Source organism: Crinia signifera, chromosome 7, assembly GCF_055691185.1.
Source record: "Crinia signifera chromosome 7, ASM5569118v1, whole genome shotgun sequence".
Taxonomy (NCBI): Eukaryota; Metazoa; Chordata; class Amphibia; order Anura; family Myobatrachidae; genus Crinia; species Crinia signifera.
Genome location: NC_139223.1, coordinates 11,253,996 through 11,320,296, shown reverse-complemented (window position 1 = coordinate 11,320,296; position 66,301 = coordinate 11,253,996). Strand labels below are relative to the sequence as shown.

The following is a 66,301-nucleotide window of genomic DNA, read 5'->3' as shown; positions in this document are numbered from 1 at the left end:
CATCATAGTTACCTCCCCTCCTGCATTCTGCAGGAGACTCCCTGACATAGCAGCAATCTCCCTCTCTCCCTCATTAGACTAGCAATCTCCCTCATGTCACCTAGCCCACATTACACTGTTACATCATAGTTACCTCCCCTCCTGCATTCTGCAGGAGACTCCCTGACATAGCAGCAATCTCCCTCTCTCCCTCATTAGACTAGCAATCTCCCTCATGTCACCTAGCCCACATTACACTGTTACATCATAGTTACCTCCCCTCCTGCATTCTGCAGGAGACTCCCTGACATAGCAGCAATCTCCCTCTCTCCCTCATTAGTCTAGCAATCTCCCTCATGTCACCTAGCCCGCATTACACTGTTACATCATAGTTACCCCCCCTCCTGCATTCTGCAGGAGACTCCCTGACATAGCAGGAATCTCCCTCTCTCCCTCATTAGTCTAGCAATCTCCCTCATGTCACCTATCGCACATTACACTGTTACACCATAGTTACCTCCCCTCCTGCATTCTGCAGGAGACTCCCTGACATAGCAGCAATTTCCCTCTCTCCCTCATTAGTCTAGCAATCTCCCTCATGTCACCTAGCCCACATTACACTATTTCATTGTTGGGATAAAAGGAATGAGAGATAGATACATTTACATTGAATCATCAGCGCCATTTCCCAGCACTGTACCAAGTATAGTAGCTCTTACTAACTGCTTTGGGGCTCATCTACATTTGTATATAAGTCATTATATAAGATTCCTCTCAGATGTAACAGTACACACCCACGCTTCTAGGTGCCACGTTCACAATCTCTTTTCACAATCTCTCCTTATATGGACTAGACACGCCCTTTGGGTGGAGCATGACACACCTACTCAATGGGGCGCTGTGCAAAATTCTATTACCAACTATAATCTCCCTGAAACTAGTTTTCAAAAGTAGGCAAGTATGCCATCATGTAAGTCCTGCAGTGCCTTCTGGTTATGCACCACATGAGACCCGGACCCTGCACCCTGCTCACTCTAGGCTGCTGCATGAGGAGGAGGACAGAGACGGAGGGAGCCGCCCGGCGCTCACGCTCCACAAAGGACCATGGGAGGAGCGTGTAGTCGGGCATGCGTGTAGCCCTTCCGTGGCCAGGTTTATGGTGGGATAAAACGGGCAGCAGCGGAGATACAATTTAAAGGTGCAGAACAGCCGGGCAGTCTAATGGGTGATTCCGTGCACTCCCGGACAACCCCATAGATTCGCCTATGCTCCGAGTCCCTACTCCAGGAGAAGCCTGAAGGACACGTTGGTTGCTGGCTGCTGCAGGTGGGCACATCCATGTGATTTGTCAGTCTGTGATGAAGAGATTGGGCCTGAGGCACTTCTCCCAAACCAACAGCGATGTGGACTCTGGGCATTAGGACCCTAGCACTATCCCAGAGTCTTCCAGGGGTGGATTGATCATTGGGTATACAGGGAGAATTCCCAGTAGACCAACATATAGGATTTTTCAGCCCACTGGGCACAAAGCCCCCAGGCAGCCTGAAACACATAAGGAACTGGCGGAAGACCTCAACAAATTCGACTGCAGTGCGTCACCACTCCACCTGACCATCTTGGCAAGGTCAAGCCCTCCCCCCATGACACACCACAACACCCACCCAGGCCCTGCACGTGGACCTGGAGGAAGTAGAAGCACTGTTCAAAAGGGTTAAACCAAGGAAGGCTGCGGAACCTGATGGAGTGTCGCCATCTACCCTACTGACTTGTGCAACAGAACTGGTCCCAATCTTCAGAGATCTTCAACTCCTCTCTAGCTTCTTGCAAGGTCCCTGCTTTAAACGCTCAGTCATTGTCCTGGTCCCAAAGAAAACACCAGTGAAGGATAGCTAAATGATTTCAGGCCAATCGCATTAACCTCAGTGGCCATGAAAGTATTTGAAAGATTGGTACTGACGCACCTAAAAAAACTATGCAACCACCATCTCGACCCCATGCAGTTCGCCTACCGTGCAAATAGAAGCGTAGAGGATGCGGTCAACCTAGGGCTGCACTATATTCTACAACACCTCGACCTCCCCGACACCTATGTGAGAATTCTATTCGTGGACTTCAGCTCGGCCTTCAACACCATCGCCCCCCACATCCTGCAGCCAAAACTCCATTCCTTAGGAGTACCAGAATCAACATGCTCCTGGATTGCAGACTTCCTAACGGCAAGGACACAGGTGGTGAAAGCCGGTGCCCACACGTCCAGTGCAGGCATGATCAGCACCGGTGCCCCTCAGGGATGCGTCCTCTCCCTCTACACTAACTACTGCACCTCAATGGCGAAATCAGTGAAAATCATAAAATTTGCGGACGACACCACTGTCATCGGCCTAATTGAAAAGGGTTCCTTACTGATATTTTGTACTGACACTTCTGGGTTTAAGTGCTGCAAAAATATATATTCACAATCTGAGGCAATTAATTGCCACTTAACAATGGGGGGGGGGGGGAGAAAAACTCACACACCCCTGTGAACAAGCGCGTCAGCGAAACGTACGTCAGGGTTGCCGGACCACGTGGTGTACACACGTGACCGGCCAGGCAGGAGCTCAGACGGGAAGCAGCATTGTAGGAGACACAGCGGCGGACCTCAGATCAGTAACGGTCACATACTGATAGGTCCCTAAGGTAACCACTGGCTTAGCCCAGTGGATTTCTCCTCCTTTTTTCTACCACTTGGCCATATATGCGCAATTATCATTCTGATCATTACCAGGTATACGCAAACTGTGTCACCACACTGCCCCCTGGGGAGCTCACATGCGAATTACAGTAAAGAAAGTTTTTTTCTGTTTAGTGCCATAATCTGCCTAGAGTGAGATTACAGTTTTTTTTAACAAAAAATGATCCAATGATTTAAATCCTAAACATTCCTATCCTATTATGGTGAAATCATAGGAGAAATGAGGATCACATCTAATTAATTGCCTCAGATTGTGAATATATATTTTTGCAGCGCTTAAACTCAGAAGTGTCAGTACCAATATCAGTAAGGAAAATGTATTTTAAAATATACCCATTAAAGTTTTGTGATTTTATATTGTATCATGTACACCATTCCGAAACTGTGAATAAGGGTGCCCCCACCCAGAGTTTTCTTTTTTTCTCTTTTCCTCCCTTGGCAAGTAAAATAAATTTGCTCTTCTAACTCTGGGGTGCACCACTGACTGTCCCGAACTAGACAATAAACAGGCCAACCAACCTAGAGTGTACTGGGATACATATACCTTACTACCCAAGATCTTAGTCAGTTTTTTCACAGTTTCCTCTAACTCTGTTCCCGACATACAAAAGATACCAGTCCGGTTATACTCCAATTTCCCCCTTTCCCTAATAAATAAACCCGCTACAAATATCCAACGCAGAGGTGGCGAGGGTTGAATCCTTCAAATTCCTGGGGACAACCATTACCAGTGAACTGAGATGGTGACCAAACATAACCACTAATGTCAAAAAAGCCCAACAGCGACTGTTCTTGAGGCAACTCAAAAACATTCCACAGGATCTGCTATGTGTTTTCTACACTGCAATCGTGGAGTCCGTCCTATGATCCTCCATCACAATTTGGTGTAGGGGGGCCAGTGAAAGTGACAAACAAAGACTACAGAGGGTGGTGAGGACAGCAGAGAAGATCATTGGAACTGGCCTCCCCCTGTTAGAGATATATACTCAGCCATGGCTAGGAAGTGTGCAGGAAGGATTGTGTCAGACAATCTGCACCCTGGTTACAACCTGTTCGACATTCTTTGCGAAACAAATCTATAGGTGGGGGGTATGGATATTGTGGGCATAATTGGTGTTTGGTACACCTACAGGGGATCATCAATTGATGGGATTTTCACTACAGTGTCGTAGTGATACGTAGTGAGTGTATACAGTATGTGCACACATATATAATATTACAGGGTAGTGATACGTAGTGAGTGTATACAGTATGTGCACACATATATAATATTACAGGGTAGTGATAGGTAGTGAGTGTATACAGTATGTGCACACATATATAATATTACAGGGTAGTGATACGTAGTGAGTGTATACAGTATGTGCACGCCAATATAATATTACAGGGTAGCGATACGTAGTGAGTGTATACAGTATGTGCACACATATATAATATTACAGGGTAGTGAGTGTATACAGTATGTGCACACATATATAATAATACAGGGTAGTGATACGTAGTGAGTGTATACAGTATGTGCACACATATATAATATTACAGGGTAGTGATAGGTAGTGAGTGTATACAGTATGTGCACACATATATAATATTACAGGGTAGTGATACGTAGTGAGTGTATACAGTATGTGCACGCCAATATAATATTACAGGGTAGGGATACGTAGTGAGTGTATACAGTATGTGCACACATATATAATATTACAGGGTAGTGAGTGTATACCGTATGTGCACACATATATAATATTACAGGGTAGTGATACGTAGTGAGTGTATACGGTATGTGCACACATATATAATATTACAGGGTAGTGATACGTAGTGAGTGTATACAGTATGTGCACGCCAATATAATATTACAGGGTAGGGATACGTAGTGAGTGTATACAGTATGTGCACACATATATAATATTACAGGGTAGTGAGTGTATACGGTATGTGCGCACATATATAATATTACAGGGTAGGGATACGTAGTGAGTGTATACAGTATGTGCACACATATATAATATTACAGGGTAGTGATACGTAGTGAGTGTATACAGTATGTGCACGCCAATATAATATTACAGGGTAGGGATACGTAGTGAGTGTATACAGTATGTGCACACATATATAATATTACAGGGTAGTGATACGTAGTGAGTGTATACGGTATGTGCACACATATATAATATTACAGGGTAGTGATACGTAGTGAGTGTATACGGTATGTGCACACATATATAATATTACAGGGTAGTGATACGTAGTGAGTGTATACCGTATGTGCGCACATATATAATATTACAGGGTAGTGATACGTAGTGAGTGTATACCGTATGTGCGCACATATATAATATTACAGGGTAGGGATACGTAGTGAGTGTATACAGTATGTGCACACATATATAATATTACAGGGTAGTGATACGTAGTGAGTGTATACCGTATGTGCGCACATATATAATATTACAGGGTAGGGATACGTAGTGAGTGTATACAGTATGTGCACACATATATAATATTACAGGGTAGTGATACGTAGTGAGTGTATACAGTATGTGCACGCCAATATAATATTACAGGGTAGCGATACGTAGTGAGTGTATACAGTATGTGCACACATATATAATATTACAGGGTAGGGATACGTAGTGAGTGTATACAGTATGTGCACACATATATAATATTACAGGGTAGTGATACGTAGTGAGTGTATACAGTATGTGCACACATATAAAATATTACAGGGTAGTGATACGTAGTGAGTGTATACAGTATGTGCACACATATATAATATTACAGGGTAGTGATACGTAGTGAGTGTATACCGTATGTGCACACATATATAATATTACAGGGTAGTGATACGTAGTGAGTGTATACAGTATGTGCACACACATATATATTACAGGGTAGTGATACGTAGTGAGTGTATACCGTATGTGCACACATATATAATATTACAGGGTAGTGATACGTAGTGAGTGTATACAGTATGTGCGCACACATATATATTACAGGGTAGTGATACGTAGTGAGTGTATACCGTATGTGCACACATATATAATATTACAGGGTAGTGATACGTAGTGAGTGTATACAGTATGTGCGCACACATATATATTACAGGGTAGTGATACGTAGTGAGTGTATACCGTATGTGCACACATATATAATATTACAGGGTAGTGATACGTAGTGAGTGTATACAGTATGTGCACACATATATAATATTACAGGGTAGTGAGTGTATACCGTATGTGCACACATATATAATATTACAGGGTAGCGATACGTAGTGAGTGTATACAGTATGTGCACACATATATAATATTACAGGGTAGTGATACGTAGTGAGTGTATACAGTATGTGCACACATATATAATATTACAGGGTAGTGATACGTAGTGAGTGTATACAGTATGTGCACGCCAATATAATATTACAGGGTAGCGATACGTAGTGAGTGTATACAGTATGTGCACACATATATAATATTACAGGGTAGTGAGTGTATACCGTATGTGCACACATATATAATATTACAGGGTAGTGATACGTAGTGAGTGTATACCGTATGTGCACACATATATAATATTACAGGGTAGTGATACGTAGTGAGTGTATACAGTATGTGCACACACATATATATTACAGGGTAGTGATACGTAGTGAGTGTATACCGTATGTGCACACATATATAATATTACAGGGTAGTGATACGTAGTGAGTGTATACCGTATGTGCACACATATATAATATTACAGGGTAGTGATACGTAGTGAGTGTATACAGTATGTGCACACACATATATATTACAGGGTAGTGATACGTAGTGAGTGTATACCGTATGTGCACACATATATAATATTACAGGGTAGTGATACGTAGTGAGTGTATACAGTATGTGCACACTCATATATATTACAGGGTAGTGATACGTAGTGAGTGTATACCGTATGTGCACACATATATAATATTACAGGGTAGTGATACGTAGTGAGTGTATACAGTATGTGCACGCATATATAATATTACAGGGTAGTGATACGTAGTGAGTGTATACAGTATGTGCACACATATATAATATTACAGGGTAGTGATACGTAGTGAGTGTATACAGTATGTGCACACAATAATGATATTTATGTCTTACCTGTTAAATATCTTTCTTCGAGGACGTCAGGGGCCACAGGGATAACATTGGGTCTAGGAGTGACGTCACGACCAATCCAGCACCAGAAAGGTTAAACCTCTGGGCTGCTCAGAGACAGCCCCTGGGCTCTCACCTCCTATACCCCGCCTCCCAGGCTAGTCAGTTTTTTTCCCAAGCCAGGCAGGAGACAAGATAGAAGGAAGAGAAACCCATACAGAAACACACTCAACAAATATATGTGTATGTGTGGTTGCTCAATAGAGAAACCATAACTGTAACATGTGTAAACACCCTCAACAGAGGAAATTTTAACTAAGTTGACTCAACGGAGTAACTCTTAATGTTAATCATGAAGTAGGCGCGCCAGGGAGGGATCCCTGTGGCCCCTGACGTCCTCGAAGAAAGATATTTAACAGGTAAGACATAAATATCATTTTCTTCAGCGGTAGACGTCAGGGGCCCCAGGGATAACATTGGGATGTCCTAAAGCAGCCACCTATGGGTGGGGGCGCGCCTGGGCCGCAGCCAATACACTCCGGCCGAATGCCGAGTCTTGTGAGGTAAACGTATCAAACGCATAGAAGCGTAAGAAAGTATGAGGAGACGACCAGGTCGCCGCCTTGCAAAGTTGCTCTGCTGTCGCACCACCCCTAACAGCCCAAGACGCACCCACAGATCTCGTGGAATGAGCCCGGACGCCCGTTGGAACCGGAAGGGCGGCACCCAAGTAAGCTTGTTTGATGACAGACCTTAGCCACCGGGCAATGGTCTGCTTCGTAGCAGGCCAACCTCTTTTCTGAAATCCATAGAGGACAAAGAGAGAGTTAGATTTCCTAAGTGCTTTAGTACGACGCACATAGATACGTAACGCTCGCACTACATCTAGGAATCGCTGTTCAGGAGAAGCTTCCGGCCCCCGAAAGGCTGGGACCACTATCTCCTGATTAACGTGAAATTTGGACACCACCTTGGGAAGGTGTGAAGGGACTGTTCGAAGGACCGCCCTGTCAGGGTGGAAAACCAGAAGAGGAGACTGACAGGACAGAGCCGATAAATCTGAAACCCTCCTGGCCGAAGCAATGGCCAGCAGAAAAACAGTTTTCCATGTAAGCCAAGATAGATCCACTGATCGCAATGGTTCAAAAGGGGGACCCTGTAGAGCCTTAAGAACCAGAGAAAGATCCCATGGAGCAACCGGTGGGACAAACGGAGGTTGGATTCGCAAAACCCCCTGCAAGAAAGTGCGGATGTCCTGCAACAACGCCAGCCTCCTTCGAAATAGAATAGACAAGGCCGACACCTGTACCTTTAGTGATGACAGTCTAAGGCCGGCTTCTAAACCCTTTTGTAGAAAGGACAGAATTCGAGACAACCGATAGGTTTTTGGGTTAAACTTGCGTGAGCTACACCAGGCGAAGTAAGCTCGCCAGATGCGATGATAAGCACCGGCCGAAGAAGGCCTACGAGCTCTGAGCATAGTCGAAATCACCCGTGAATTAAAGCCTTTAGCTTTTAACAAGGCGGTCTCAACAGCCACCCCGTTAAAGACAACCGCTGCAGATCGGGATGGAGGCACGGCCCCTGCGAGAGCAGATCTGGCCACAGAGGTAGCCGGATTGGAGGGGCCACTGACAGGGCCTGCAGATCTGAGAACCAGATCCTCCGAGGCCAATGAGGGGCCACCAAGATCATCGTGCCCCCTTCTGCCTTCAATTTGCGAAGAACTCGGAGAAGGAGTGAAAATGGGGGAAAGGCATACATGAGAGCGAACGGCCACTGGGCTGACAGAGCGTCTACCATGCAAGCGTTCGGATCTCGAGACCTGGAACCGTACAGGGTGACCTGGTGATTGTGGCGAGATGCCATCAGATCCACCTCCGGTCTGCCCCACCGGTCTACCAACATCTGAAATGCTTTCGGATGTAGGGTCCATTCGCCGGCATCCAGAGTCTGCCGACTCAAGAAGTCCGCCTCCCAATTGAGGAGTCCCGGGATGAAGATTGCCGATAATGCCGGGATCTTGTTCTCCGCCCACTGGAAGATACAAGAGGCCTCCGCCATAGCTGCTCGACTCCGAGTGCCACCCTGGTGGTTGATATAAGCCACCGTCGTTGCATTGTCCGACTGTACCTGCACCGGGTGACCTTGAAGCCAAGGCTCTGCCTGGCGGAGAGCCAGTAAGACAGCTCTTAGTTCGAGAGTGTTGATGGATAGCAAGGATTCCTGTGGAGTCCAAAGCCCCTGAAAGGATTTCTGACATGTGACTGCTCCCCAACCACGAAGACTGGCATCCGTGGTGAGGAGAGTCCATTTTTGGATCCAAAAAGGCCTCCCTTCCATGAGGTTCTGATCTAGAAGCCACCATGACAGGGAACTCCGAGCTGCCGGTGATAAGACAATCAGGTGTGACCGTATGTTGGAGTATGACCCCGACCATTTCCTTAGAATTTCCCGTTGTAAGGGGCGAGAGTGGAACTGAGCGTACTCCGCCATGTCGAAAGTCGAGACCATGGAGCCCAGCACCCTCATGCAGGCATGTATTGAGACACACCTGAGCGAGAGAAGATGTTGAACTCTGGACTGCAGGGCCTTGCGGCGTATCTCCGGCAAGTAAATCCGCTGATTTACTGTGTCCAACAGGGCCCCTAGGTGAATCATAGATTGAGTAGGGACTATGGATGACTTTGGCCAATTGATTATCCAGCCATGGCGTTCCAGGACCGCCACGACCTTGGTCAAGTGTGCCTGGAGAACCTGGGGCGACTGAGCCAGGATCAACAGATCGTCCAGGTATGGGAGAATCCGAACCCCCTGGTGGCGAAGAGCACTGCACATCACTGCCATGACCTTCGTAAACACGCGGGGAGCTGTGGCCAGGCCGAAAGGTAGTGCCTGAAATTGAAAGTGACGGTCTTGCAGCGCAAACCTGAGGAACCGCCAGTGTTCTTGTTTGATGGGTACATGTAGATACGCATCTTGTATGTCGAGGGATGCCATGTAGTCCCCTGGTTGCAACGCCAGCACAATGGACCGCAAGGTCTCCATTTTGAACTTCGGGACCCGAAGGAATTTGTTTAATCTTTTTAGATTTAAAATGGGACGGAAGGTCCCATTGGGCTTCCGTACCAAGAAAAGACTGGCGTAGAAACCTGTGCCTTGTTGCGACACTGGAACGGGGGCAATGACACCTGCTGAAAGTAGTTTTTGTATGGCCTGTTCCAGGGCTACGCGCTTTTCCAAGTCCTTGGGAGAACTTGTTGAAAAGAACGAGCTCGGTGGTCGACGGCGAAAGGTTATAGAATAGCCTTTGAAGACTAAGTCTCGAACCCAAGCGTCTGTCGTGGACTCCAGCCACATGTGCGAAAACCGAAGCAGGCGACCCCCCACCCTGGGATCCCCCAGGTGGAGCGCCGGCCCATCATGCCGAGGGCTTAACCTCGGGTTTATGTTCAGCACGTCTAGTGGGCCAGGGACGTTTTCCTCTGGCCCTAGAGGGCTTTGCGGGTTGGGCCTGAGTCTTTGTGAACGACTGTCCCCTACCCCTGCCCTGGAAACGAAAGGACTGGAACGCCGGTCGAGGACGCGGAGCATGAGTGGATGGCAGGAAAGCCGCCTTTGAGGCAGCCACCGTGGCCACGATTTTGTCCAGCTCTGATCCAAACAATAGAGAACCCGCAAAGGGTAATGCCTCTAGAGTTTGTTTGGACTCAGTATCCGCTTTCCAAGAGCGAAGCCACAGGGATCGTCGAGCCGCCACTGCCGAGGCAGATGCCCTTGAAGTAAGAGTGGCTGCATCTAATGCAGCCTCTCCCAAATATAGTGCAGCTTGATGCATGATGTCAAGAATAGGAAACATGTCATCTACACTATCTCCCTCAGTAATAATATTAGTGAGGAGAGAAATCCATTTGACCATGGCCTTTGCTACCCAGGCAGATGCCAGGGTAGGTCGTGCAACCGCCCCAGTTGTTGTAAAAATCAGCTTAAGAAAGTTCTCTAACTTTCTGTCAGCGGCATCTTTAAGAGAGGCGGTTGGAATGGGTAAAGTACTGGAACGCACAATCTTAGCGATATGTGCATCCACCTTGGGAGGAGTCTCCCAGCGAACTCTATCCTCTGGAGGGAGCGGGTACAGGGAATTAAACCGCTTAGGGAGCGGAAACTTCCTATTTGGTAACACCCAGGCCTCCCCAAGGACATCCTCTAGCTCTGCAGAGTTAGGGAACACTGTCCGCGTCTGCTTGTGACGCTTAAAAGATGGGCCCACAGACTGTACTGGTTCAGAGACCTCCTGTAAATGTAACACGTCTCTAACCGCAATTACCAGGGCTTCTACATCGACTTTTGCTGTTATGTCGTTGGAGGTGTCGTCAGCATCTGCGTCGACTGTGTCGTCAACCAGCTGATCCTCCTCCTCATCAGTATCTACATCCGTATCCTGACGGGTGAGGGTAGAAGGAATCTCCCCCCGGGGCTTACGGGATTTACCCTTTAAAGAGGCACGGATGCCCTGAACTGAGTCTGCCAAAGCACGCGCCCATGCCGGCTCCTCGGGGGGGGCACATGGCCGAGACACGGACGGTCCCGGCTGCAGGGATGGTGCAGCAGAGAGCCTGTCTATTAACTGCGACATGACCTGGGTAAGCTGGGCCCAAGCAGGTTCCCCTGAGGGAGCTGCCACAGGGGGCTGCGCATGTGTTTTTATACATTGTAGGCATAACCCCTCTACAAGCTGGGGTACGCCCGCTCTGCAACGCGTGCAGGACACCAATATAGGGGCCCATGTGTCGTCACCGCTTTCCTCTGACATTGTACAAGAGGCAGCTGACTGTAACAATTAACACAATATACTTTCTGACAGGCAGTGATAGTGTTAAGACAATATGAGACACAGCACACAGACAGGGCATACAATGCAAAATAAAAAACCTGGCACTGAGCTCCGCAAAGCACTAAGGCCGGCAGGAGCATAAATTACTGTAACCTGGTATCCTTGAAGGAGAGGTACAGGGGGGATTTGCCCAGATGGCCCGGCCGTGAAGAGATGGAACTCCAGACTGGCAGAAAGCTCTCTGTGTCCTTCCAACACGTGCAGCAGGCAGGCAGGAAGAGATCAGGGCTGGAAACCCCGTGGGTACATCCTAGCTCCTGTCCCCGGGGGAGGGGCTGTGTGAGGAGAGGCTCCCTCCCCCTGCTAGCAAATGGCCACTGGGAATATATGACTCATGTGGCGCCGGTAAAATGGCGGGGATCCGGCGCTTGCCGGGCGGCCCCGCGTACCGACGCCACTGCCCACACTCAACATCTCCCTGGTGGTCCAGCGGGACAGAGCGCTCAACACTTTTGAAAAGGCGGCGGTTCTGCCGCTTGCTAGTGCAGCCCGGCGATCCCCCTTTCGCCGGGCTGCTCAGCCGCCATTAACCATGCGCGCGCGCGCGCGCTCCCAGCGGGGAGCGCGTTACCTGTAAGCGGCTCACCGCTGTTGTCCCGGTCCCCGTTGCGGCTGTGCTCTCCAGTGCTCTAGAGCCAGCCGAACACCTCCGCTTGTGGAAACCACGTGGGTGGTGTTGGGCTGCCGGGTCCCGGGTGATGGAGCGCAGTGCAGGGGTCTAACAGACCCCCGGCGCTGCTGCTCTGTCACTGACTCCGGTCAGTGTAAAAATCAGAAAAAAAAAAAAAAAAAAAAATTAAAAGAAGTTTTATGCTGCTATTAAAGCAGCACCTTTCTAATGCGTGTTGGCTCCTGCCAGCACGATAAAAACTGACTAGCCTGGGAGGCGGGGTATAGGAGGTGAGAGCCCAGGGGCTGTCTCTGAGCAGCCCAGAGGTTTAACCTTTCTGGTGCTGGATTGGTCGTGACGTCACTCCTAGACCCAATGTTATCCCTGTGGCCCCTGACGTCTACCGCTGAAGAAATATAAAATTACAGGGTAGTGATACGTAGTGAGTGTATACAGTATGTGCACACATATATATAATATTACAGGGTAGTGATACGTAGTGAGTGTATACGGTATGTGCACGCCAATATAATATTACAGGGTAGTGATACGTAGTGAGTGTATACAGTATGTGCACACATATATAATATTACAGGGTAGCGATACGTAGTGAGTGTATACCGTATGTGCACACATATATAATATTACAGGGTAGTGATACGTAGTGAGTGTATACCGTATGTGCACACATATATAATATTACAGGGTAGTGAGTGTATACCGTATGTGCACACATATATAATATTACAGGGTAGCGATACGTAGTGAGTGTATACAGTATGTGCACACATATATAATATTACAGGGTAGTGATACGTAGTGAGTGTATACAGTATGTGCACACATATATAATATTACAGGGTAGTGATACGTAGTGAGTGTATACGGTATGTGCACACATATATAATATTACAGGGTAGTGATACGTAGTGAGTGTATACAGTATGTGCACGCCAATATAATATTACAGGGTAGCGATACGTAGTGAGTGTATACAGTATGTGCACACATATATAATATTACAGGGTAGCGATACGTAGTGAGTGTATACAGTATGTGCACACATATATATTACAGGGTAGTGATACGTAGTGAGTGTATACCGTACGTTGTGCTGTAGGATAATGTGTATCCGTTAGTTCCGTGGTCTCAGATTTCAAGAAAAACTGGATTTTTATATCGCCCCTATTGTTTGACAGCTTATTACAGGGTGATTACAGACAGCGGACGTGTCACCATTCTTTTTATATGTGTAACCTTACACACACCTGTGCCACTTGTATTGCACACTCTTATCGGTCATGAGGAATACCCCTCACCCCAGTGCGCAGTTTATATACAAATTTACTGTACCACAATCCTCGGCAATGCATCTGCGCAAAGGAATGAGAATTACCGTTAGTGTGACTTTTGTTAACGATTGTTTATCTCCACACTTGTTATGATCATCCACTGATACCTTAATGATCACATTTATTTATCGTCAATCAATTATTATCAGCTTTAATAGTCTTTTAATTTAAGTAACTCACACAAACATTCTTTGAAGACTTTTATTGCATGAAGGACAATGAACACACTATAAATACTGTCTAACGAGTCACTGTGCGCTAACGATGGACAGCCGCCGAGGAACAGACAGCTGCGTGTCACAGTCCCACCTTCTGTACAGTCCCTTAAGGGGACAGGGACTTGGTGCAGGACTGTGCCTGGTGACACACCATCCCTGTAGCACGGGACTCCTGCTCTCACCCAAACGCCTCGTTCCTTCTCCCATTCCCAGGCTTCCAAGGCCTCCGACTCATTTACAGAACATTTCCCCAGCTGCACCTAGATCCCATATATCAGGACTTCTGACATGAAGCCCACAATGATTGTGGGCTTGAACATGACCATTAATGACCCCAGTGAGGCCTAGCCTTCAGTGCGTCCGAGGACAGCGGCTGTGTTATCATTATGCGAGGCCGGACGCAGATAACGACTTCACAACAGTAATAAGGGTCTCTCCGGCCTTGTCTGGGCCGCTCCGGCTACACATCACTGGCCGCGTTCTCCAGACACCACCTGTAGCCGTTCTCAAACAGCCTCATCCAGGGGGAGACGTCCAGGGACTTCCGCCACTCTTCAGGCATCCAGGGCCATTGCCAAGTCAGCGTGCAGCGCTCTGGGTGGGGCATCATAGCCAGGTGGCGCCCATCGTCAGAGCAAAGCCCGGCAATGCCCAGAGGAGACCCGTTGGGGTTCATGGGATATTCCTCAGTGGCCACGCACTTGTCATCCACATAGCGAAATGGCGCCAAGCCGTGGGAGACCACGTAGTCCTGGACCTGCTCAGACCGGAACCGCATGAAACCTAGAAGACAACAGGGACTAAGGCAGTGACAGAGAATAAGGCAATAACGGGATAACCCCGACCCGAGACACCTGGGGCAGAACACGAACATTCAAACATTGATTACTTAGTAATTATCTACATGACATGCGCAGGTGGCACAGTGCCAGTAAGAGTGTGAATGTTCCATAGAGATGCATCTAATATGTAAAATGACTCAAACAGGACGCACAAGCAGCTTATGCTGAATACAATTACATGTGGCATGCCTACATTCTCTGTGCGACTGCAGCGGTATAAGAAATGCTACGTTACAGTGTTTCATTATACTTAGTATTTGCTTGTGCGTCTTCTACGCATCACTTTTAGAATAAGAAGCATTTTAAAGACACCTACCCAGGAGTTCCTGATCCCCAGACTGCAGTCTGGAGCTGGTATGGGCAGTCCGACCTGCGCAGCGTGACCTCTGACCATCACGCTGCGCAGGTCGGATTGCCCATACCTGCTCCAGAATCATCTCTGACCTGGACAGCGTCAGCCGCCCGCTCAGCTGCCCGCCCGCTGGACCGGACCTGGCAGCGTCGGCCGCCCACTGGACCGGACCTGGCAGCATCAGCCGTCGGCTCTGCTGCTGCTGCTACCGCCGCCTCCCGCTCCTGTCTGCCCTGCTCCCGGCCGCCGGTGTAAGTAAATGAATGTGCGGGGCGGCTGGAGTGGGGGGGGACTGGGACTGGGCTTCTTGTTTTATTGTAGCGTGTTTTTTGGCCTAAACTGACTTAGAGATGCCAATCCCGAGATTGAGCATTTTTCAATCCCGATTCCTGGGATTGAAAAAATGCCCCGGGATTGGCATCCCTAATTGGGACATAACTGAACATTCACAAAACCATATAAGAACTATGCAATAATCCGGTACACAGTAACGGTAAGAATTACCTTCCCCATGTGCCACCCACACGCCGAGCGATGACCCGGCCATCCCGCGCAGCAGCACTGACGGACTTTCCTCTATCTTCACCGTAACAAAGCGAGACTCGAAGCGCCCGGACAGATTGTGGCTGAGCAGGACCCCCTGCGTGGGGACTTTCCCTGTGGGGTGGAGCCTGTATGAGTGGAGAGCATGGAGGACGCACCATGACGTAAGTTCAGAAACCTGAGGGTCACTGACCTGTATCTGTTGGGTTCTCAGATCCCACCCATCCCAGAAGTGTCATCAGTTGGCAGCCATTGCAGATTCCCAGACTGAAGGCATCGACCCGGCGTCTGAAAGCTTCAAACTGCTCACGGACACCGGCGTTGAACTTCACAGATGCTGCCCAACCTGCGGCACCGGGGAGACATAATGACACCGGTCCAGGAGAATATTCTATATGGCTCTCATACACTGTCCACCTCACCTATGACACACTGCATTGTGCGGGGCTCATGTCTACCTCAATGTGCCCTGCATTAGCCTGGCATTGGAGACATTGGCACACAGACCCAATCACCACACATCCAAATATAACGTAATATCATGAGTAGTGGTTCACCTCACAAAATGGCTGCTTCCTTTAGCCGAGCACTAACCTTTGGCAGACCCTAAAACATCAGCGTAACTGAATCCTCCAACAAATATGAGGCCCCTGAATATGTCCAGGGTGGTTCCTCCAGAAAGGAGGTCCTCCATGGTGACATCCCATACCTGGCGGAGGGAGAGAAGAGCTATTTGTGTTGGGTGAGAAACTCACAGTACATACAGAGAGATCCATGGAAGATCATAGTTACCTCAAATCCAGCCATCAGCAATGCTGCCGCCATCTCTCTGTCCCCGTTACTTCCCTCTTCCCGCACAACGGCAACACGTGGCTGGGCGGAGCCTATGACAATTTATATATGTGCTCAGTCATTAAAGCAACAGCTGACCGCCTCCCTGACTAAGTAGTTCCCATGGTCCTCCAGCCCCTACTTCCTATTTTATCATCCACTGCCCACCAGACCCATGACAGCACCCCACTCCCCACCATACCTGTGGCAGCAACCCACTCCCCACCATACCACTCATGGCAGCAACCCACTCCCCGCCATACCCATTGTAGGTCACATTTCCCACTTTGCACATCGCAGCCCCACCACTGTACCCAAAGAATGGCCAACACAACCGAACCAATTGCATCCCCCACCAACACACCCATTCCAGCCCCCTAATTCCCACCATACACATCCCAGACCACCCTCTCCCTTGTGCACATTGAACACCCACCACTGCACCCAATAAGCCCCACCACAACCATACCCAACATATACCACCCTTACTACTGTACCTATAGCAGCCTCACCACCACACCCATCACAGATCCTTACTTCCCACCATACCCACATACCCATAGCAGCCGGCAGAGGAAGCTTTTCAGAGGGGTTAAAAGTCAGCTGATAATCCGGCCCCATACGTCTTCGGAGTCCCGCCTCCTCCTGTGATACACAGCCAGGATTGGCTTGCAAACGTTCCAGCTGGAAACTTGTCTCCTCCCACAGAGACCTCAGTTTGCCCACCTCCTCACAGAGCACCTCCACCGCATTCACACAAACCCGGACCTGAGGTAACCGAGTAAAACCAGGATTAGCCATTCCACCGACCTTTATATAACATTCCATCAATCAGTCTGGATTCAGATTGTTCTGCAAACCGAAGCTCTATGGCATGGATCTTCAATCTGTGGCCCTCCAGATGTTATGAAACTATATGTTCCAGCATGCATTGCCATATTTTTTTCCTATGAGAGCATGCCAAAACTGTCAGGGCATGCTGGGACATGTAGTTCTACAACATCTGGAGGGCCACAGGTTGAAGACATGTGCTCTATGGAAACATCTCATGGACATCAAGTAATGCACCTGGTTCTTCCCAACACAGCTGGAACCCCTGGGGCATAAAGTCTATTTACTAAGCCTTGGATAGAGATAAAGTGTTCAGAGATAATGAACCAGCCAATCAACTGCTAACTGTCATTTTGAGTTAGTAGTTGATTGGCTGCTGCTAGCCCCTCGTCCAAAGCTTAGTAAATAGACCCGATAATGACATGTGCTTGGCCAGGTTTGCACCCACAGACTCAGGAGACTTACTATGGAGCTGGGGCCTTGCCCCTGTGTACTTCCGATCTTCTCACACTGTAACCCAGATGCTCGATACCGCTCTATAACTCGCTCAGACGTCCCTTCTGGTACTTCTAGGACCAGCCCCAATTCCTCCGCAAACAGCAGCTGCAGAGCTGAGAAGCAAAAATGGACGTCGCACGTTAAGATTCCAGATGTCGGCTACCGCTACTCTAAATACTGCCTCAGATACCGTCACATAGGGACTCACCACTGGTGCTTGCAGAGTGAAGGTCAACGTCCAGACCTCGGTTCCCGGCAATGGCCATCTCCAGGATACAGGTGATGAGACCCCCGTCACTCACATCATGTCCGGCACTCAGGAGACGCTCTGAGCAAGACAATGCAGAGGAGATCAGCATCAGATTACCAATGAAAGAGGCCTCCATGGACCTTCTGTGGTGCCATTAATGCTAACACTGTACCATGAGACACCCAAACAAGGTGGTGGATTGCACCATCAGATAATTATCCAATCAGCAACCAGGTGTGGTGTGAAGGCCTTGAGCTGCATCTTACCTTGAAGGAGTTGCTGAGTAACCTGGAAGCAGGACACCAATGTCTGGGGGTCATCCAGATCAGGGGGCTGGTCTCCAAGCTGGGAATAGCACTGAGATAAGGCACTTCCACCCAATCGATGCTGGCCAGGGCAGAGCGGGACATACAGGAGCACACCTGCGGCCAAAACAAACTTGGTACTGAGATCTGCCAGCACCTCCAATTCCAGAGAAAGGGGCAGAGGTATAACCTTAAATGGTGCTACAACCAATCAGCTCCTGTCATTTATCACATGACAGGAGCTGATTGGTTGGGCCAAATGAATTTAGGAACATAAGAATATCACTCGTCATTAAGTCTGCCCCAAAGAAGAATAGGGGGGAAATGAAGCTAAGCAACAAAACTCCGACATAGCTAATCATTATAAGTACTGCAATAGGGTTCCTAATGACCCAGAATCCAACCCATTGTAATCACCCTTCTGTCCCGGCGTCTTCAGGTCCGGCGTCACCGTGGCGGTTATATCAGGGCACACTGCATACACAGAGATCACCAGAGACCCTGGAAGTAAGATTAAACCGTATTACAGGCTGAAGATACAGGAGACATGGACCACCACAGAGGACAGGAGTAGAGGTTGATTGATCACCTGGGGCCTTCACCGTTTCTGCGCCAGCTCTGGCAGCCATGCTCAGGGAATCCTTTCCTCCGTCCACAGCCACACCAAGCTGCGCCATGACATCACACATAGCCACACAGGCGTCGTACAGTGCAGCGCCCTCTCCAGGCAGCTTTGCTGCCCACATCCAGTTGCCGCTGCATTTAACATCCTATGAGGAAGAGGAAGGAGAGATGACCGACACCTTGACAGCAGCTGGATAGGTTATGTGTCTATATTGCACAAAGCCTGGCAGTGTGGGGGCCGTTACCTTCAGGTCAGTCACCAATGCAAACGTCAGGTTTGTCAGGGCCTCGCCCACCGCCAGCCGCGCCCCCGCTTTGGGGTCCAGGAGACCTTTAATCGGCTGCTCCCCAATTGCCGTAGCTCCTCCCACGGTGCCAGTATAGGACAAAGCGATCACTGCCACGTCAGCCAAGGGGGTGTGAAGGGGTCCCACGCACTGCTGCTGGGCCACAAGACCAGTGACTGAGCGGTCAACCTGCCAAAAGATAAAGGTCAGAAGTCGCATATGGTCCTATATGGAGGGACCTAATCAACGGTCCGTGCAGGGACTACGAGTGAGATTCACCTTGTTAGTCAAGTATCGCTTACTCCCCACAGACGGCAACCTAAAAACACGCTCCAGAGCTTGTCTGACACTAAGGTCATCAGGGAGGGTCAAAGGTTGAAGTTCAGTGACAACGCGATTTAGCACAAACTCCTGTATGTACAGAGAAATATGGAATTCAAAAATTTGCATACAGAAATGTTTTGTTTGGTAAAAAAAAGTATGAAACGGTACCGTACCTTGCGCGGCATCTTCCCCAGCACCCACTCCAGCTCTAGGTCCACCGGGACACAGTTCCGGTCATGGTGATTGGGGGCAAAATCCGTCTCATTTCCATTTATCAACACAATCTGTAAAGAGGAGAGAAAGTAAATCTTAAGGACTACACGATACAGGCTGCTGGCCTCATTACAAGAGGAGATGTTGGGTCTTACTTTGCCATCGCCTGTGATCTTGCCCACAAAGTCCACTGGAGACCTTTCTCTTTGACACACGGAGCGTAGAAATTCTGCATCACTTGGGCGGATGAGCAAAGCATTCGATTCCTGGTACTCTGCACCCCAAATCTCAAGTACACTCAAGGTGGGGTCCCCTAGCTGCAAAATGATGAAATATGCAAAGTATTATCTCGGACATTTGAAGGGTTTGCCCAAGGCAGTGGTGGTCACACAGGGTTAGGGGGAGATGGAGGCAGAACATAGAACGTTGCTCGAACCTGGAAATTTCTAGTATAGATGATGGCTCCTTGGGGTTCGCTCAGCTCCTTAAGGACATTACCTGAGAAGACAACAATGTGAATGTGGATGTTGTCCCTATCCAGCTATACATGTTGCATGAGGTCAGGGGTGGAAAGTGAAGAAAACCAAATGGTCAAGGCAGAGAAGTGCAAGAGGACTAAAGTCTCACCGTTGCCACCTGCCCCCTGGTCATGAATGCTACAGATCGGATTATGTTCCCCTCTTTCCACACAAGCTCGCACAGCTCGGTTCATCTTTTGCTCCATCTCGGCATCCCCTCGTTGCACGGCTCCGAAATCCAGGTCGCTGGCATTGTCCCCCTGAACCTGGAGATTCCAGAAGAACATCACTAATCACCACCACTTTTTCCATCTGCTGATGTAGGACCTCATGAAGCCTTGGCCAAGTGGATCTAGCACCAGGACCCAGACTTAACTTACTTGTATGCTGGATGCTGCACCACCACCCACTCCAATTCTATAGACGGGACCTCCGACCTTCACCACACACATTCCTGAGGGGGAGAAGGGAAATGTAAAGCACAGATACGGCAGATCTTTCTAATGTTTACTATGTCACAGAAGATGCAGATAACCACCAGATATGGTACCTGAAACTTCACTAGGGGTGTGAAGACTCATTTGTTATTGGTCTCATGGTGCCACTCCAGAATGGCACATCACTTCCATCTGAATTGCCCCATATAAACCACTTCCCAGGGCACCCATTACTTATAGAATCAAGTGCCAGCTACCTCCTCTGTCGGAGAACCCTTACCAGGTTGCGGGACTTCTTTGGTCTGATGAACATGTTCCATGGATCCGATCCCACCGCTGAACATAATGGGCTTCACCCACTCCTTCCTTTCCCCCGAGGGCAGGCGCTGACCAAAGGAACGGGCAAATCCTGCGACCATTAGAAGATACTTTTATATAGAACTCAAAACAAAGGGAATAAAGTAACTAGTGACTAGTCTACACCTCATGGGAGAACCCTAACCTGCCAGCACCGGCTCCCCAAATTTGTTTCCATAATCTGAGGCTCCATTACTGGCCTCAATGGCTACCTCTAGAGGCCGAGCGAACTGGTTCGGGTATTGAAAGGAGGTGTCCTCCCAAGGCAGTGGGTATCCTGTGGGGAGATGAACAAAAGTGTAAGAGGAGGAAGAACATAGACGTGTTAAAGGGTCCACGTGGAGCCATCGTACCTGGAATGTGCAGGTTTCCAAAGCAGTACCCGGCGGTTCCTGCAATGACGTGTGCGCCCTTGCCTGTGCTCTGTACATCCCGAATGCGACCACCAGTGCCTGTGGTGGCACCGCTGAATGGAGCCACTCCTGTTATGGGGAGAGAGTAAGAAGGTCCTCAGTTAGAGGCAGGCTTCCATCTGTTAACACTTTAATACACGTGCCTCTGTCACCCGTGCACTTACCCGTAGGGAAGTTGTGAGTCTCAGCGGTGAAGATCAGGTGCCGAGTGGAGCTTTTCAGGTGGTAGGGGCCAGCGCGAGAGGGGTCAGCTGGGATCAGACTGGTCACCTCCTTTCCCTGGATTGCGCTGCATAAGTGATTAAACAACTATACATTGCATATAATAGTATTTATTTATATAGCACACTTTCACCAACAGGACTCAAGGCATGTGCCTACTTCATTACAATGCTCTGCCCACAGGAAGGAGCCCACTTCATTACAGCGCACTGCCCACAGGGAGGTGCCCACTACATTACAGCGCACTGCCCACAGGGAGGAGCCCACTTCATTACAGCACACTGCCCACAAGGACGTGCCCACTTCATTAGAGCTCTGCCCACAAGGATGTGCCCACTTCATTACAGAGCTCTGCCCACAGGGAGGAGCCCACTACATTACAGCGCACTGCCCACAGGGAGGAGCCCACTACATTACAGCGCACTGCCCACAGGGAGGAGCCCACTACATTACAGAGCTCTGCCCACAGGGATGTGCCCACTACATTACAGAGCTCTGCCCACAGGGATGTGCCCACTACATTACAGAGCTCTGCCCACAGGGATGTGCCCACTACATTACAGCGCACTGCCCACAGGGAGGAGCCCACTTCATTACAGCGCACTTCCCACAGGGATGTGCCCACAAGGACGTGCCCACTTCATTGCAGTGCACTGCCCACAGGGAGGAGCCCACTTCGTTACAGCACACTGCCCACAAGGACGTGCCCACTTCGTTACAGAGCTCTGCCCACAGGTACGTGCCCACTTCGTTACAGCGCACTGCCCACAGGGACGTGCCCACTTCGTTACAGCGCACTGCCAACAGGGACGTGCCCACTTCGTTACAGCTCACTGCCAACAGGGACGTGCCCACTTCGTTACAGCGCACTGCCAACAGGGACGTGCCCACTTCGTTACAGCGCACTGCCAACAGGGACGTGCCCACTTCGTTACAGCGCACTGCCAACAGGGACGTGCCCACTTCGTTACAGCGCACTGCCAACAGGGACGTGCCCACTTCATTACAGCGCACTGCCAACAGGGACGTGCCCACTTCATTACAGCGCACTGCCAACAGGGACGTGCCCACTTCATTACAGCGCACTGCCCACAGGGACGTGCCCACTTCATTACAGCGCACTGCCCACAGGGACGTGCCCACTTCATTACAGCGCACTGTCCACAGGGACGTGCCCACTTCATTACAGCGCACTGCCCACAGGGACGTGCCCACTTCATTACAGCGCACTGCCCACAAGGACGTGCCCACTTCATTACAGCGCACTGCCCACATGGACGTGCCCACTTCATTACAGCGCACTGCCCACAGGGAGGAGCCCACAAGGACATGCCCACTTCATTACAGCGCACTGCCCACAGGGAGGAGCCCACGTCATTACAGCACACTGCCCACAGGGAGAAGCCCACAAGGACGTGCCCACTACATTACAGCGCACTGCCCACAGGTATGTGCCCACTTCATTACAGTGCACTGCCAACAGGGATGTGCCCACTTCATTACACCGCACTGCCCACAGGTATGTGCCCACTTCATTACAGTGCACTGCCCACAGGTATGTGCCCACTTCATTACAGTGCACTGCCCACAGGTATGTGCCCACTTCATTACAGCGCACTGCCCACAGGTATGTGCCCACTTCATTACAGCGCACTGCCCACTTCACCGACATTGCATTGCAGACACAAACCTGCTATTGTCACAAAACTTGATGACGTTGTTTTGGTTGCTGGTGTCCTGAGTCTTCATGATCATATCAAACAGCGACCGCTCCTTCTCCTGCCCGTCTACCCGTAGCCTGCCCTTAAAGAACCAGTGACGGCTGTGCTCACTGCAAGAGAGGGAGACACACAGGATTACATGGGAGGTCAGAGTGGGAGACAGCAAAGGGAGGTCAGTGCGTGTGTGTCGGGGGGATCGGAGCGGGTAAGAGAGGAGAAGAAATAGGCCCACAGAGTTTAAGAGAGTGTCTGAGAGGGGTGTGGGGGTGACAGTGGATCAGAAAGGGAGGGGGGGGGGGTGACACATTTGGAGGGGTTAGAGACAAACCTATTAGACTGTGCTAGATCAAAGCACTCCACGCTGCTCGGGTTCCGGCCCACGCGCTGGAATAGCGCAGTATAATAATCTAAGTCCCAGGAATCGAACGCTAAACCTGTAACAGAAGTGACCGGAATAATATCAGGACAGACACAGGAACGAACCAGAAGGAATGCCGAAATGTCCAGACAGCATCACATATCCCAGCTCGGGCATAGATGATGGCACCCCATGTGGCACACGTACCCAGCTCTTTGTTGGCAGTCTCTAGAGCTGACCTCCCACACCTTATCACATCCACCTCGTAGACCTGCTCCGGCCGCACAGAGATGTCAAAACTGGTCACCGGCTCTGGGTAGATGCACTCGGTCATCCGGTCATACAAGGAACACGCCAGCTTCTGCCGCTGACATTCCTCAGGTTCCTCCTGAAACTGATGGGTTGAGACTATATTAGTGACGCTGCGGACGGCACCAGAACCCACCGGTGACAGGCCAGTCACTAGAGTCCTTCTCACCTTTATTAAATATCTTTTGGAGCACTCAATCCTGTCCACGCTGGCCAGGCCGATGGTGCGACATATGGACACCGCGTTGGTGGAGGATGGAGTTGAAAAATTCAACCTAGAGAAGGACAGAGAGTCTCCTATAAGCATGTGACAGTGCAGATATAAAGGACTGGGTGTGGGGTGGGGGGACAACCAGTCACCAACCTTGGCCCAACTTCCAGGAGCAGATCCGAGGGTTCGGGGTGAAGGAACGAGGTGTCAGAGATGTCCTGCTGGTCAAACGGGCAACTGAAGAGCCAGCGCAAGGCTTCCTTCTGCTCACTGGATGGGGATGAGGCACCTGCAGGGCACCAGGAGGCACACGGTGAGGAGCGTGTGGCATATCATGCTGTATACAAACACACACTGTACAGGCTTATCTACACACAGGCACCAAGGCCAGCCAGCAATCCTGACTGTGTCACTGGCTGCTGGGAACCTCAGGGAAGACGCTTCTCACAGAATGTTCCCATTACACAGACGGGGCGTGATGGGAAGGTGGGAGAGGATAACATATGATCAGAGAAATGTCACAGCCAGGTCACACTACATATGATCAGATACATGTTACAGACAGGTCACGCTACATATGACCGGGGACACATCACAGCCAGGTCACGCTACACATGATCAGATACATGTTACAGCCAGGTCACGCTACATACGACGGGGGACACATCACAGCCAGGTCACGCTACATACGACGGGGGACACATCACAGCCAGGTCACGCTACATACGACCGGGGACACATCACAGCCAGGTCACGCTACATACGACCGGGGACACATTACAGCCAGGTCACGCTACATACGACCGGGGACACATTACAGCCAGGTCACGCTACATACGACGGGGGACACATCACAGCCAGGTCACGCTACATACGACCGGGGACACATTACAGCCAGGTCACGCTACATACGACCGGGGACACATTACAGCCAGGTCACGCTACATACGACCGGGGACACATTACAGCCAGGTCACGCTACATACGACGGGGGACACATCACAGCCAGGTCACGCTACATACGACGGGGGACACATCACAGCCAGGTCACGCTACATACGACGGGGGACACATCACAGCCAGGTCACGCTACATACGACGGGGGACACATCGCAGCCAGGTCACGCTACATACGACGGGGGACACATCGCAGCCAGGTCACGCTACATACGACGGGGGACACATCACAGCCAGGTCACGCTACATACGACGGGGGACACATCACAGCCAGGTCACGCTACATACGACGGGGGACACATCACAGCCAGGTCACGCTACATACGACGGGGGACACATCACAGCCAGGTCACGCTACATACGACGGGGGACACATCACAGCCAGGTCACGCTACATACGACGGGGGACACATCACAGCCAGGTCACGCTACATACGACGGTGGACACATCACAGCCAGGTCACGCTACATACGACGGTGGACACATCACAGCCAGGTCACGCTACATCCGACCGGGGAAACATCACAGCCAGTTCACGCTACATCCGACCGGGGAAACATCACAGCCAGGTCACGCTACATACGACGGGGGACACATCACAGCCAGGTCACGCTACATATGATCATGGACACATCACAGCCAGGTCACGCTACATCCGACCGGGGAAACATCACAGCCAGGTCACGCTACATCCGACCGGGGAAACATCACAGCCAGGTCACGCTACATACGACGGGGGACACATCACAGCCAGGTCACGCTACATATGATCATGGACACATCACAGCCAGGTCACGCTACATATGATCGTGGACACATCACAGCCAGGTCACACTACATACGACCGGGGACACATCACAGCCAGGTCACGCTACATGTGATCAGGGACACATCACATCCAGGTCACGCTACATGTGATCAGATAACATGGAGAACCAGAGGAGAGCACTCACCTGTCCAGCTGACGTTGTAGCACAGCTCTCGTTGCACGCTGTGAATATTCTCCCCCCCGGACAGGCGCAGGGAATCGGTGGGCGGCGGGATGGCGCAGTAGTAGTGTAGGACCACCATTGTCACTGAGGGAGGGGGCACCTTGGGGAAAGAAAGCAGAGAGCAGCTAGAAGTATAGTCCAGTCCTTGCTTCGCCCACAGCAGGCCATGTTTTCAGGACGTCTCATTAATCTTACGCAACTATTAGTAATTATCTTACAGGTGAGGTGTGCAGCTGGGTGTCAGCACCGGAGCCTCATGTGACAGGTCATCTACAGACGGGGAGGGGAGCCAGACACCCCAATATTGGTCTCATCTACAGACCAGGAGGGGAGCCAGACACCCCAATATTGGTCTCATCTACAGACCATGAGGGGGAGCCAGTCACCCCAATATTGGTGTCATCTACAGACCATGAGGGGGAGCCAGTCACCCCAATATTGGTCTCATCTACAGACCATGAGGGGGAGCCAATCACCCCAATATTGGTGTCATCTACAGACCATGAGGGGGAGCCAGTCACCCCACTATTGGTCACATCTACAGACAGTGAGGGGAGCCAGACACCCCACTATTGGTCACATCTAAAGACAGTGAGGGGAGCCAGACACCCCAATATTGGTCTCATCTACAGACCAGGAGGGGAGCCAGACACCCCAATATTGGTCTCATCTACAGACCATGAGGGGAAGCCAGTCACCCCACTATTGGTCACATCTACAGACAGTGAGGGGAGCCAGTCACCCCACTATTGGTCTCATCTACAGACCATGAGGGGGAGCCAGTCACCCCACTATTGGTCTCATCTACAGACCAGGAGGGGGAGCCAGACACCCCAATATTGGTCTCATCTACAGATCATGAGGGGGAGCCAGTCATCCCACTATTGGTCTCATCTACAGACCATGAGGGGGAGCCAGACACCCCACTATTGGTGTCATCTACAGACCATGAGGGGGAGCCAGACACCCCACTATTGGTCTCATCTACAGAGCGTGAGGGGGAGCCAGTCACCCCACTATTGGTGTCATCTACAGACAGACAATGACGGGGAGCCAGTCACCCCACTATTGGTCTCATCTACAGACCATGAGGGGGAGCCAGACACCCCACTATTGGTGTCATCTACAGAGCGTGAGGGGGAGCCAGTCACCCCACTATTGGTCACATCTACAGACAGTGAGGGGAGCCAGTCACCCCACTATTGGTCACATCTACAGACCATGAGGGGCAGCCAGTCACCCCACTATTGGTCACATCTACAGACCATGAGGGGCAGCCAGACACCCCACTATTGGTCTCATCTACAGACCGACCATGAGGAGCAGCCAGACACCCCACTATTGGTCTCATCTACAGACCAGGAGGGGGAGCCAGTCACCCCACTATTGGTCTCATCTACAGACCAGGAGGGGGAGCCAGACACCCCACTATTGGTCTCATCTACAGACCAGGAGGGGGAGCCAGACACCCCAATATTGGTCTCATCTACAGACCATGAGGGGGAGCCAGTCACCCCACTATTGGTCTCCTCTACAGACCATGAGGGGGAGCCAGACACCCCAATATTGGTCTCATCCAAAGAACATGAGGGGGAGCCAGACACCCCACTATTGGTCTCATCCACAGAACATGAGGGGGAGCCAGACACCCCACTATTGGTCTCATCCACAGAACATGAGGGGGAGCCAGACACCCCACTATTGGTCTCATCTACAGACCATGAGCGGGAGCCAGTCACCCCACTATTGGTCTCATCTACAGACCAGGAGGGGGAGCCAGACCCCCCAATATTGGTCTCATCCACAGAACATGAGGGGGAGACAGACACCCCACTATTGGTCTCATCCACAGACCATGAGGGGGAGTTAGTCACCCCACTATTGGTCTCATCCACAGACCATGAGGGGGAGCCAGTCACCCCACTATTGGTCTCATCCACAGAACATGAGGGGGTGCCAGTCACCCCACTATTGGTCTCATCCACAGAACATGAGGGGGAGCCAGACACCCCACTATTGGTCACATCCACAGACCATGAGGGGGAGCCAGTCACCCCACTATTGGTCTCATCTACAGACCATGAGGGGGAGCCAGTCACCCCACTATTGGTCTCATCTACAGACCATGAGGGGGAGCCAGTCACCCCACTATTGGTGTTCTCTACAGACCATGAGGGGGAGCCAGTCACCCCACTATTGGTGTCATCTACAGACCATGAGGGGGAGCCAGACACCCTACTATTGGTCTCATCTACAGACCAGGAGGGGGAGCCAGACACCCCAATATTGGTCTCATCCACAGAACATGAGGGGGAGCCAGACACCCCACTATTGGTCTTATCCACAGACCATGAGGGGGAGCCAGTCACCCCACTATTGGTCACATCTACAGACCATGAAGGGGAGCCAGTAACCCCACTATTGGTGTAATCTACAGACCATGAGAGGGAGCCAGTCACCCCACTATTGGTGTCATCTACAGACCATGAGGGGGAGCCAGTCACCCCACTATTGGTCTCATCTACAGACCATGACGGGGAGCCAGTCACCCCACTATTGGTCACATCTACAGACCGTGAGGGGGAGCCAGTCACCCCACTATTGGTGTCCTCTACAGACCATGAGGGGGAGCCAGTCACCCCACTATTGGTCTCATCTACAGACCATGACGGGGAGCCAGTCACCCCACTATTGGTCACATCTACAGACCGTGAGGGGGAGCCAGTCACCCCACTATTGGTGTCCTCTACAGACCATGAGGGGGAGCCAGTCACCCCACTATTGGTCTCATCTACAGACCATGACGGGGAGCCAGTCACCCCACTATTGGTCTCATCTACAGACCATGACGGGGAGCCAGTCACCCCACTATTGGTCACATCTACAGACCATGAGGGGGAGCCAGTCACCCCACATCTATAGACCGTGAGGGGGAGCCAGTCACCCCACTATTGGTCTCATCTACAGACCATGACGAGGAGCCAGTCACCCCACTATTGGTCACATCTACAGACCGCGAGGGGGAGCCAGTCACCCCACTATTGGTTCCTCTACAGACCATGAGGGGGAGCCAGACACCCCACTATTGGTCTCATCTACAGAGCGTGAGGCGGAGCCAGTCACCCCACTATTGGTCTCATCTACAGACAATGACGGGGAGCCAGTCACCCCACTATTGGTCTCATCTAGAGACCATGAGGGGGAGCCAGACACCCCACTATTGGTGTCATCTACAGACCATGAGGGGGAGCCAGTCACCCCAGTATTGGTCTCATCTACAGACCATGAGGGGGAGCCAGTCACCCCACTATTGGTCTCATCTACAGACAATGACGGGGAGCCAGTCACCCCACTATTGGTCTCATCTACAGACCATGAGGGGAGCCAGTCACCCCACTATTGGTCTCATCTACAGACCATGAGGGGAGCCAGTCACCCCACTATTGGTCTCATCCACAGACCATGACGGGGAGCCAGTCACCCCACTATTGGTGTCATCTACAGAACATGACGGGGAGCCAGTCACCCCACTATTGGTCTCATCTACAGACCATGAGGGGAGCCAGTCACCCCACTATTGGTCTCATCTACAGACCATGAGGGGAGCCAGTCACCCCACTATTGGTCTCATCCACAGACCAGGAGGGGGAGCCAGACACCCCACTTTTGGTCTCATCTACAGAGCGTGAGGGGGAGCCAGTCACCCCACTATTGGTCTCATCTACAGACCGTGACGGGGAGCCAGACACCCCACTATTGGTCTCATCCACAGAACATGAGGGGGAGCCAGTCACCCCACTATTGGTCTCATCTACAGACCATGAGGGGGAGCCAGTCACCCCACTATTGGTGTTCTCTACAGACCATGAGGGGGAGCCAGACACCCCAATATTGGTCACATCTACAGACCGTGACGGGGAGCCAGTCACCCCACTATTGGTCACATCTACAGACCGTGACGGGGAGCCAGTCACCCCACTATTGGTGTTCTCTACAGACCATGAGGGGGAGCCAGTCACCCCACTATTGGTGTTCTCTACAGACCATGAGGGGGAGCCAGTCACCCAACTATTGGTGTCATCTACAGACCATGACGGGGAGCCAGTCACCCCACTATTGGTCTCATCTACAGACCATGACGGGGAGCCAGTCACCCCACTATTGGTCACATCTACAGACCATGAGGGGGAGCCAGTCACCCCACTATTGGTGTTCTCTACAGACCATGAGGGGGAGCCAGTCACCCCACTATTGGTGTCCTCTACAGACTATGAGGGGGAGCCAGTCACCCCACTATTGGTCACATCTACAGACCATGAGGGGGAGCCAGTCACCCCACTATTGGTCACATCTACAGACCATGAGGGGGAGCCAGTCACCCCACTATTGGTGTTCTCTACAGACCATGAGGGGGAGCCAGTCACCCCACTATTGGTCTCATCTACAGACCATGAGGGGGAGCCAGTCACCCCACTATTGGTCACATCTACAGACCATGAGGGGGAGCCAGTCACCCCACTATTGGTCTCATCTACAGACCATGACGGGGAGCCAGTCACCCCACTATTGGTCACATCTACAGACCATGAGGGGCAGCCAGTCACCCCACTATTGGTCACATCTACAGACCATGAGGGGCAGCCAGACACCCCACTATTGGTCTCATCTACAGACCGACCATGAGGAGCAGCCAGACACCCCACTATTGGTCTCATCTACAGACCAGGAGGGGGAGCCAGTCACCCCACTATTGGTCTCATCTACAGACCAGGAGGGGGAGCCAGACACCCCAATATTGGTCTCATCTACAGACCATGAGGGGGAGCCAGACACCCCACTATTGGTCACATCTACAGACCGCGAGGGGGAGCCAGTCACCCCACTATTGATCACATCTACAGACCATGAGGGGGAGCCAGTCACCCCACTATTGGTCTCATCCACAGACCGTGACGGGGAGCCAGTCACCCCACTATTGGTCCATCTCTTCCTATGTATATACCACACACAGATATACCTCCGCGCCATATGATCATGCGTGCACGGTGCAGCCAATCAGAAGACAGATTAACGAAGGTGTCTGATTGGTTGCTTATCTGGCACGCATTAAATGTATACGGTCATAAGGTCGACATATGAAAAGGGGCGACATGGCTAAGGTTGACAGGGTCAAAAGGTCGACACAAGCCTTAAGTCAACAATAAGAAGGTCAATAGTCAAAAGGACGACATGGGGTTCCCCTTTATTTTGAGCCGACAGGCGGTATTTCATGCCCACCTACGGCGTGAGGGGAGAATAGAACCGTGTGCCGAGCGCAGCGAGCCGTGCGAGGGGACGCAACGTCACGTTTCCCATTGTCCCACCTAATGCTTGTGTCCACCCATTGGGGCCCTGTCAACCTTTATTCGGTCGACCCAATAACCCTTACCCCGTTACATAGGCCCTTCCATGTAGATTGTAAGCTCACTTGGCCAAGGATATGTCATCCTGCTGTCACGGTACTTGGAGGAGACGTATGAAGCCTTGGAGAGAGATAAAGTCCTAGTAAAGCAGCTTTGGGGAATGTCAGGAGTGGATTGGCGGGTACTTTATCTCTCTGCCACGCTTAGTAAATCTCCCTATACCGGGGTCTATGTATCTGGTAGTAATGCTGTTTGGGGGGTAACTGGGCACTTGTACTTTATGGATTGTTCCTGGGTCACTAAGGCCAGGAAAGGTGGGCAGCGAGCGCTCAGTGTGGCTCAGCTGGGGGTGGTGGAGTGCTAGCTCTGCAGCCGACAGGAACTGATACATAAAAAGCTTGATATAAATACAGCGGGCACTCATCCCTCTCCCTGACACCATGACCCCCTGAGGAACAGGAGGAGGACCCCTGTGGGATTATTACCCTGTCTGATAAATATTGGGGCAGGTGTATCACAGATTGGAGAGATAAAGTACCAATAACTTCCTGTCATTTTCAAACACAACCTGTAACATGGCAGGGAGGAGCTGATTGGCTGGTACTTTATCTCTCTCTATGTTATCCCTCTCTCCAATGTTTGGTTCAACTACCTCACAATCTTTCATCCTCTGCCCGGACAGTCTAATGCCCCCACTGCAGTCACTCACCAGACTCCCCACGACTGAGTGCTACCCCTCCGAACACACGTGGTGGGAGCATACTACTATTACCAGCTATAATAATATATATATATATAGAGTGGTCCCCCTCGTACCCTGCCCTGCCCTCTCCTATATACACCAGGGCCTGATCCCCGCAGTATACAGAACATACACCCCGCACTGCGTGCAGGTACACCGGGAGGTAGAGTGCTAGCTCTTGTGCTCAGCGCCTGCGCAGTATGTCCCCAGCGGTCCTCACCTGCACTGTGCCCCGTTATACACGCTGCTACTATGTACATTACTCGGTACCCGCCTGCGATACAATGTATCAGCCGACATCACTCACCTACAGCATGTGCTGCTGCCAGCCTGCAGGAGGAGGAAGCCCGCGGGGAGGTGGGAGGTACAGGGGCTGGGGAGGGAGGTATAGGGGAGGAGGCTTACCCCGGGGAGGGACGGGGCAGAGAGGTGGGAGGTACAGGGGCTGATGCAGGGAGGTGGGAGGTACAGGGGCTGGTGCAGGGAGGTGGGAGGTACAGGGGCTGGTGCAGGGAGGTACAGGGGAGGAGGCTCACCACGGGGAGGGACGGGGCAGAGAGGTGGGAGGTACAGGGGCTGGTGAGGGAGGTACAGGAGAGGAGGCTCACCCCGGGGAGGGACTGGGCAGGGAGGTGGGAGGCACAGGGGAGGGGGCAGGGAGGTGGAAGGTACAGGGGAGGAGGCTGGGATTAGATGGGAGGCACAGTAGAGATGGGAGGTGGCAGGAAGGTGGGCGGTACAGGGGAGGAGACTCAGATTAGGGTGGGAGGCACAGAGGTGGGAGGTGCAGGGGATGAGGCTGGGAGGCACAGGGGAGGAGGAGGCGGCTGGCTATAGCAGCACTGACAGAGGAAGCGGGTGATGATAATACTCAGGCTGGGGAATGAATGGGGCCAGTGTGTGTGTCCTATGATGAGTGTCAGCTCTTCTGCATTAGTTACCCTGAACCTCGTGATGCCGGGTCCCTGCCCAGTATCCGCATTATCCCTTCCCTACACTATTACTGCACTCTATTATACAGCCACATGTGATGTCACAGGATGAAAACTGAGTGCAAGCTCTTTGGGATAGTCACCAATGTGTGGGAATGAGGACATGATCTGAGACCATACAGTGTACAGGGCTGCAGGATGGTTCTATATCTGCACTGTAACCCACCTCTGTCACCCAGCCATCCTCATCTGTCACCCAGCCATCCTCATCTGTCACCCAGCCATCCTCATCTGTCACCCAGCCATCCTCATCTGTCACCCAGCCATCCTCATCTGTCACCCAGCCATCATCTGTCACCCAGCCATCATCTGTCACTAACTACCCTAGGAAATAACAGAGGGGCTGGCACAGGAGCGGGCGCACAGAAACCAGCCAGCTCACGTGTCCAATGGTGTCTCTTGGCACTTCCATCTGAGTCCATATCAAAATACAGTAGATTGCCAGCTCTTCGGGACAGCAGTTACAGAGTATGTGGTGTGATAAAACTAAGGCACTAGAGTGTGAGCTTTTTGGGTGGCACTATAATTGTGCAGGACGTGCAGCGGCTGTACATATACAGTACAAGCGATATGGCTAACACTTACCGCTATGGCGAGTGGCTGAAATGTACCATGCTGGGAAGGGCTTGGGATTGTTTGGTCTACAGCAAGTTGGTCAACAGTCATTAGGTTGACACCTAATTCTCCCACCACGCCCTAGTGGATGATAGGGCATGAAAGACCGCCTGTCGGCACATGACGGCTCAAAAAACTGAAAAACCCCATGTCGACCAACTTGCTGTGGACCCAATGACCGTATCCGGGGGGGGGGGGGGGGGCACTTAAAATAAAACCCGCTCCACATGTGGCACATGTGGCAGCGCTGTAATCTATGCAGCACCAACATGGGATGCCCAAGTGGTAAGTATATGAAATGGGTGCAGAGTTTGCCACGTGGGTCCATGTGCACTGCACACATTATAGACAGACCACTGGAGAAGGAGACTTTGCCCGGTGGCTTAGCCGGTAGAGTGCCGGCGAGATTGATCACGGGGAGAATGCTGCTTTAAAACTGCTCCGTTACCGGGAGCCAGTGGTCAACACTCAGAATGTCAACAGCTTCTGACTATTGACAGTCCGAATGTCGACAAGGACATGTTGACACCCAAATGCCGGCATAGTTGTTTTTTTATTTTAGCCTAACCCTGTACCAATACGCAAAAAACTGCATGTCAACTTCCTTACTTGTGTCGATATTTGTGAATATCAGCATATTGGACATCGGACAGGGCTCCAAACGATTTACCGACAGTGAAAATACCAACAGTCCACATACCAACACATTTAATGTGTCAACATGCATCATACGAATGTGTACAAAATGTCGACAAAATCAAACTTTCTGCATTTACAATGTCGGAAAAAGTCGACATAAGTTTTTCATATTTTTTTTAAAATAAAACCGACTCCAGAGAGGGAGAACACAACAGCGCGCCGAGTATGGCGACTGCAGCGAGCCGTGCGAGGGGACGCGGTATACTTATATGGTGTTCATGTCGACATTTTGGTTGCGTCTGTATTTTGACTGTCAGTCAATAATGGTTGGTATTTTGACCTAAAGTCTATTCGACATTCAGGAACTGTCAACATTTTGGTGTGAACGTTCTGTCCGGACACTATTGGGGAAGAGATTCCACGTGTTATGTTCCTGTGTGGGGCTCTCCAGCGACAGCAGAGGACGGACACTTGGGGAAGAGATTCCACGTGTTATGTTCCTGTGTGGGGCTCTCCAGCGACAGAAGAGGACGGACACTATTGGGGAAGAGATTCCACGTGTTATGTTCCTGTGTGGGGCTCTCCAGCGACAGAAGAGGACGGACACTATTGGGGAAGAGATTCCACGTGTTATGTTCCTGTGTGGGGCTCTCCAGTGACAGCAGAGGACGGACACTATTGGGGAAGAGATTCCACGTGTTATGTTCCTGTGTGGGGCTCTCCAGCGACAGAAGAGGACGGACACTATTGGGGAAGAGATTCCACGTGTTATGTTCTTGTGTGGGGCTCTCCAGCGACAGAAGAGGACGGACACTATTGGGGAAGAGATTCCACGTGTTATGTTCCTGTGTGGGGCTCTCCAGCGACAGCAGAGGACGGACACTATTGGGGAAGAGATTCCACGTGTTATGTTCCTGTGTGGGGCTCTCCAGCGACAGAAGAGGACGGACAATAATCCATACAATGCTGGGAAAACTGCAACCAATTTAATAACGAAAATGAGACTCAGACGAGATGAGGATCCCGTGACTCTGACATACGAGTTTGTCTATGAAACATTACTCATGTATTACTTGTAAACTTGTATCTTGTAGACACATACAAACAGACATAAGTCCTTGGGGGTTATTGGGGTTCCTCACATCACCCGCAGAGGGTCTTCATCTGCCTCCGACAGCTCAACCTCCACCTTCCCCTCCAAAGCTTCCGTGATCTGATCGCAGAGACCCTGCAGGTACCCCCGCTCCGAATGACTGTGTCCGCACAGGATGATGCTGTGACCTTCAGCCACAGTGTTCAGCACCTCGTGATGGGACATCTCACCTGAGGAGAGACAGAAGGGGTATGCTAGGTGCCATGGGATATCGTATTTCTGTACTGGGTACTGTTCTGATAGATAGATCAGGGAGGGAGGGAGGGACGGGTGGATGGATAGATCTAGAATGGTCATTCATTATTTATATTAAAAATCTATATTCGACACTCGTCAGCCCTCTTCCAGCACCCAAAGGCATGCGACATCCGGTGCTGGAAGAGGGCTGGTGGGTGTCGGTATAGCGGATAGGGTGGCAGGAGGGCCGGCAGGTACAGAATTTGAATAAACATTTCAAAACAGTGGACGGCCCTCTGATTGGCTAAGAGAGCTCTCAGCCAATCAGAGGGCTTACATTCAGGTGGCTGCCGATTGGCTGAGAAAGCTCTCTCAGCCAATGAGGGCCGCCCAGTGCTTTGAAATAATAATTTTTTAAAAAATTCTGCCGTCCACCGCTGATTACCTCCGCCTGCCAGCTCTCCTGTCGCCCGCTCCGCTACACCGACGCCCGTCAGCCCTCCTGCTGCCTGCTGATTACCTCCGCCTGCCAGCTCTCCTGTCGCCCGCTCCGCTACACCGATGCCCGTCAGCCCTCCTGCTGCCCGCTGATTACCTCCGCCTGCCAGCTCTCCTGTCGCCCGCTCCGCTACACCGATGCCCGTCAGCCCTCCTGCTGCCTGCTGATTACCTCCGCCTGCCAGCTCTCCTGTCGCCCGCTCCGCTACACCGACGCCCGTCAGCCCTCCTGCTGCGTGCTGATTACCTCCGCCTGCCAGCTCTCCTGTCGCCCACTCCACTACACCGACGCCCGTCAGCCCTCCTGCTGCCCGCTGATTACCTCCGCCTGCCAGCTCTCCTGTCGCCCGCTCCGCTACACCGACGCCTGTCAGTCCTCCTGCTGCCCGCTGATTACCTCCGCCTGCCAGCTCTCCTGTCGCCCGCTCCGCTACACCGACGCCTGTCAGTCCTCCTGCTGCCTGCTGATTACCTCCGCCTGCCAGCTCTCCTGTCGCCCGCTCCGCTACACCGACGCCTGTCAGTCCTCCTGCTGCCTGCTGATTATCTCCGCCTGCCAGCTCTCCTGTCGCCCGCTCCGCTACACCGATGCCCGCTAGCCCTCCTGCTGCCTGCTGATTACCTCCGCCTGCCAGCTCTCCTGTTGCCCACTCCCCTACACCGATGCCCGTCAGCCCTCCTGCTGCCTGCTGATTACTTTCGCCTGCCAGCTCTCCTGTCGCCCGCTCCGCTACACCGACGCCTGTCAGCCCTCCTGCTGCCTGCTGATTACCTCCGCCTGCCAGCTCTCCTGTCGCCCGCTCCGCTACACCGACGCCTGTCAGTCCTCCTGCTGCCTGCTGATTACCTTCGCCTGCCAGCTCTCCTGTCGCCCGCTCCGCTACACCGACGCCTGTCAGTCCTCCTGCTGCCTGCTGATTACCTCCGCCTGCCAGCTCTCCTGTCGCCTGCTGATTACCTCCGCCTGCCAGCTCTCCTGTCGCCCGCTCCGCTACACCGACGCCTGTCAGTCCTCCTGCTGCCTGCTGATTACCTCCGCCTGCCAGCTCTCCTGTCGCCCGCTCCGCTACACCGATGCCCGCTAGCCCTCCTGCTGCCTGCTGATTACCTCCGCCTGCCAGCTCTCCTGTTGCCCACTCCCCTACACCGATGCCCGTCAGCCCTCCTGCTGCCTGCTGATTACTTCCGCCTGCCAGCTCTCCTGTTGCCCACTCCCCTACACCCATGCCCGTCAGCCCTCCTGCTGCCTGCTGATTACTTTCGCCTGCCAGCTCTCCTGTCGCCCGCTCCGCTACACCGACGCTTGTCAGCCCTCCTGCTGCCTGCTGATTACCTCCACCTGCCAGCTCTCCTGTTGCCCACTCCGCTACACCGACGCCCGTCAGCCCTCCTGCTGCCTGCTGATTACCTCCACCTGCCAGCTCTCCTGTCGCCCGCTCCGCTACACCGACGCCCGTCAGCCCTCCTGCTGCCCGCTGATTACCTCCGCCTGCCAGCTCTCCTGTCGCCCGCTCCGCTACACCGACGCCCGTCAGCCCTCCTGCTGCCTGCTGATTACCTCCGCCTGCTGATTACCTCCGCCTGCCAGCTCTCCTGTCGCCCACTCCGCTACACCGACACCCGTCAGCCCTCCTGCTGCCTGCTGATGACCTCCGCCTGCCAGCTCTCCTGTCGCCCGCTCCACTACACCGATGCCCGACAGCCCTCCTGCTGCCTGCTGATTACCTCCACCTGCCAGCTCTCCTGTCGCCCACTCCGCTACAATGACGCCCGTCAGCCCTCCTGCTGCCCGCTGATTACCTCCGCCTGCCAGCTCTCCTGTCGCCCGCTCCGCTACACCGACGCCTGTCAGCCCTCCTGCTGCCTGCTGATTACCTCCGCCTGCCAGCTCTCCTGTCGCCCGCTCCGCTACACCGACGCCCGTCAGCCCTCCTGCTGCCTGCTGATTACCTCCGCCTGCCAGCTCTCCTGTCGCCCGCTCCACTACACCGACGCCCGTCAGCCCTCCTGCTGCCTGCTGATTACCTCCGCCTGCCAGCTTTGCTGTTGCCCGCTCCGCTACACCGACGCCCGTCAGCCCTCCTGCTGCCTGCTGATTACCTCCGCCTGCCAGCTCTCCTGTCGCCCGCTCCGCTACACCGACGCCCGTCAGCCCTCCTGCTGCCTGCTGATTACCTCCTCCTGCCAGCTCTGCTGTTGCCCGCTCCGCTACACCGACACCCATCAGCCTTCCTGCTGCCTGCTGATTACCTCTGCCTGCCAGCTCTCCTGTCGCCTGCTGATTACCTCCACCTGCCAGCTCTCCTGTCGCCCGCTCAGCTACACCGACGCCCGTCAGCCCTCCTGCTGCCTGCTGATTACCTCCGCCTGCCAGCTCTCCTGTCGCCCGCTCCGCTACACCGACGCCCGTCAGCCCTCCTGCTGCCCGCTGATTACCTCCGCCTGCCAGCTCTCCTGTCGCCCACTCCGCTACAATGACGCCCGTCAGCCCTCCTGCTGCCCGCTGATTACCTCCGCCTGCCAGCTCTCCTGTCGCCCGCTCCGCTACACCGACGCCCGTCAGCCCTCCTGCTGCCTACTGATTACCTCCGCCTGCCAGCTCTCCTGTCGCCCGCTCCGCTACACCGACGCCCGTCAGCCCTCCTGCTGCCCGCTGATTACCTCCGCCTGCCAGCTCTGCTGTTGCCCGCTCCGCTACACCGACGCCCATCAGCCCTCCTGCTGCCTGCTGATTACCTCTGCCTGCCAGCTCTCCTGTCGCCTGCTGATTACCTCCGCCTGCCAGCTCTCCTGTTGCCCACTCCACTACAACGACGCCCGTCAGCCCTCCTGCTGCCCGCTGATTACCTCCACCTGCCAGCTCTCCTGTCGCCCGCTCCGCTACACCGACGCCCGTCAGCCCTCCTGCTGCCTGCTGATTACCTCTGCCTGCCAGCTCTCCTGTCGCCTGCTGATTACCTCCGCCTGCCAGCTCTCCTGTTGCCCACTCCACTACAACGACGCCCGTCAGCCCTCCTGCTGCCCGCTGATTACCTCCGCCTGCCAGCTCTACTGTCGCCCGCTCAGCTACACTGACGCCCGTCAGCCCTCCTGCTGCCTGCTGATCGCATGTGGTAAAAAAACACGTGATCGCACATGCAATGCAATATTATGTGCAGCAAATATTTATCAACGCGACATTTGAAAAGCGGCCCTGCGCATCGCGTCGGATGCATACAATTCTACGATTTATCGCAACGATGCAGCCGAAATCGAAGGATTGTATGCATTATCGTGTATAGTGTATGGGCACCATAAATGTCCATACACACTGGGCGATCGCTGTCATCTCTGGCTGGGATGCCGCTCACTGCATACACACTGAGCGCTTTCCCCCTGCCCGGCGCTGTCAGCAGAGGGGGTGGACGGCTATGCAGAGCCGTTCACAAAGCTGATCACCTACTGGTAATACCAGCAGATGCGCAGCTTTCCCTGCGATGATGCGGGATCATCGCCGGGCCATACACACTGGGCGGCTCTCAGCTAAAAATCGCCTAGTGTGTATGGTCCCTTAAGTTTAGTAAGATAACAGTTCTATTGGACAGAGGATGTTGTTCATAGCAACAAGGTTGTATTATCCTCTAGAAGGTGCTAAATAAATGAGTCGGATCTTAGTAGATGTACCCCCATAGGAACCAGAATAAGTTCCCAGACCTATGGGCAGTTGGGGCTGGTGTTCTTGCATTTGTTTTAGCCTGCCTCCAGCAGGTAAGGGAAATCCCGGGGAAGTGCTGCCAGTGTAACAATTGAATATCCCCCCTGATAGAAGAAAGCACTGGGAATACAGATTTGGGCACAGTTATTCTGCTTCAGGGGGATACGGTCATTAGGTCTACAACAACTAGGTCGACACCACTGGGTCGACATGTCATTATGTCGACACAAGCATTAGGTCGACGTGGGCAAGGTCGACCTAACACTGTTATTTGAGCCGACAGGCGGTATTTCATGCCCTACTATCCACTAGGGCGTGGTGGGAGAATAAAATACTGTGCTGAGCGCAGCGAGGCACCGTGCCCGAAGCATGGCGAGCGAAGCGAGTGATGCGGTGCACTGGAAATGTGTCCATGTAGACTGTGTCGGCATTCGGGTAAAAAAAAGTGAAAAACCCCATGTCGATCTCTTGACTGTCAACCTTGCCCATGTCGACCTAATGCTTGTGTCGACGTAATGTCCTGTTGACCTAGACCCATGTCGACCTAGTTGGTGTAGACCAAACGGTCCCAAGGCGCTGCAGGGGGAATACACATATCTATATACAGCTAGACCAGAAGCACTGGTCCATGCGGGAGGGACAGCATGCGCTCGGTCTGTAATTAGGTGCAGTAAGCATTATAGATGTCAGGTAAAAGATGAGCACAGACAGACAGCGGCCACCTCTTACCTCATTTATCTCTCCTCAGGTTCCCCCTTCATTATCAGTCAGACACACGGCAATACCAGGCCCGATATAACCGGCAATATTGCAGCATGTGACCAGATTATGGACCAGATGCACTAAGCTTCAAAAGTGATAAAATGGAGAGGGATAAACAGCCAGCCAATCAGCTCCTGCCTGACATTTTTCTAACACTGTCTGTGACATGACAGTAAGGAGCTGATTGGCTGGCTGTTTATCCCTCTCCATTTTATCACTTTTGAATCTTAGTGCATCTGGCCCTATGTCCTGTCAGTCTCAGTGACAGGCATTCTGTGCCGAACTGTAAGCGGTCAGGTTCCGTACGATCATTAATCACTGGGCATACAGTATACAAGACTATGGGGCAGAGGTATTAAGCTCAGTGAAGTGATAAAGTGTCTGGTTTTTATCACCGGCCAATCAGATCCTACCTGTGAAGTTACAGGCTCGGTTTGACACATGACAGGTAGGAGCTGATTGGCTGGTGATAAAAATCAGACACTTTATCACTTCACCGAGCTTAATAAATCTACCCCTGACTGAGGCACAGGGCTCTGGTGGGAATAGTCTATCGCAGGAATTCCGGTTACAGCAAAGGGGAGATATTTCTGTCTCATTGGTTGTAAAGGTGATCATACGCATCTCTAAACCGCCATGGTCTGTGTATGGGGCACCGCGCTGGATAAGTTACCTGTGAGGTAGAGGTCGGCTGGGACACCACTCAGGACGCTGCCTCCGGATCCGGCACATACGGCCATGACACTTACACGGGATTCTGTCAGTAAACCAGAGATAAGCGTGTAATTATTACACCGTCTGGTACAGAAGATGTAGGGTGTGACGCGCACTATTACAGGGGGTGATGGCATCAGACCTATAAACACACATATTGGAGGGATGTATGTACTAGATAACAATGATACTACCCACCTGTCCCCTTCTTCCTCCCCAGGGCGAGGCGCAGGTGTTTTAGCCCAAGGTAGCGTTTGATACGTTCCACAGCGGTTTCAATGGACACCGGTTCTGTGAGAGTGCAGAGACGGCCCATTCCCGTGTCCAGCAGGGGGGGCTATGGAGACAGAGAGGAAATCATGGCACTTCTATACAGAATTGGATTCTACCAGGTTATGGTTCATCTCTTACCTTCTGCAGGGTGAGCAGCTCAGCAGCACTATAGGCACGCGGATCCTCCGACAGGATGGCCAAAGCCTGCAGCAGTGCACTCTGGGAGCAGCTTAGACGGACGCGGCCTCCCTCTTCCGCACCGTTCCTGGAGGAGACATATAAATAGGCGTATACAGTGCGCGCTGTGTGTGACACCATATACATGGAGGACCACAGTACCTGAGAGGGAAGGTACGCATGCATGTGCCCGGCAGGGAACCCATCCTGGTCAGGATACTCTCCGACACGTCACTGCCGAACTCCAACACATGTCCGAATCCACCGGGGTACGAGAGGGATGTGGAGGGTCGGATCGGCACCGAAACACAGGGTCCTACAGGGAATGAGACAGGGGTGAAGGCCAAGACAAGAGACTGGTGGGTGGAGAGTAATGGACAGTAGGTCATGATGATATGGGAGATATCTCCTCTACACCCAATTATCATTGCTGACAAGGGCTAAATGGATATAATTATACAGACTACAGATGAAGCCCCTCACCGAGTGCTCTTCCCAGCCAGTCGTTCACCCCGTTGGACAGAGCATCGCAGGCGGTGTGCGGGGAGTAGACAGCCAGGCGATTCTCCAGGGCCTTCACCACCAGCCTCTCCTTCCAATGCCCGCAGGTCAGACGCTTCAAGGACTTGAAAATGGGGGGATGATAGGACAGGACCATCTCTGCTTCTCTCGCCACCGCCTCGTCCAGAACGGACTCAGTCAGGTCATTGGTCAGTAGGATCAGCTGGACTCTGAGCGGAGGACTCGGCTCAACCAAAAGCCCGACGTTGTCCCAGCTTTCTGCCAGTGCTGGATTGACCAGGGTGTTCAGGCGGGAGACCACCGAGGCAAGATCCATGCCGAAATGGAAATAATCCATGCCAAAGATGGTGAGGAGACCACCACTGGAGCGAAGAAGAACCAAGGAGAGAACTCAGCGTCTAACCGGACAGCGACCACTGGTGAGGACAACAAGTCTATCGGGAGAGACACAGACCACAGTCTCAGGAACAGAAAGAAAAATAGGGACTACAGAGAAGGAAATATGTTCTATGCCATGCCTGGCCAATCTGAGGCACCTGAGCTGTTGTGAAACTACAAGTTCCAGCAAGCCCTGCAACAGTCTTGGTATTAGGGAATGTTCAAACTGGCAGGGCATGCTGGGATGGGTAGTTACACTCCTACACGTTGCCAACACTATCCACTCTCTCATTCCACATCCAATACCTAGTGGCAAGACGTGTCAGAAGCAGAAGTGGATCTGTGCACACGGCACAGGTAATCTGTACTTACCTATCTCCTATCCCTTAGGACAGTGGTTCTCAAACTCGGTCCTCAGGACCCCACACAGTTCACGTTTTCGAGGTCACACGGCTGGTGCACAGGTGCACTCATTACTGACTGACACATTTTAAAAGATACACAGGTGGAGCTAATTGATTCACTTGATTCTGTGAGGAGACCTGCAAAACATGCACTGCGTGGGGTCCCGAGGACCGACTTTGAGAACCTGTGCCTTTGTTACAGACCATAATAAGCCTGAGCTCCCAGGAGTGCCAGCATTCTCCCAGTTTGCCGTACAGCAAGTCATAGATAATATGCTCTAGTGACATTGCGGTCTCACCACACTGGGCATGCTGAAATCCTTCCGAACCTGGAAGCTAAGCGGTGTTGGGCCGGGTCAGTACTTGGATGTGAGACCACCAGGGAATACCCAGGTACTGTAAATAAAGAGCCACACTGTATATACCGGTCTCAGGTTGACCTGATTTCAAATCTGGGACATATCACGCATATTGTATGGAAATCACGCAGAATGTACAGCATGATGGACTTCTAACTCCCGTGACAGTGCGGGCGGCGTCACAGGGACACAGTAATTACCGAGTCACTCAGAATGACCCCATAGTTTTCTGTCTTCTCTTCCTATCGGATTTATTACCCCTTGAGAACCCCACTGACGGTCACCTTATATGCATCATGCGTTACCTATTCGCATACAGATGTAATGAACTATATAGACCTGTGCGGTTTTACCAATGACAGTTTATAGCATGTGCAGTTACATAACAGCTGGGACGTTGGCCAGGCCTCCCCTTCACATTATAGCTATCGATATATCGCCCGCATCATCCACTCTGTACCCATGATTGCGCTCTCTCACATGACTCACTCGCAGAATCAGCCATGCATTACGGCCGGCAGGAGCTCTTCTGTTGTGGCACTACAAGTCCCAGCATTCCCAGTGAGCCAACTAAGTCTGCCAGGCTTATTTATAGGCACATCTTCCTATATGACCCCTTCGCCAGCTATAAAGGTAGGGATGGACATCGATGGTCGATGTTTAATGATTTTTGAGCATGCGCAAATCATTTGACTATTTTTTTTTTTTTTCACAAAATGCATTTGATGCAATGATAACTTACCATCACATCGAAAGTTTCGATGGTGAAAGCCCAGCCATCATTTGATGGTGGGCTTCCGATGTCCATCCCTAATAAAAAGCACATGTTGGAGGGTCTTGGCATTATGGGACTTGTAGTGCACCTGGATCTTGGGAATGACCGCGTGTATTGTCACATAAATGCAGCACATATGATGAGTGGATGCCCAGCAGACGTTCCATGACTCTACCATGCTTACCAGCCACGCGGGAAACCTGCCCATGCGGCTCTGCGACCAACGACCAGCCTTTTCCTGTGCGGCTGAATGGCGGCCATCTTGGTACACCCAGCGTGTCGCCGCTTCTATCCTGGCAGATGGGCGTTGAGACGGCCATCTTGCTTCACCTAAGTACAGGAAGACGCCCAGGCGGCCATCTTTCTACACTCAATTATCGCCGCTTCATCACTGGCGTATGGGACTGGAGACGGCCATCTTGCTACACCTACGCACAGGAAGACGCTCAGGCTTTCTTTCTACACCCAGCTATCGCCGCTTCATCGCTGGCGTATGGGATTGGAGACGGCCATCTTGCTACACCTGAGCGCAGGGAGATGCTCGGCCCGCCATCTTACTACACCCAGCTATCGCTGCTTTATCACTGGCATATGGTTTTGGAGGTGGCCATCTTGCTACACCCAAGTACAGGCAGTCGCTCAGGCAGCCATCTTTTTTTTTTTATCCCCTAGCTTCACCGCTTCTTTACTGGCATATGGGGAACACAGGTTAGATACAGATTGTGCCCACCTTTAAATAATAACCACCAAAATCATTGGTTCTAGCAATTATATATACAATATTGTATTGAGTCAATTTTAAAGTTCAGTAGAGTGCTTTCAGAGTATGATGTTTGATTAAACTTTCACAAGGCATTAGATTGTGAGCTTTGTGGTTGTGCTTCTCCTGGACATGCAGCCGCTGCGCATATATCCGCCATATACAATACAAACCATATGGCTATACATTCCAATTAGCTCCATCTGACGTGCAGAGAAACTGGTGATGTCATGGCTGCAATCCACCATGCGGAAGCGCACGCTGCAGCCATGCCATCATTGAATTGCGCATTTTGGGTCACCCGTTCCTTAGCTGTGTACGCCCTGCACTGGAGCACTCTCGGCCCATATTCCTTGCCGTAAGAACAAGTCAGCTACATCGCTCATTGTGTATTGGTGATTGCACACGGTCTATAGTGATGATGTGCTGCGTATCAGGCCCAGTACTATTACTAGTGACCTTGTTTATGCCTATGACGGATGGAACATGATGGTTCGTCCTTTAATATAACTCGTTCCATCGTTCCGATGCCTGGCCCTCCAGTGTGTACCCAGCTTGTACATTGTGTCGTGTGTAACCAAAAAGTTCATTATTCCCAGGAGATCAGCAAAATGCAAGCCCTTCGGGAGAGTGGGCCCAATTCAGCCCTGATTGCTGTGGTGCGATTATTTGTCCTCACCCAGCGAGCAGGTAAACGTCACCCCACAGAAGAGAAATCCTGAACATGCGGATTTGCAGGGCTGAATAGGGCCCAGTATCCAGACATAACTGCATGCATGTGTATTCTGCAGGACCATGTGAGCGCATCACATATATGTATCCGGTGGTGTCTTGTGTACACGTGCGCTGAGCAGGATCTGTATACCGCAGAGTGTCTGCTTCTGAGGAACATTCGACTTTTGAAAATTTAAGTTAATGATAAAACACAATGGAGGCGTAGGTGCACAGTACTGTGCTGTTGCCGATAGCAACCAATGATTTCTTGCATTTCCACTAAACGAGTGAGGAGTAGAATATGTATTGATTGCTACGGGTTACAGTATTTTTTATTTGCAGCTATAACATAATTTGGCTTACATACTGATACAAAGCACTGTAAACAAGTGTGATGTAACCCATGGCAACCAGTCAGGAGCTAGCTTTTGGAATACCCTACATCTGAATCACAGAAACCCCCTGCTGAGGTGTCATAAGGGTTCAAGAGGAAACTTCATAACCTGAGATATGAGGTCATTAAACCAGGACATAAGGGACAATCGCAGAGAACTATTCCACACGTATGACTGCATAGAGTAGGGGTGGGCAACAAACGGCCCTCCAGATGTTGATGAACTATACATCCCAGCATGCCTTGCCTTATTTTTGCTATTTGTCCAAGGTGAAACTGATGCAAGGCATGCTGGGATGTGTAGTTCATTAACATCTGGAGGGCCGCTTGTTGCCCATCCCTGGCGTAGAGGGTAGCGCTGGTCAGACCACCACCTGGAGAGTATGACAGACAATGATCCTTATGCCGCTGGGGAATCCGTACAGAACTATTTAATTACATAATTTCCGCTGAGACAACTCAGAAATAGAAGTCTGTCTCCGCTACAAAGATACGTAAGATAGGCGTTCTCCTCATCCATACAGCAGAAGTCCTTGTGGGCTATTGCCGGAACGTTCTGAAATTCATCATATTATGCGCAGAGGGTCCTCATCTACCTCGGACAGCACAACCTCCACCTTCCCCTCCAGAGCCTCTGTGATCTGAGCGCAGAGACCCGGCAGGTACCCCCGCTCAGAATTACTGTGCTCGCACAGGATGACGCTGCGTCCTTCAGCCACCGCGTCCAGCACCTCGTGATGGGACATCTCACCTGAGGAGAGACAGAAGGGGTATGCTAGGTGCCATGGGAAAGGATATGCCTTCCTTATTATTGCTATCATTGCTATGATTTCTTCTGCTTTCGTTAATAAAAGTCAGTGTAAACTACATAAACTAGTCCTGAGGCTGATTCTCCGACCCCTGGCCTGTTTACATCCTGCTAGTGTTCCTTCTAGGAACTAGGGCGGGCATGCGCCGTGATGAAAAGGGGCGTGCCCGGGCTGCGCCGTGATGAAAAGGGGCGTGCCCGGGCTGCGCCGTGACGAAAAAGGGTGGGCCCAGCCGGCGGCGTCATGCAAAGGGGGCGGACCCGGCCACCCGGAAGGCTGTACACTACCGGTCACAACAGTGGTGACAAAGGCAGGCTGTTTTAGCGGGGCGCTGCCAGAGGGGCAGGGCACATTTTGCACTTTAAAAATCGGGCAAGGCGTAGCGCCCCGCTAAAACAGCCTAGCGTAAACACTATCTTGCTATCTATTCACCACCCACTTGCTTGCACCTTTTGTAATCTGTCTGTCTCCCCCCTCCTACTAGATTGTAAGCGCCTCCGAGCAGGGCCCTCTTCCCTCCTGTTGTCAAAGCCCTCTTCTCTTCACATGTCACTCACAGCTCTCCTATACTCCAACACTCAGTGACCATCTTTGTCCGCATACTCATCTCCATCATTGGCCTCAAGCCTCTAGTTGTATGTTGATTGAGTCCTCACTACTTATATCCAAGCTGTAATGTGTATTGATCTGTGGCGCTCTTTATTTGTACTGTATTTTTGATATTTATTCAATGTAATACTATTTTGTCTCCCTATACTGTTCCTTTGTACGGTGCTGCAAAACACTTGTGGCGCATTATAAATAAAATTATAATAATAAATAATAATAATAATAATAAACTGACTCTTAATACAGCCGCTGGTTGCTGGAGATGAGGCGGGTGCGAACGTTAGCCACCTGCCCGGGCAGGAAACGCCAGGCAGTTGGATGGGGTCAGGATGATTGGAATAGAGCAGTGGACTAAATCATACGAGACTGACTGCTGCACAGGGCACGGTCAGTCGCAGCAATAACAAATCAGTCACAAGAAGGGTGAAAACGTTTTCTGTCTGTGGGACATTCCCTATGGTGCCCAAAAACTTCTGCGATCAGAAGCCGATACAATTTCCTATCGCATCTCAAGTGCTTTTTTCCAACACCCGATGTCACATGCCACCTGCGATAACACATCGGGTGCTGGGAACCGGCTAGCGAGCGGCGGTGTACAGGAGCGGGCGGCAAATGGGCTGGCAGGAGGTGACAAGTCACGCCCGCTGGCAGCCCTCCTGTAACCCACTGCCAGCTCCGCTGACTATCACCGCAGATCACATGTGGTTAATAACCATATGCAATGCGAGAGATACTATGTGCAGCCCATAATATCTGGCGACGTGAGATTCGACCGCAGGTGCTGCACGTCAGGTGATACAAGCAATCCGTCACATCGATTTATTGAAATCTCATGTAATATCTCACATGTGTATGGGCACCAATAGCATGATCTTATATGATAGGTCTCATTATTTGCAGCAGTATACATATGCATTATAGAATTCATTCTAGAACCCTGTCTCGTTTAAAACCGTACAGTTCCTCTTCCCTTTCTGGGTGCTGTGCTGTTTCCAGCACAGTGTGGTCTGTATTTCAGCCCTGATATGTAGACAGAGCAGAGTGTGACACCCAGACAGGGAAGAGGAACTGCAGAGGTTTTTAAAGAGGCAGGGTTCTAGAGCGAACACCACATTAACATGTAAGAGCTAAGCTATCATCAGACACCTAAAACAAGCATTGTCCGTGTATGAAGCACCACGCTGGATACGTTACCTGTGAGGTAGAGGTCGGCTGGGACACCACTAAGGACGCTGCCTCCGGATCCGGCACATACGGCCATGACACTTACACGGCGATCTGTCAGTAAACCAGAGATAAGCGTGTAATTATTACACCGTCTGGTACAGAAGATGTAGGGTGTGACGCGCACTATTACAGGGGGTGATGGCATCAGACCTATAAACACACATATAGGAGGGATGTATGTACTAGATAACAACGATACTACCCACCTGTCCCCTTCTTCCTCCCCAGGGCGAGGCGCAGGTGTTTTAGCCCAAGGTAACGTTTGATACGTTCCACAGCGGTTTCAATGGACACTGGTTCTGTGAGAGTGCAGAGACGGCCCATTCCCGTGTCCAGCAGGGGGGGCTATGGAGACAGAGAGGAAATCATAGCACTTCTATACAGGATTGGATTCTACCAGGTTATGGTTCATCTCTTACCTTCTGCAGGGTGAGCAGCTCAGCAGCACTATAGGCACGCGGATCCTCCGACAGGATGGCCAAGGCCTGCAGCAGTGCACTCTGGGAGCAGCTTAGACGGACGCGGCCTCCCTCTTCCCCACCGTTCCTGGAGGAGACATATAAATAGGCGTATACAGTGCGCGCTGTGTGTGACACCATATACATGGAGGACCACAGTACCTGAGAGGGAAGGTACGCATGCATGTGCCCGGCAGGGAACCCATCCTGGTCAGGATACTCTCCGACACGTCACTGCCGAACTCCAACACATGTCCGAATCCACCGGGGTGAGAGAGGGATGTGGAGGGTCGGATCGGCACCGAAACGCAGGGTCCTACAGGGAATGAGACAGGGGTGAAGGCCAAGACAAGAGACTGGTGGGTGGAGAGTAATGGACAGTAGGTCATGATGGTATGGGAGATATCTCCTCTACACCCAATTATCATTGCTGACAAGGGCTAAATGGATATAATTATACAGACTACAGATGAAGCCCCTCACCGAGTGCTCTTCCCAGCCAGTCGTTCACCCCGTTGGACAGAGCATCGCAGGCGGTGTGCGGGGAGTAGACAGCCAGGCGATTCTCCAGGGCCTTCACCACCAGCCTCTCCTTCCAATGCCCGCAGGTCAGACGCTTCAAGGACTTGAAAATGGGGGGATGATAGGACAGAACCATCTGTACTTTCCTCGCCACCGCCTCCTCCAGAACAGACTCCGTCAGATCATTGGTCAGCATGAGCGTCTGGACAGAGTGCGGGGGACTTGGCTCAACCAAAAGCCCAACATTGTCCCAGCTTTCTGCCAGTGCTGGTGGGGCCAGGGCATTAAGGCGGGAGACCACCAAGGCAAGATCCATGACACAGCGGCGAGGAGACCACCGCAGAAGCGAAGACGAACCAAGGAGAGGCCTCAGCGCCCAACTGGACAGCATTCAGGGTTAGGGACAACAGGGTCTGTCGGCAACACACGGACTTCGGTCTGAGGAACAGAGAAAAAATGAGGGACTGCGCAGACACGGACATGTTATCTACTCAAAACAGCACAACAATTTAACTACATTAATGGGATGGAAACGTGCAAGCAGCATAATTACCACTGTACAGCCATATCATGTAGTGCTTCTATTGTGGAACCATAAGTCATACTTGCCTACCCTCCCGCTTTTAGCGGGAGGCTCCCGGATTTTACAGGAGCCTCCCGCTGCCCCGCAAACCGGCTCTATCCTCCCGGTTTTTGGGACCCCCTCCCTAGAGAGACAGACTGCGCATGCGCGCATCACAGCCGGCCACCGCGAGTAACGGTGGCCGAGCTGAGAGGTAGTCAGTCTAGTGCTGCTGATCACCGGGAGTAGGAGAGAGTGAGACTGACAGCAGCCAGGGCTCTGCACGGCTGAGGCTGGCCCCGCCTACCACACTCAGAGCAGCAGCAGCAGCCAGGCTCCGTGTATCAGGGGCACATGCCATGCTCCTGCCTCTTCCTTCCTGCTTCTATGTCTGCCTACAGAGAGCTCAGCTGCCTGCTCCACTACACTGCCGGGTCCCTGCACTTCCACAGGAGGGAGAACACAGCCAGGTGAGAGCTGTATCTCCTGGGGCAAAGGGTAGGCTGTATAAAAGGTGTGTGTGTTATTTAGGAGTTGGCTGTGTGTTTTAATGGCTTTAATATGATTTGGGGGAGGAGGGGGGGTGTATAGTGTAATGGTGTGGTGTGTGTGTGTAATGTAATAGCAGTGTGTGTGTGTACTGGCTGTAATATGGCGTGCTGTGTATAATTTAATATAATGGTGTGTGTGTGTGTGTACTGGTTGTAATATGTGTGTGTATGGGGGAGCTGTGCGTAACGCAGGGCTAGACAAACCCCGGTGCCAAGTCTCAATGGTGACCAGACCCTGCTGGTGACCAGATTTGCCAGGCATCTGATCACGCTGTGAGTGGTGGTTTGTGTTAATGCAACAGCCGGGCAGAGTGGGGGACAATCCCCCTGATTCCCCCTGGCTCCGGCTGTGTCAGATCAAGTCCGCAGTGTGGAGATGGCTTGCGACCAATCGGAGCTCGCACTTCGGGAGCCAAGCAGGAGCAACAGTGGTGGCTCCTGACTGGCTGTCGGACCACAAGCTCCAATTGGCCCTAAAGTTTTGACATAGCCACGATGCGGACCTGATCTAATACAGCCGGAGCCAGGTGGATTGTCCCCTACTCTGCCCAGCTTTTGTCATATAATAGGCATTGCGGTGTAATTTTTTGCGCGCCTACGGCGCGCACTATCACGGTCTTTTACTTGTTTAGTTCCCACACTTTCATCCTGGCTCATACATTTTTAAACATTTGCCAAGCCCTGGTGTAATGTAATAGCGTGTATGTACTGGGTGTAATATGGGGGAATGTGTGTAATGTAATATAGTGGTGTGTACTGACTGCAATATGAGGGGAGGGTTGTGGGGTAGATGTGTGTAATGCATACTTATATATGTATAGGCAGCAAAAGAGGCAGAAGTTGTCTTTCACATGTTTAGTGCAGTGTGACAAGGAAGCAACATTCGTAACTGAATCAGGCCCAAAGTGGTCCAGAGTTTTCTTCTGCCACTGCAGGAAAACCCCATAGTGGCCATAGGTGCGCCCATAGGTGAAGTTAGACATGCCCACTGGGCGGAGCATGACACACCCTCTCAGCGACACGTTGTGTTCTTTTAGCAGCTCAAATCTCCCTGAAATTAGTTTTCAAAAGTAGGCAAGTATGCCATAAGTCCCAGCATCCCCCATGAGCTACAAAATGTTGTAGTGTCCTGGGACTTGTTGTTCCCCTGCATTACGATGGGTAATATAAATTCAGCAATTACCCAGAATATATAATTATATATAGAGCCCCAGGGCAGGGTTATATGACACTTCATGAGCTTCTTACCAGCCGGGTGGAACCTTCCCATGCAATGCAGCGCTATGGCGCGGCCATCTTTCTACACCCAACACACTACCACTTCCTATGTAGCTGGACGGACGCCATATTGCTACACCCGACGCTTTTTTAGAGGCATACGAGCTAACTGACGGCCACCCTGCTACACCTGCTTTACAGGAAGTCGTTGAGGCGGCCATCTTGCTACACCTACAGTAGTGTAAAACAGAGGCGGACATCTTGCTACACCCAGACAGGCGGGAGGATAGGAAGGGGCGGTCACGTTGGTGCACCCGGTAAGTGAGAGTGAGTGACACGATGCCGTCCGGTCTGTGGATTATACCGGCGGTATAGGAGGGACGGGAGGTGCTCTGGTGTCTTCTAACCCCCGTGTTTCCTCTACTTACAGGCGCCGGTGAGGGACATAATGGTGAGTATCGCGCATCATCCCCTAGGTCACAATGTTCTGCACTGGTTCCACCACAGCTAAAATTGGGATGTTTATGGGAATTGTAGTCATTTCCCAGTATGGCAGTGGTGGTAGTGGGCCAGGTAGCAGGGAATGGTCTGCGGCTTCAGTTATAACAGGGTGCAGTGGAGAGGGTAGCACTGAACGGCGTATCTTAGCCTTACATGTGTATAATAATAATCCATCTCTTCCCCACATGTCTCTCAGGCTGTGACGCTGCACACGGAATTGGGTGACATTAAAGTGGAGGTGTTCTGCGAGAGAGCCCCGAAGGCCAGCGAGGTAAGTAGGTCACCCCATCTCCGTCCCCCCATACTTGTCTACCTGACCCTCTCCATGAGGGACACAATGCTCTGTTCCTGGACTTCCCTGGTAATCTATGATTGCCATCACCTGTGGGGAGCTAGGTCATTGATAAGAAAGGTGTCACCATAGGTGACGGCAATCATACATTACCAGGGAAGCCCAGGAACAGAGCATAGTGTCCTCCTGGAGAGGGGCATGCTGGGGGGTATGGATAATGTATGATTGCCAGCACCTGTGGGGAGCTAGGTCATTGATAAGAAAGGTGTCACCACAGGTGCTGGCAATCATACATTACCAGGGAAGCCCAGGAGCAGAGCATTGTGTCCTCCTGGAGAGGGGCATGCTGGGAGGTATGGATAATGTATGATTGCCAGCACCTGTGGGGAGCTAGGTAACTGATAAGAAAGGTGTCACCACAGGTGCTGGCAATCATACATTACCAGGGAAGCCCAGGAGCAGAGCATTGTGTCCTCCTGGAGAGGGGCATGCTGGGAGGTATGGATAATGTATGATTGCCATCACCTGTGGGGGGCTAGGTAACTGATAAGAAAGGTGTCACCACAGGTGCTGGCAATCATACATTACCAGGGAAGCCCAGGAACAGAGCATTGTGTCCTCCTGGAGAGGGGCATGCTGGGAGGTATGGATAATGTATGATTACCATCACCTGTGGGAGCTGGGTAACTGATAAGAAAGGTGTCACCACAGGTGCTGGCAATCATACATTACCAGGGAAGCCCAGGAACAGAGCATTGTGTCCTCCTGGAGAGGGGCATGCTGGGAGGTATGGATAATGTAGGATTGCCAGCACCTGTGGGGAGCTAGGTCATTGATAAGAAAGGTGTCACCACAGGTGATGGCAATCCTACATTACCAGGGAAGTCCAGGAACAGAGCATTTTCTCCCTCATGGAGAGGGTCAGGTAGGCAAGTATGCGTCACCCCTGTTCCCCCGAAATTTACCAGTCCCTCACACGTCTCATTCTCCCATAGAACTTTCTGGCTCTGTGCGCCAGCAACTACTATAACGGCTGCCTATTCCACCGCAACATCAAAGGCTTCATGGTGCAGACGGGGGACCCCACAGGTGAGTAAATCAGGGATAGGTCCAAGACATACGTGTGTGTGGGCTCGCTCTGCAGGCTTGTTCCCCAGCTAATGGATCTTGCTGTGCTTAGATTAGAGGTGCAATATGGAGGACTCCGCGGGTGGCACGGCAATCAACGCCAACTTTACCATTTACATAATAGGCGCAATCTATGCTCGCTGCCCCCGATATTGGATTCCACCTCCCTCTATTCAATTTATGCCCCATCTGCCATTTTTACACCAACATTAACTATATATAATGCCCCCTAACTCCACTCTTACCCTGCTCTCTCCGTCTCCTCCTCAGGTACAGGGAAGGGTGGGCAGAGCATCTGGGGACGCAAGTTTGAAGATGAGTACAGTGAGTACCTGAAGGTATGTAGGAGCCGGTGGACCTAACCAGTGTGATGCGACTGTGGCTTCCATGCGCCAGAGTGACTTGTATTCTTCTAATTTTGTCCCTATCCGTAACTCATGTTATTCTTGTCCCCCCCCCCCCCCCCCAGCACAGTGTGCGAGGCGTGGTCTCCATGGCCAACAGCGGCCCCAACACAAACAGCTCTCAGTTCTTCATCACGTACGGGAAGCAGCCTCACCTGGACATGAAGTACACAATATTCGGAAAGTAAGGAGTCCGCAGTGACCTGTGGTACTATAGTGAACAAGAAAAGGAGGGGGTGGTCACCCGCACAGGATCCTCCTTGTGGTAGGAGGAAATTATGGACCCCCCAAGGTTTTGTAATAACTAGCGTGTAGTCAACAGAATCTCATTTGTGGGAGGTGTGCGACCACTGGACACTTAAGGAACAACTTTAATAAAGAGAAAGAAAAAGCGTGTCCTTAACGGGTGCACCTGAAAAGTCCTTAACAATAAAATTTAACTTTTAATAATGTTTATTAAAACTCAAGCGAAATATGACAAACACACAAGTAACATAGACATGTGGATACAAGGGAAAGGATAGGTGTGTTTATTTAAAATCGGTGGCCTACTCGTGTCGCACTGTTCTATATAACAGGTTTTAATAACCACGTTTGTATCTGCACCTTAGAGGTTAATAAAGATAATGCCGCGTCAGTGTTTTATGTCGTGTCTTAAGTCGTAAAATCTTAGGTAGTGTCTATATCTATCCCCAAATCAAGTAATAATTCTCTTAACTGAGATGAGAGAGAAACACACACCTAGGGGGTCAGTGCCTTTATTAGTATAGGCAAAATCCCTTCTGTTGATTCTGTGTCGTCTCACAAACTGTATGTTAAATCTTTAGGCCCCTTTAGATAGTGCCGTATTTTACATCATCAGGGTGCCAATACATACAGTCCGACAATTTTCTGCAACACCTTTATTTAATTCAGATGTCGAAAAAAATATATGTGGTATGTCCACTACTACCTGTCGACACCAGGTTTTACGTGTGAATGCAGCAGAAGATGTTGTTATATTTCTAAGCCACAAAATCTGTGTGTAGGATAAAATCTCCTTCCTGCAGCCCAATTTTTAATCTGACAAATAAAGATTTTAAGTCAGATTTATATGGGGTGTGTCAATCGTCGTATGTCGACACAAAATATATGAATCAGAAAGGTGTGTGCTGTCTACATCACACGGTAGATATCTACACAGGCTTGCAGGAGGGGATAGTTATTTGTTCAAAAGACACTTTATTTAGACATGTTGCAACATTTGTGTTATACGTAAGATCATGAGCTCATGTAGTTTGATTGTGATAATTATTTAACACATAGTAGTTCTATGTTGCATTTGACAACGGATAGTTACAATATCACTGCTGCCTGCACATTTAAATGGGGTAGGCTGCGATAGTGTCTCCCATTATGTATGCAGACAAAGGAGAGTGCAGGAATAATAATAAAAATTCCCTGCAGCATATACTGTACACATGTACCGTGGAGGTAGAGGGTTTAGTTGGCATATCTCTCAGCTCTATGGCTGTGTGGCCAACCCCCTATCTCGCCAGTAATATGCGGGGTTACGTGGTGAGCTATGTAAATGACACAATCTCATTAAAGTGCCAGGTATTAAAGCTAAAGTCAGGCTACCGCCGTTGCCCGTCTGATCGATTGCGGGAACAACAGCCGGTACTAGAAATTAGCCAAGCTCAAGTATAACCTGTGGGTGAAAAATGCATAAATCAAAACAGTGCTAAGTATAGGCGAACGAGAAGGCACCACCGCTAGCCGGCGCGCGCTTCGCCTCCAGCTTTTTCAAGGCTTGAAAAAGCTGGAGGCGAAGCGCGCGCCGGCTAGCGGTGGTGCCTACTCGTTCGCCTATACTTAGCACTGTATTTTGATTTATGCATTTTTCACCCACAGGTTATACTTGAGCTTGGCTAATTTCTAGTACCGGCTGTTGTTCCCGCAATCGATCAGACGGGCAACGGCGGTAGCCTGACTTTAGCTTTAATACCTGGCACTTTAATGAGATTGTGTCATTTACATAGCTCACCACGTAACCCCGCATATTACTGGCGAGATAGGGGGTTGGCCACACAGCCATAGAGCTGAGAGATATGCCAACTAAACCCTCTACCTCCACGGTACATGTGTACAGTATATGCTGCAGGGAATTTTTATTATTATTCCTGCACTCTCCTTTGTCTGCATACATAATGGGAGACACTATCGCAGCCTACCCCATTTAAATGTGCAGGCAGCAGTGATATTGTAACTATCCGTTGTCAAATGCAACATAGAACTACTATGTGTTAAATAATTATCACAATCAAACTACATGAGCTCATGATCTTACGTATAACACAAATGTTGCAACATGTCTAAATAAAGTGTCTTTTTGAACAAATAACTATCCCCTCCTGCAAGCCTGTGTAGATATCTACCGTGTGATGTAGACAGCACACACCTTACTGATTCATATATTTTGTGTCGACATACGACGATTGACACACCCCATATAAATCTGACTTAAAATCTTTATTTGTCAGATTAAAAATTGGGCTGCAGGAAGGAGATTTTATCCTACACACAGATTTTGTGGCTTAGAAATATAACAACATCTTCTGCTGCATTCACACGTAAAACCTGGTGTCGACAGGTAGTAGTGGACATACCACATATATTTTTTTCGACATCTGAATTAAATAAAGGTGTTGCAGAAAATTGTCGGACTGTATGTATTGGCACCCTGATGATGTAAAATACGGCACTATCTAAAGGGGCCTAAAGATTTAACATACAGTTTGTGAGACGACACAGAATCAACAGAAGGGATTTTGCCTATACTAATAAAGGCACTGACCCCCTAGGTGTGTGTTTCTCTCTCATCTCAGTTAAGAGAATTATTACTTGATTTGGGGATAGATATAGACACTACCTAAGATTTTACGACTTAAGACACGACATAAAACACTGATGCGGCATTATCTTTATTAACCTCTAAGGTGCAGATACAAACGTGGTTATTAAAACCTGTTATATAGAACAGTGCGACACGAGTAGGCCACCGATTTTAAATAAACACACCTATCCTTTCCCTTGTATCCACATGTCTATGTTACTTGTGTGTTTGTCATATTTCGCTTGAGTTTTAATAAACATTATTAAAAGTTAAATTTTATTGTTAAGGACCTTTCAGGTGCACCCGTTAAGGACACGCTTTTTCTTTCTCTTTATTAAAGTTGTACTATAGTGAACGTGTTTCGCTCAGAACGATACATTGGGCCTGATTCAGAGTTGTCCAATGTTAAGTGACCGCTGCGTTCCTGCTCGCAGTGGGGAAGTGACCATTTGGTGTTGTCCGCAGGGACTGGTTGCAGAAATGTAGGTGTGTCAAAGCCATTTTCAGTGGCGTTTATTATTTAGCTGCATACTAGTTTGTGCAAAAACATGGCGTCTGTCACTATTACTGTGTTCAGGCTGCGGAGCCATAGGCCAACTCTGCTCTGATGTTCATCATTTTTGCATGTAGGCTGCAAATGTGTGTTCCGTTATCAATGAGTGTGCGATGGTCGGCGCTTCTAATTTCTGGACTGCAGCATACCTCGCTGATCGCAGCCTGGACAATAGCACTTGCATTGTGTAGATTTCTGAATCCGGCCCATTGTCCCCTTCGGGAAGACTCTGTTATGGAGATTACTGATCAGCACATTTTATATAGCTGATCACTGTTCCGTCCTGCATTAGCATGCATGGAGTCGCTAACCCTAACGCATGCAATCATGGAAGAGCACATACACATTGACTGATATGGTGATCTGATCTGTCTGACCGGACAGTATTTCCGGGTGTACCTGCCTTTAAATCCATGGGCGTTTCAGATATAGAAATAATTGACGTGATGGCTTGTCATGGGCGTGTTTCAGCATCGACTGTGTCGTATCCACCTGTGGAATTGTAGAGTGCTCTGATATGCAAAGTGAGCACTGCAGGGTATGTTCTGTCTGTCGCACGGTGTTGCACAAGGGGAAGGCTCAGTCTGTCGCACCATAGTGCACAAGGGGAAGGCTCAGTCTGTTGCACGGTGGTGCACAAGAGGAAGGCTCAGTCTGTTGCACGGTGGTGCACAAGGGGAAGGCTCAGTCTGTTGCATGGTAGTGCACAAGGGGAAGGCTCAGTCTGTTGCACGGTGGTGCACAAGAGGAAGGCTCAGTCTGTTGCACGGTGGTGCACAAGGGGAAGGCTCAGTCTGTTGCACGGTGGTGCACAAGAGGAAGGCTCAGTCTGTTGCACGGTGGTGCACAAGGGGAAGGCTCAGTCTGTTGCATGGTGGTGCACAAGGGGAAGGCTCAGTCTGTTGCACAGTGGTGCACAAGAGGAAGGCTCAGTCTGTTGCACGGTGGTGCACAAGGGGAAGGCTCAGTCTGTTGCACGGTGGTGCACAAGAGGAAGGCTCAGTCTGTTGCACGGTGGTGCACAAGGGGAAGGCTCAGTCTGTTGCACGGTAGTGCACAAGGGGAAGGCTCAGTCTGTAGCACGGTGGTGCACAAGGGGAAGGCTCAGTCTGTTGCACGGTGGTGCACAAGGGGAAGGCTCAGACTGTTGCACGGTAGTGCACAAGGGGAAGGCTCAGTCTGTTGCACGGTAGTGCACAAGGGGAAGGCTCAGTCTGTTGCACGGTGGTGCACAAGGGGAAGGCTCAGTCTGTTGCACGGTGGTGCACAAGGGGAAGGCTCAGTCTGTTGCACGGTGGTGCACAAGGGGAAGGCTCAGTCTGTTGCACGGTAGTGCACAAGGGGAAGGCTCAGTCTGTTGCACGGTGGTGCACAAGGGGAAGGCTCAGTCTGTTGCACGGTGGTGCACAAGGGGAAGGCTCAGTCTGTTGCACGGTGGTGCACAAGGAGAAGGCTCAGTCTGTTGCACGGTGGTGCACAAGAGAAAGGCTCAGTCTGTTGCACGGTGGTGCACAAGGGGAAGGCTCAGTCTGTTGCACGGTGGTGCACAAGGGAAAGGCTCTAGCTGACCTTTCCATATTTTCTCACTTGCAGACCCAGGAGTAATCGTGCATGAGCTGTGTGCACCTCTGCATCTGGCCAGTTGTGTCTGAGAGACAGTTTATGTGATAAGGGCCCTGATCACTGGGCCAATGGCTGGTATAGTATATTGGGGTATAACATTATAGATCAGGGATTGCTAAGCTTGACACTCCAGCTGTTGTTGAACTACGCATCCTAGCATGTCCAGGGCATGCTGGGATGTGTAGTTCAACAACAGCTGGAATGTCAAGGTTAGCCATCACTGTTATAGATAGCGGTGCACTATATTGTAAGAATTACATTTGGGTGCTGGTCTAACTAGCTGGACATCATTACCTCCCGGGCTGATCTGTGTATTTCTTTCCCGATGTAGAGTGATCGATGGTCTGGACACCCTGGACGAGTTGGAGAAGCTGCAGGTACATGAGAAATCGTTTCGTCCCCTGACTGAAGTGCGGATAAAGGATATCACCATTCACGCCAACCCCTTTGCCCTCTGACCTCTGCTGTCCAGTGGAACACCAGTGCTACAATGTGTATCGTACATAATATCATCACCATCTCCTCTCAATGAGTGGCTGCAGTGTGTGCAGGGGATTATCCTGTGCTGCAGTCTATGCCTTACATAATACCATCACCATCTCATCCCAATCAGAGATTGCGGTGTCTGGGGGGATTGTCCTATGCTGCAGTCTGTATTTTGTATATAGGAAACTTTATTTTGTCTGCAAAAATAAACTTTTTTTATTGAATTTTCACACATTATCTGTGACATGCTCACAACAACTCGCCATAGGGAGTGTCAGGAAATGGGGTGGATTCATAGCTTATGGCCAATAAAGGGTTTAGGAAAGGCGCTTCAAAATCTAAGAAAGGTCGCTGCCTCTCAGTTGTACTAGAAGTATCTATCCCTATATATCCAGGACAGTTTTTTTTTTTTTTTTTTTTCAGTGTGAATGGTTCAACCCGTGTTGAAATTACCGGGTCTCCAACCCTTATTTTTACCCGGGTTGGAAACCTGGGTATGCAGACACAGGTTGACCCATTCACACTGCAAAAAAAAACAGTGTTAAAAGGCAAATTACTGGGTACTTGTTTCCTAGCACGGCGCCCCATTTCTGTATGTACGGTACCGTAGTGAAATCACATTGCATGCCGCTTTATAGTGGTGTGCGGTGCAATGCGATTTCAGTAACACTCATTGTGATTCCCGCCCCCTGTCACATCCTCTCAGAAATCATTCTGAGGTGATTTTCGTATTTTGTGAAAGGTGACGATATGGCTGCTTCGCTGAATATGTTCTCATTGCCTCAGACAGAGGAGGAGGCTATTGAGTTTTTTCAGCGCCATGATCTCCTACCGGTGGCGCAGAATTGCGCAAATGGACACATAATGCGCCTAAGTGTGAAGGAAAGTATGTGGCGGTGCCATGTCAAGGTTTGCTGCCTAAAGGTGAGCCTCAGTGCGGCACACTGATTCCAGGGTGCCGCTTAGCCTTTCTCACCTTGGTGAGGTTCATATATTCCTGGGCGCAGGAGCTGACATCCATAGACTACTGGCAGCAACAGCTGGATATGTCTAAAAAAACCGCTGTGTTATACAATAAGTGGATGTGGGAAGCTTGCTGGATGGACCTCATGGCGCAGCCACAGCGTCGTATCGGTGGACCAGATCGCATATTTGAGGTGGATGAGAGCATGTTTGTGAGGAGAAAGAGTCATGTTGGCCGGATGTTACCCCAGCAGTGGGTTTTTGGGGGCATATGCCGTGAAACAGGACAGTGTTTCCTCACGATGGTGCCCACCCGCTCATTGATAATGTTGATCCTGGATCTACGATTTACACAGACTGCTGGAGGGCGTATAGCAGTGATCAGCTCCAATTGGCAGGATATCAGCACGCCCAGGTTAACCACCACTACAATTTCATTGACCCATCAACAGGGGTTCATACTCAGAACATAGAATGAATGCAAATGGCGCAATGAACGCCATCGGGGCACCGCAAGAGACATGCTCCAATCGTACTTGCAGGAGTTTGTGGGGATAACCCATGTAATCGGGTCCTGCACGCCCTGACACTTCTCCCTAAGGACGACTAAATAATTTGTTGATTCCATGTTCTTAATCTTTAACTGTTTTAAATTGATTCTATGTTCGTATTACCATTTACATTATGCTTTTTAATTATTTAAGTGAATTATAGTTCTTAGTTAACACATGTCGTCATTACTGTGTCGGTTGCATGATTTTGCAGGTGTGAATGTGTTCATAAAACACCACCACTATCCACGGCAGTCCGAAGCAAGGCGAGCGGCGGCGGAACGCATCCTCCGACCCTTTCATACCCCCACTATCCACGTCGGCGTGGAGTTAATTTATAAAGTGTAACAAGGGGACGTGGAACATGTCATGTAATCCGCGTCCCTTCACGGGACTGGCTCGCGCTCGCCACGCTTCGGGCTTGGTGGTTTGCTGCGCTTGCCAAACTTTATAAAATCCAACTCTACGCCAACGTGGATAGTGGGGGTATGAAAAGGTCGAAGGACGCGTTCCGCCACTCGCTGCGCTGACATGTTATACGGGTATAATTGTAAGCACCCATAACATGTCATATGGGTGCTTATACAAGGAAATATCGCACCCACTGTATGGTGCCGTTCGATCCTATGCGATATTTCATTGTATAAGCACTCCTGTGCACTTAATAGTGCTTATACAAAGAAATATTGCATCGGATTACCACTATACACACTATGCGATCCAATGCAATTTTACTAAGGAGAATAGCCCAGTACGCTAAATGCGCCGCTCTAAGTAACAAGTACCAATTACTGGGTAGAACTGCTGCACCCGAATGTGCCTTAGCATTGAGAACGGGGTCTGGCGCTGCAGTCCCCGACATTAAAATGCTGGGTAAAAGCCGTGTTGGTCACACTCGCAGTGTGAACACGGCATCACAAAGAATATTCATATCTACGTCCCTCATGTAAGGAGATTCCTCAGTCTATTCTACTAATAACACATGTAGGGATATGTGGGATAGGTTGCAGTACACTGCGAGGAGAAAGCTGCCGCCCAGATAAAGAGAAGTTGGTACTTGTTTAGTTTCACGGTGCCCGATATATTGGATGCAATATCGGCCGATATATTGATGCGATCTCATGCGATTTTTGACCTGTTCATAACCCCACTATCCACTACGCGTGGAGTTGATTTTATATAGTGCAGCGAGCCACCGAGCCCGAAGCGTGGCGAGCGGATGCGGATTACTGCGCTCGCCACACTATATAAAATCAACTCCATGCGTCGTGGGGTTATGAGCAGGTAAAAAAAATCAGATCGCATCGATATAGCACTAGGGACCCCCAATATACAGAGAAGCCTTGACGCGGCTTGGGGGCATATCATACACCTGTGCAGGTATATGTAACCAATATCTCTGAATTCTATTATCATGTAGTGTTCTACACTGGTTACTGATACCACTCAGTGAGCTGGGGGAACCAATGTCTGGTTTTACTTACTCAGTATTAACCCCTCCCTCATGCACCTGAGTGATATTACTGAACTAATTTGAGCATCTACCACTATCTGTATGCGCATTGATATATCGCATCTGATATATCTGCCGATATTGCATCTGATTTATCGTCCGATATCGCATTCGACATATCGGGCGCCGTGAAACTAAACAAGTACCGAGAAGATTCCCCCTGATAATTTGCGAATGAATCGCTAATCACAAACCTCTCGCAGATCCATACACAATTCCTGGAACACCGTAGAGACTTTGCTGCCTGAGCAAATGTGAATAGGTCTGAGGCTAGATTGTGTATTGCGGTCTCTGCGCTGAAAATGGGAGCAGCTCTTCTATGGTTAGGTTGGCAAGGGGTTAATAAAGAGCGCTGGTTACTTTAAGGGAATTGTACAAGTTGTATTATGAGAATTGATATATACTGGGGAGGGGGGAAGGTGAAAAAGATAGAAAAAAGTTTGAGTGGTACCTGTGGAGTAAAAAAGTTAGTTAAAATGTTTACCCCCTTTTGGGGAATAATTGAGTGTATGTTTAAAAATGACCAGCTTGCTGTCCCTATTCAGCCCTGGCTCTCCTGTAAAGAGGTTACCTCCTTTTGTTGTGATGTGGAGGCAGAGTCTCATGCAGGGGCAGCCGCTTGATGTTTCTTACTGCCTTTGGTAACCAGCGCCTGCTCCCGCCGAAACCGGAAGTGGTGAGGTCTGAGGCTGCCACTAATCTGCGGCGCTGTCGTCAGAAACGCTACCTTAAACACCTGGCACACCCACAAATGCCAGCTTCCCGTCAGTCAATCTCCAGCCGCATTTCCTGTCACTAGTTCCCCCTTGCGCACGGTACATGTGCAGTCATTCGATACAATGTCGACATGATTATCATATTAACTCGCAGACATACATATGCTGGAATAACATTGTTATGCTAAATTTTGGGTTAGACGAAAATAGTGAAAAAATGGTATGTCGACATTATGTCCTTGTTGACGTGTTACATGTCAACACTGAGAACCTGTTGAAATTCTTGCGAAAACTTACAGAATGTCGGAATTGTGTTCCACACCATTAAGTTTACATGAAAGGATGTCGTTGCTTACATCTGCATGCAACTGAATCCCAATGCCCTGACATAACACTTGTCATCTGGGGATGTGGAAGCATGAAAATCCCATGTCTCTCCACCAGAGGGCGATCTGATACAAGTCTCAGTGTCACTGAGCTTGTCTCTCAGTATGATTACTAGCAATGCCGCTCAGGCTCTGCATATTAGATCAGCATTTATAATGTCGACATGAGAATGTTGACATTCATCATGTGGACCCTGATGAAATGTCAACATTGCCAGGATGTTGATGATGTGGTTGTAAGGTATGGGCAACTCTAAACCCAACCACTCACCCTAAGCCCCTTAAGATAGTATAGCTACTAACATGTGCAAACACCCTTATAAAAAGGAAATATCCAGTGTGGAGAGGGACAGGATTATGGGCACGTAGTCATGTGACATAAACATTTCTACCAGACCGGCACAGTGGATCGCCATCAGGTATCTTGAGCTCTTGAAATTATTTAGCATTCTGGGACACAGTGATGTCACATACAGGACTGTAGGTGATGTCATCTGTCTGGGCGGAGGCACATATATATTATTGTGTAACCCCCTTATATACAGGGTCACAGTGATGTCACACACATTCTAAATTCTATAAAAAACTAAGCAAGGACCCCACTAATGAATATTGTGACCAACTAAGGGTTCTCCTGTTAAAGGCAGTGGATGATGGTGCAATAACCAAGAAGGAATTTTCTTTTTTGTTCAATACACACCCTATTATACCCACATATTATCATTTACCTAAAATTCACAAATCACTTTCTTCACCCCCTGGTCGTCCAATTATTTCTGGTGTTGGGTCACTCACCACTTCACTTTCCGCTTTTGTTGACACTTTCCTTCAATCTCATGTGCAGTCACTCAGGTCCTACATCAAGGATACAACACACTTCCTGACCAATATCCAAAGTTGTGATTGGCAGGAGGAGTATCTACTTATGACTTGTGACGTTGAGTCCTTGTATACTAACATACCACATCTACAGGGCATCCAAGCTCTCCAATCCTTTTTGGCTATGGATGAGGACCTGAGTGAATGCAGGAGAAAATTTGTCCTTGATTCAGTTGCTTTCATTCTTTCACATAATTATTTCACTTTTAATGGTGAATTCTTTTTACAGATCCTTGGTACCGCCATGGGCACCAAGTTCGCCCCGAGCTTTGCAAACCTCTATATGGGTTTGTTTGAAGAACAGTATATATGGAATGGTCCATTCGGGGCGAGCTTGGTGTCCTATGGTAGGTACATAGATGATATGTTTTTTGTTTGGCACGGGGGGCACGAAAAAGCACTTCAGTTTATAGATTATCTTAACACTAACACGTTTGGTTTAAATTTTACACACACCATTAGTCACAATTATATTACATTCTTGGATATTGCTTTAAGCATCCAAAATAATAAAATTATAACCTCAACCTTTGTTAAAGAGGTAGACTGCAACAATTATTTAAATTATAAAAGTTGTCACCACCGCCCTTGGATAAACAATATACCAAAGAGCCAACTATTGAGACTGAAAAGGAATTGTTCAGACCCCCTCACCTTTTCAGATCAAGCTAATAATTTAATTTTATCCTTTGTGGACCAGGGATATCCCCTAGATATTTTGGTTAGAGCTTTGGATGAGGTTAATAAAATAGAAAGAGAATCCCTGTTATTAAAAACTAACAAAGAACCTGTAAATAAACTGGCAGATGAATCTACCAACGAACTTAAAAATAAGCCTTTATTTATATCCAAATTCAACTCCCACTCTAATGAAATTAAGAAAATCTTGAATAAAAATTATAGGATTCTAAAAACCGACAAACAACTAGCACCGATTCTTGAAGAAAAACCTAGGATCATTTTTAAAAAGAATCAGAATCTAAAAAATGCCCTAGCACCTAGCCATTTT

General features: G+C 50.4%; 4 protein-coding genes across 9 annotated transcripts; 1 reads left to right on the top strand and 3 right to left on the bottom strand.

Annotated features, from left to right (window-relative positions):
• Positions 1–13,895: 13,895 nt before the first annotated feature.
• Positions 13,896–32,990, bottom strand: PFAS (phosphoribosylformylglycinamidine synthase). The gene is made up of 29 exons (XM_083152301.1): positions 32,774–32,990; positions 26,284–26,422; positions 24,526–24,661; positions 24,331–24,436; positions 24,060–24,246; positions 23,823–23,928; positions 23,464–23,604; positions 21,716–21,840; positions 21,492–21,620; positions 21,284–21,415; positions 21,062–21,190; positions 20,725–20,798; positions 20,454–20,610; positions 20,263–20,324; positions 19,982–20,143; positions 19,787–19,897; positions 19,569–19,700; positions 19,248–19,478; positions 18,968–19,148; positions 18,796–18,879; positions 18,340–18,495; positions 18,032–18,151; positions 17,791–17,936; positions 17,052–17,262; positions 16,456–16,547; positions 16,258–16,372; positions 15,857–16,009; positions 15,625–15,777; positions 13,896–14,709 (listed from the first exon to the last, which is right to left on the bottom strand). The coding sequence occupies exons 2-29, from the start codon at positions 26,399–26,401 to the stop codon at positions 14,387–14,389; spliced, it is 3,972 nt and encodes a 1,323-aa protein (XP_083008427.1). The 5' UTR covers positions 26,402–26,422; positions 32,774–32,990; the 3' UTR covers positions 13,896–14,386.
• A 2,681-nt stretch (positions 32,991–35,671) lies between these two features.
• On the bottom strand, positions 35,672–44,913 carry LOC146019762 (NIF3-like protein 1). Of its 3 annotated transcripts, none has more exons than XM_083152293.1 (7): positions 44,783–44,912; positions 42,644–43,116; positions 42,323–42,476; positions 42,122–42,248; positions 41,909–42,047; positions 41,670–41,753; positions 35,672–36,035 (listed from the first exon to the last, which is right to left on the bottom strand). In XM_083152293.1, the coding sequence occupies exons 2-7, from the start codon at positions 43,017–43,019 to the stop codon at positions 35,851–35,853; spliced, it is 1,065 nt and encodes a 354-aa protein (XP_083008419.1). In that variant the 5' UTR covers positions 43,020–43,116; positions 44,783–44,912; the 3' UTR covers positions 35,672–35,850. The 3 variants fall into 3 exon arrangements, with proteins under 3 accessions (XP_083008419.1, XP_083008420.1, XP_083008421.1); XM_083152294.1 differs by lacking the exon at positions 44,783–44,912 and adding an exon at positions 44,566–44,694; XM_083152295.1 differs by lacking the exon at positions 41,670–41,753 and having other exon boundaries at positions 44,783–44,913.
• Positions 44,914–46,270: 1,357 nt separating this feature from the next.
• NIF3L1 (NGG1 interacting factor 3 like 1) lies at positions 46,271–52,590 on the bottom strand. The gene is made up of 7 exons (XM_083152292.1): positions 52,453–52,590; positions 50,053–50,529; positions 49,732–49,885; positions 49,531–49,657; positions 49,318–49,456; positions 49,079–49,162; positions 46,271–47,217 (listed from the first exon to the last, which is right to left on the bottom strand). Exons 2-7 carry the CDS (start codon positions 50,480–50,482, stop codon positions 47,033–47,035), a joined length of 1,119 nt encoding a protein of 372 aa, XP_083008418.1. The 5' UTR covers positions 50,483–50,529; positions 52,453–52,590; the 3' UTR covers positions 46,271–47,032.
• Positions 52,591–52,619: 29 nt separating this feature from the next.
• On the top strand, positions 52,620–60,508 carry PPIL3 (peptidylprolyl isomerase like 3). 4 transcript variants are annotated; one of them, XM_083152298.1, is made up of 7 exons: positions 52,620–52,739; positions 52,853–52,873; positions 53,120–53,194; positions 54,211–54,304; positions 54,614–54,681; positions 54,813–54,931; positions 60,130–60,508. In XM_083152298.1, the coding sequence occupies exons 2-7, from the start codon at positions 52,871–52,873 to the stop codon at positions 60,254–60,256; spliced, it is 486 nt and encodes a 161-aa protein (XP_083008424.1). In that variant the 5' UTR covers positions 52,620–52,739; positions 52,853–52,870; the 3' UTR covers positions 60,257–60,508. The 4 variants fall into 4 exon arrangements, with proteins under 4 accessions (XP_083008424.1, XP_083008425.1, XP_083008426.1 ...); XM_083152299.1 differs by having other exon boundaries at positions 52,731–52,749; XM_083152300.1 differs by having other exon boundaries at positions 52,738–52,873; positions 54,818–54,931.
• Positions 60,509–66,301: the final 5,793 nt, after the last annotated feature.

Coding starts and splice junctions, on each gene's coding strand:
- NIF3L1 (XM_083152292.1), bottom strand. CDS start 50,482: ATGCTGTCCAGTTGGGCGCTGAGGCCTCTCCTTGGTTCGTCTTCGCTT. Junction 49,886..50,052: donor CTGGCTGGGAAGAGCACTCG/GTGAGGGGCTTC, acceptor CATTCCCTGTAG/GACCCTGCGTTTCGGTGCCG. Junction 49,658..49,731: donor ATGCGTACCTTCCCTCTCAG/GTACTGTGGTCC, acceptor TGTCTCCTCCAG/GAACGGTGGGGAAGAGGGAG.
- LOC146019762 (XM_083152293.1), bottom strand. CDS start 43,019: ATGGATTATTTCCATTTCGGCATGGATCTTGCCTCGGTGGTCTCCCGC. Junction 42,249..42,322: donor ATGCGTACCTTCCCTCTCAG/GTACTGTGGTCC, acceptor TGTCTCCTCCAG/GAACGGTGCGGAAGAGGGAG. Junction 42,048..42,121: donor AGCTGCTCACCCTGCAGAAG/GTAAGAGATGAA, acceptor CTGTCTCCATAG/CCCCCCCTGCTGGACACGGG.
- PFAS (XM_083152301.1), bottom strand. CDS start 26,401: ATGGTGGTCCTACACTACTACTGCGCCATCCCGCCGCCCACCGATTCC. Junction 20,799..21,061: donor CAAAGAAGTCCCGCAACCTG/GTAAGGGTTCTC, acceptor TCTCCCCCTCAG/GAATGTGTGTGGTGAAGGTC. Junction 19,701..19,786: donor TGGGGAAGATGCCGCGCAAG/GTACGGTACCGT, acceptor CTGTACATACAG/GAGTTTGTGCTAAATCGCGT.
- PPIL3 (XM_083152298.1), top strand. Junction 54,305..54,613: donor GCAGACGGGGGACCCCACAG/GTGAGTAAATCA, acceptor TCTCCTCCTCAG/GTACAGGGAAGGGTGGGCAG. Junction 54,932..60,129: donor AAGTACACAATATTCGGAAA/GTAAGGAGTCCG, acceptor TTCCCGATGTAG/AGTGATCGATGGTCTGGACA.